The 67,096-nt window shown below is 44.5% G+C and overlaps 1 protein-coding gene across 1 annotated transcript; it reads left to right on the top strand.

Annotated features, from left to right (window-relative positions):
* Positions 1-6,420: 6,420 nt before the first annotated feature.
* Positions 6,421-52,583, top strand: LOC133376904 (guanine nucleotide exchange factor for Rab-3A-like). Its single transcript, XM_061609845.1, has 11 exons — positions 6,421-6,732; positions 27,770-28,019; positions 28,415-28,510; positions 30,355-30,432; positions 35,101-35,319; positions 38,528-38,656; positions 38,998-39,110; positions 41,161-41,184; positions 41,980-42,079; positions 47,025-47,091; positions 48,018-52,583. The coding sequence occupies exons 1-11, from the start codon at positions 6,722-6,724 to the stop codon at positions 48,098-48,100; spliced, it is 1,170 nt and encodes a 389-aa protein (XP_061465829.1). The 5' UTR covers positions 6,421-6,721; the 3' UTR covers positions 48,101-52,583.
* Positions 52,584-67,096: the final 14,513 nt, after the last annotated feature.

The raw sequence follows: 67,096 nt of genomic DNA, 5'->3' as shown, positions 1-67,096 counted from the left end.
GAATTGACCCCAACACACTCTACATTTGTGCCTTTCCCCGAGCTAGTTAGATGATGTGTTTTTTGTTGGCTCAAGTTGTAATTGCACAATGCCTAACACCCTGATATACTCAACAATGAAAAGACCTTATCCCGAGTATGGTGTTCAGTTCCAGGAATTGCACTTCAAGAAGGATGCTGACAAATCGGAAAGGATTCTGGGCAGAGCTACCAGGATAATAAAAGGACTAAAAGACAAATCATATGAGCAAACATTGCACAAATTTGGTATGTTTAGCCTACCAAACAGGACTTTGCGGAGAAATCAGTTTATAGCTTTCAGAATGTTTATAAGGATGTCAGAAGGATGAAGGGGAAACAGTTGTTCACCATATCTACTAATGGTAGGATAAGAAGCTGGGCTCCTAATCTGAAGAAGAGCATGGGTTGAAGCCACACACTTAGCAGGACTTTTTTGTTTTTGTCCCCATGTAACACTATGAAATGCTTTTTAATTTCCTCCAGTGAGAAACATTTGGAAAACAAAGGCAACAGCACCTCTTCACTCACATACATCCAGGCATAAAAAAGGAGTTGCTGAATTGCAGCCATCATGGATTAAAACGCACAGAAGATCATTAGGGCTGATCCTATGCATCCTTTCTTGAGAGTAAGTCCCATTGAACTCCAAGTGCTGCTGAGGATCAGGATTATGGGATCAGCTATCAGATTTGAATCCCATCAGTGCTTATTTAGGAGGAAATCTCAGTGAACTCAGTGTGACGTCTAAATAAAGATGTCCAGGATCAGTTATCAGGCTTCAGTTCTATACTTAGACAATTTTTAGTTCTGAAGTATAAAAGGAAAATGGAGGCTGGGGCAGGAAAATTAGAGCCCCCCTATAGTCTGCTATCTAAAATTACTGTTTAAGGATACTTGATTGGATGGCCCAGTATGCCTAGCCTTACTTAAAAAGTTAAGTGAGTTTAAATGTGAGTGTGCAGTAGATGTTATTGAACAGCTGAAGCAATATATAGTTGTGATGCATTAGAATGAAATGGGATTTTAATATTAATAGACGAACATTAGAGCATAAGAAGAGCTCTCCTGGATCAGACCAAAGGTGTATTTAGTCCAGCAACCAGTTTCTTAATTTAATTTTTTGTTTTTACTGGTATGAAACTTGAGTTCTCACTTCCACCCTTGCCCATGGACTGGCTGCCATGGCTTCATGTAATGCTTATACAACAGCAATTTGAACGTTGTTTTTTAAGAGCATGAATTAAAGCAGGGAGTGGAGTTAGCTTTTTTTTTAATCAATAGCTCTGTGCATAGAATTTGTCCCATCGGAGCGACATGCTACAGGAAGAAGCCTATCAACATCAGGCAGGTGCCTTTGGTGTACTCTTTCAAAAAAATGGAAATGGACTGCCTTCAAGTCGATCCCGACTTATAGCAACCCTATGAATAGGAATTTCATGGTAAGTGGTATTCAGAGGGGGTTTACCATTGCCTCCCTCTGAGGCTAGTCCTCCCCAGCTGGCTAGGGCCTGCTCAGATTGCCACAGCCGTGCACAAGCCAGCCCCTTCTTTGTCCGCAACTGCTAGCTGGGGAGCAACTGGGCTCCTTGGGACTATGCAGCTTGCCCACGGCTGTACAGGTGGCAGGGCACATAACCCCTGAGCCACTCACTGTGGGGGTGATCTTTAGCTGGCCCTTGACACCCAGGAGGCACAAGCGGGGATTTTAACTCACAGACTCTGGACTCCCAGCCAGGCTATCCTTTCCAGTGCCTGCTTAAAACAGGTTTGTTTAGGCAAACCTATCTGTAGAAATTACATGTGTTTCAATCTGTTTTTAAGTTTATTGTTGATTTTAATTAGTTTTTGAATGTTTTTAAATATTTTTATTGAGAATTTTAATGTTTTATTTTATGTTATTTTGGAAACCGCTTTGAGGTTTTATTACAATCAAGCAGCGTATAAATTTTGTCAAATAAAATACATAAAATTACAATCAGCTATGATTTATATGAGAGAGGGAGAGACACAGTCCCTTGAAGGAAAGGCTTGACATTTTAATTTGCTTCTGGCTTTCTGTGGTACTACATCTGAACAAAACATCAGCATTACCCAGTCGCTTGCCTTCAACTACTCTCAAGGCCATCTTGATATGTGAAAGCCAATTTATCGCTTATGTAGCATACCTGTTGTTTCCCTCCTCACTTGCTCATCTTTATTACCACAATGTTCAAGGACAACAGAGGAAACAATTTCATCATCATATTCATCATATTCATCATATTCTTCCCTGTCAGCATGTGTGATGTCTTACTGATTTACATAGGAAAAATAAACACATTTCAATGTTGCTGTTAGGAAGGACAGGAAAATAACATGCAGTTTTAATATAAAGTCCTGCTGAAATGCATGAGACATACATGTTTCTGATGCAACACGCTATTATAGCTACTTTCCTCCAGAATTCTAGTCTGTTTCAGCAACAAAAGAAAGGCTCTGACACTTCTTACCAGATGTATTTGTGGCAAGAGTTTTTATAGGTAATTTCTTCCTTTAATAATTATATCACATAATTTGTTGCTGAACTCTAGGAAAACAGGTTCTGGAGCTGAGCCTGTATTACGTCTGGTGACAGACACCCAAAAAGAGAAGAGGAAGTAGTCTGTAACATGTATTTCTCATGCAATTTCAACAGGACATTCATCACTTAAATGTGTTTATTTTCCCTATGTAAAACTGTAAGATGCCACACCTACTGATGGTGAATAATGATGATGATGATATCCCTTGAGAGCTTTCCCTCACCTGAAACTTGACACATTTTTAATCAGGCATAAAAGGTCTGTTATGCCTTGCAGATAGGTTGCTGAACCCCAGTACTTGAAGAAGGAGCAATAAACCAGTAGTCTTCTTGCACATTTCCTCCCAGTGCAATCAAACTCACTTTTATGTCAAACTGTGCGGGCTGGGCCACTAACCTTTGGAGAAAGCTCTTGGAATTCTGTTACACAAGTGTATTTGTTAAGATTGCTTTAAAGCGCATTTGAATAATTCTGGTTGCATAGCACAAGGCTGACAAGCCTAACCCTGCCCTTGAAGGCTTAAGATTTGGTAGCATTTCAAAGCAATTTGTCGTCTTCAGAGTGCTCAAATTACTGGGAGGAGGGCAGAGAGCCTGGCCCCTTTCCTTTTGTGATGCCTCACCCCCAGCAACTGTTTTTACAAGGCTACTAGTGGGAATTATTCTATAGTTATTGTATAGAAATAGAAAAGGACAACAAAATGGGAAGAACAAGAGCCCTATTCCAAAAGATTAGAGAAATGAAAGGGAAATTTAAACCACGAGTAGGGATGTTGAATAATCAACAGGGGAACACACTGACTGACCGAGATGAAATAAAAGGAAGATGGAAGCAATACACTGATGAACTCTATAAAAGAGATGGCAGGATGACAGATTCATTCACGGAGGAACCATATGATGAAGAATGAGAAATTTTAGAATGTGAGGTGAAAGCTGCTTTTAAAATTCTTGGAAGAAACAAATCACCAGGAATAGACGACATACCAATAGAGTTGCTACAAGTTACTGAGACTGAATCTGTCCAAATCTTGACAAGAATTTGTCAAGAAATATGGAAAACTAAACAATGGCCCACAGACTGGAAGCATTCAATATATAACCCACTTCGAAAGAAAGGGTATCCCAGAGAATGCAGTAATTACAGAACTATTGCCTTAATATCCCATGCAAGTAAAGTAATGCTCAAGATTCTACAACAAAGGCTCTTACCATATATGGAGCGAGAAATGCCAGACGTCCAAGCTGGATTTAGAAAGGGAAGAGGCACCAGAGATCATATCGCAAACATACGTCGGATAATGGAACGGGGCAAGGAATTTCAGAAGAAAATCACCCTGTGCTTTATAGACTACAGCAAAGCCTTTGACTGTGTAGATCATGAAAAACTATGGAATGCTTTAAAAGAAATGGGGGTGCCACAGCATCTGATTGTCCTGATGCGCAACCTATACTCTGGACAAGAGGCTACTGTAAGGACAGAATATGGAGAAACCTACTGGTTCTGTCCCGTTCAGAGCCGAAAGAATGAGGCTGGAGTGTGTGTGCAAGTAAATCTCGTTTTATTAGAGTAATGGATACATCAAAGCCATTGCGCTTCATAGGAAACCCTACCCTAACTCACTAAAGTCCCTAACTATACTCTAGACATGCTCTGCAGCGTGTGAAGGAAGTTGACTCAACGACTCCCCACTAGGAGCGGCAGGCTTATATAGGAAATGTTTTTGAACGTAATCTCTGACTCCTTCGCAATTCCTGTCTTTGCCCTGTCCGTTTCTCGCGGCGATGGGAACGCGGAGACAGGGGGCGCGCATCCAACAGCTCATTGGAAGACACCTGCTCCTGAGTAACAGGCTCGAGGTCAGGGGGCTGTGCCACGCTGGAATCCTCCTGGGAACTGCTTGGAAAAGGAGGAGCTGGCACTGACTCTGAAGCTTCCTCCCCCAAGTCCTCTGCATCAACTGGGGGCGGTGCGCTCGGCTCCTCGGAAAGGGCGTTACTTGTGGGAACTGGCTGAAGAGCAGGCTGCCCCCCTCCCGCATGACCCTGCTCAGACACAACAATCCCCAACTCTGCTTCTTCTGGCTGCAGAGGTGCCTGAAACTCATGCCTCCCCCCTTCCTGTCCCTTCTGAGTTGGCTGCAGCGCAACAGGTTCCCCATCGGAAAGGGTGTGAGACAGGGGTGTATTTTATCACCCTATTTGTTTAATCTGTACGCAGAACATATCATACGGAAAGCGGGATTGGACCAAGATGAAGGAGGTGTGAAAACTGGAGGGAGAAACATCAATAATTTAAGATATGCAGACGATACCATACTCTTAGCAGAAACCATTAATGATTTAAAACGAATGCTGATGACAGTTAAAGAGGAAAGCACAAAAGCAGGACTGCAGCTGAACATCAAGAAGACTAAAGTAATGACAACAGAAGATTTAAGTAACTTTACAGTTGACAATGAGGACATTGAACTTGTCAAGGATTATCAATACCTCAGCACAGTCATTAACCAAAATGGAGACAATAGTCAAGAAATCAGAAGACGGCTAGGACTGGGTAGGGCAGCTGTGAGAGAACTGTAAAAGATCCTCAAATGCAAAGATGTATCACTGAACCCCAAAGTCAGGATCATTCAGACCATGGTATTCCCGATCTCTATGTATGGATGTGAAAGTTGGACAGTGAAAAAGGCGGATAAGAGAAAAATCAACTCCTTTGAAATGTGGTGCTGGAGGAGAGCTTTGCACACACCATGGACTGCAAAAAAGACAAATAATTGGTTGTTAGAACAAATTAAACCAGAACTATCACTAGAAGCTAAAATGATGAAACTGAGGTTATCATACTTTGGACACATAATGAGAAGACATGATTCACTAGAAAAGACAATAATGCTGGGAAAAACAGAAGGGAGTAGAAAAAGAGGAAGGCCAAACTAGAGATGGATTGATTCCATAAAGGAAGCCACAGACCTGAACTTACAAGATCTGAGCAGGGTGGTTCATGACAGATGCTCTTGGAGGTCGCTGATTCATAGGGTCGCCATAAGTCGTAATCGACTTGAAGGCACATAACAACAACAAACTAGTGGGAGGGCTTCTTTGCCTAAAAGGGCGGGCGGGAAGGAAGGGGTGGGGGTCTGTGAATTCTAGCCCCCTACCTATCCATAATTCCAGCACTGAAATGCATCTAACAATAGATCTCCCCCCAAGTTTGTTCATGGGTCAGGCTGCTCAGTGTCACATTGGAGGTTGCCTTATGTCGGGCCAGTCTACTGGTCCCTCTAGGTCAATAGACCTCACTGACCGGTAGCAGATCTCCAGGAATTCTAGCCAGGGGACTCTTCCAGCCCTACCTGGTTATGCCGGGGATTGAACCTGGAACTTTCTGGATGCAAAGCCGGCGCTCTACCACTGAACCACAGTCTCTCCGAAGTGCCTAGCTCGAGGTGTTTTTTTAAGGATTTCAGTTGCGCAGGATTTGAATTAAAACCTGTATAAGAAGCAATCCTATAGAACCAACGTTATGCAATCTCCATCTTCTCCATTACTGTGAGTCCTTTACAGAAGGTGAGATGGGGAGGGGGAACGAGGAGCATCTCTGAGAGGAACCCTGAAGGGGAATTGGAGAATAAAGCCCTATGTAGCACGCGTGTGGAAGGAGGGAAAGGGAGGGGAGGGAACCGTTGCGGAAACAAAGCCGGCTGCCGGCTCTGTCGCTCAAATCGAAGGCGATGGAGTCAGACGTGGAGGGAGGGAGGTTCGGCACAGTCCGCGCTCGGGCGCTGCGCAGAATTGGAGTGAAAGGAAGGGAGATCACGTGACTGCCGGCGAGCTGGATTGTGCACGTGCACCCTCGCGATGTGGAAGAGGGGAGAGCCTTCCGAGAGGTCACGTGACCCCTTCGGCTCTCTCCCTCCCCCCCCCCCCCGCTGCAGAAACACAGCCAAGCCACTGGCTGGGAGGGCTTCCAGCGACTGCAGCAGCGGTGCTGAGAGGAACGGAGCAGGGGCTGGAGCTGGCGGCTCCGGATCGATCGCCGGCTCCAAAAGCCTTGCACGGGCGGGGGGAGATCGATGGCTGCACCCGCCTTCTCGTGAGGCTCTCTGGGCAACGTCCTTGGAACCGCAGCGGAGCCAGCATGCGGAGGGGGTAGGCAGCCTGCTGGAACCAATTTTCCAGCCGGGATGGGGAGGCAGCGGCGGTGGCGCCCGCGGGGGTACTTTCCTTGTCTTTTGTGCCCTGTTTTGTTGTTCTCCGCCTCTGGGGGTGGGTGGGAGAAAAGCTATTGCTCCGTTCGGCAGCCCGATCCTGTTCACGGTAAGTGAGGAAGCGAGTCGGCGTAAAGCTGCTTCGGGGAGGGGGGGCGGATCAAATGAAGAGCGAGCGACGGTGTCCCAAGCGCTGGTAGCACTGACTGAGAGAAGGGCTGCCTTCGCAGGCGGCGGGGTGACTGAATCTTCCGTATATCTAGGAAGCTTTCCTTCGCATGCCTTCCCTTCTCCCAGCCCCCCCCCCCCGCTCGTCTTCCCCGTTTCAACCACAAACTTTCTCCAGGGCACTCGTGACGCAGCTGGCCAGGGATCACCGGGAGGTGGGGGCGGGGGGACGGTGAACGAGGACATTATATGGACGAGTACTGTGGCTAGTTCCCACATCAGTAGTTCCCACATCAGTAGCCCACAAGGGTGTTCATAATCCTGTCGCCGGAAGTATTAATATCCAAAGCCCTTTTTTTTAACGTCTCCAGCTTCCCAACAACCCTGTAAGGTAGCTTACTGTCATCCCCATTTTACAGGCAAGGACTTGCGTGGCTGACAGGAGAAAGGCCTGCCCAAGGTGGAACCTTGGCTGACCTGCGATTTGAACGACTGTTCATGTGTGGCCTCTGAAAGAACAGGACAGACGATGGGTTTAAACTGCAAGGCGGCACAGTTAGGTGGTTGAAGCTGGTATAGCACAGTGGGAGGAGAGCCCAGCTAAAGATCACCCCCACAGTGCGTGGCTCAGGGGTTACGTGCCCTGCCACCTGTGCAGCCGTGGGCATAGTCCCAAGGAGCCCAGTTGCCCCCCAGCTAGCAGTTGCAAACAAGGAAGGGGCTGGCTTGTGCAGCTGTGGCAAGCTGAGCAGGCCCTAGCCAGCTGGGGAGGACTAGCCTCAGAGGGAGGCAATGGTAAACTCCCTCTGAATACCGTTTAGCATGAAAACCCTATTCATAGGGTCGCCATAAGTCGGGATCAACTTGAAGGCAGTCCATTTCCATTTTTCCTTATGATAAGTAATGAAATAACCTTTCTGGGGATGTGATTTTATTTATTTATTTATTTAGTTTAATTTATATACTGCCCTAAGCCTGAAGGCTCTCTGGGCGGTGTACAAAAAGATAAAAACAAAAAGATAAAAAAAAGGTCTTCTTTGGAGTCTTTGAGGGGAGGGGGAGAGGGCAAAGGATATATAGTGCCTTGCAAAAGTAATCAGACCCCTGATCAATGCTCTTATATTACTGAATTACAAATGGTACATTGTAATTTCGTTCTGTACGATATTTTATTTTGAAACACTGAAACTCAAAATCAATTATTGTAAAACAATAACATAAACCAAAACATTGGTTTTATGTTGGGAAATGTTTGTAAGAAACATAAAAAACTGAAACATGTTGCTTGCATTACTATTCAACCCCTGTGCTGTGGAAGGTCCCAGTTTACACAGATGAAAGAAATTGCCCTGTCGAGGACACAGTTGCCTTACCATTGGCCTCCACCTGTGAACCATTAAAAGTGCTGTCACATTGTCAGGATAAAACCCCCACTGTGGAAGGATCATTGGTCAGGCTGTGGATCTGAAGGAAAATGAAGACCAAAGAGCATTCTACAGAAGTGAGAGATAATGTAATACAGATGCATAGATTAGGAAAAGGGTACAAAATAATATCCAAGTGTTTGGATATCCCATTGAGCACAGTTGGGATATCCCATTGAGCGCAATCAGGAACTGGAAGCTGCATCTCACCATCCAGGCACTGCCAAGAAAAGGCTGCCCCTCAAAATTCAGCGCTCGAACAAGAAGGAGACTTATGAGGGAAGCCACAGAGAGGCCAACAATCACTTTGAAGGAGCTACAAAGTTCAGTGGCTGGGAGTGGAGTAATGGTGCACCAGTCAACCATATCAAGAGTTCTGCATGACACTGGCCTGTATGGGAGGGTGGCAAGAAAGAAGTCACGACTCAAAAAGTACCATCTGGAGTTTGCCAGAAAGCATGAGAATACCCCAGCTGTGATGTGGGGAAAGGTTTTGTGGTCAGATGAGACTAAGATAGAGCTTTTTGGCCAAAACTCAAAGCACTATGTGTGGCGCAAACCTAGCACTGCCCATGCCTCAAGACGCACCATCCCTACAGTGAAGTATGGTGGTGGCAGCATCACACTGTGGGGATGCTTCTCTTCAGCAGGGACCAGCCATCCTGTTAAAATTGATGTAAGAATGGAGCAAAATACAGGGAAATAAAAAACTGAAGCTTGGGAGGAAATTCACTTTTCAGCAGGACAATGATCCCAAGCAGAAGGCCAAAGCAGCATTGGAGTGGCTCAAGAACAAAAAGGTGAATGTCCTACAGTGGCCCTGTCAAAGTCTTGATCTCAATCCCACTGAGAATCTGTGGCGCTCTTTGAAAATTGTGGTCCACAAGCAACATCCAACCAACCTGAATGACCTGGAGTGAATCTGCCAAGAAGAATGGGCCAAAACCCCTCCGACACTGTGTGCAAAGCTGGTACACACCTACCCCAAGAGACTTAAAGCTGTTAAGCGAAAGGTGGCTCTACCAAATATTAATGTGTGGGGGTTGAATACTTATGCAAGCAACATGTTTCAGTTTTTTATGTTTCTTGCAAACATTTCCCAACATAAGATCAATGTCACCTTACAATAATTGATTTTGAGTTTCAGTGTTTCAAAATACAGTATAATACAGAATGAAATTACAATGTACTATTTGTAATTCAGTAATATGAGAGCATTGGTCAGGGGTCTGATTACTTTTGCAGGGCACTATATTAGGAGCTGCTCTGTGCTAAGAAACTAGTATTTACCAATTTGCTCAGTAACTTATTAGCAGTGGCTTTCTGGCGGTCTCTGATAGAAGTATTTTTCCAGCTGAAAGGCTCACAAGTAACAGGGTTGGACTTCTGGCTTTATTTGTATAACATAAGAACATAAGAAGAGCCTACTGGATCAGGCCAGTGGCCCATCTAGTCCAGCATCCTGTTCTCACAGTGGCCAACCAGGTGCCTGGGGGAAGCCCGCAAGCAGGACCCGAGTGCAAGAACACTCTCCCCTCCTGAGGCTTCCGGCAACTGGTTTTCAGAAGCATGCTGCCTCTGACTAGGGTGGCACAGCACAGCCATCACGGCTAGTAGCCATTGATAGCCCTGTCCTCCATGAATTTGTCTAATCTTCTTTTAAAGCCGTCCAAGCTGGTGGCCATTACTGCATCTTGTGGGAGCAAATTCCATAGTTTAACTATGCGCTGAGTAAAGAAGTACTTCCTTCTGTCTGTCCTGAATCTTCCAACATTCAGCTTCTTTGAATGTCCACGAGTTCTAGTATTATGAGAGAGGGAGAAGAACTTTTCTCTATCCACTTTCTCAATGCCATGCATAATTTTATACACTTCTATCATGTCTCCTCTGACCCGCCTTTTCTCTAAACTAAAAAGCCCCAAATGCTGCAACCTTTCCTCGTAAGGGAGTTGCTCCATCCCCTTGATCATTCTGGTTGCCCTCTTCTGAACCTTTTCCAACTCTATAATATCCTTTTTGAGATGAGGCGACCAGAACTGTACACAGTATTCCAAATGCGGCCGCACCATAGATTTATACAACGGCATTATGATATCGGCTGTTTTATTTTCAATACCTTTCCTAATTATCGCTAGCATGGAATTTGCCTTTTTCACAGCTGCCGCACACTGGGTCGACATTTTCATCGTGCTGTCCACTACAACCCCGAGGTCTCTCTCCTGGTCGGTCACCGCCAGTTCAGACCCCATGAGCGTGTATGTGAAATTAAGATTTTTTGCTCCAATGTGCATAATTTTACACTTGTTTATATTGAATTGCATTTGCCATTTTTCCGCCCATTCACTCAGTTTGGAGAGATCTTTTTGGAGCTCTTCACAATCCCTTTTTGTTTTAACAACCCTGAACAATTTAGTGTCATCAGCAAACTTGGCCACTTCACTGCTCACTCCTAATTCTAGGTCATTAATGAACAAGTTGAAAAGTACAGGTCCCAATACCGATCCTTGAGGGACTCCACTTTCTACAGCCCTCCATTGTGAGAACTGTCCGTTTATTCCTACTCTCTGCTTTCTGCTTCTTAACCAATTCGTTATCCACAAGAGGACCTCTCTTATTCCATGACTGCTAAGCTTCCTCAGAAGTCTTTGGTGAGGTACCTTGTCAAACGCTTTTTGAAAGTCTAAGTACACTATGTCCACTGGATCACCTCTATCTATATGCTTGTTGACACTCTCAAAGAATTCTAATAGGTTACTGAGGCAGGACTTTCCCTTGCAGAAGCCATGCTGGCTCTGCTTCAGCAAGGCTTGTTCTTCTATGTGCTTCGTTAATCTAGCTTTAATCATACTTTCTACCAGTTTTCCAGGGACAGAAGTTAAGCTAACTGGCCTGTAATTTCCGGGATCCCCTCTGGATCCCTTTTTGAAGATTGGTGTTACATTTGCCACTTTCCAGTCCTCAGGCACGGAGGAGGACCCGAGGGACAAGTTACATATTTTAGTTAGCAGATCAGCAATTTCACATTTGAGTTCTTTGAGAACTCTCAGGTGGATGCCATCCGGGCCCGGTGATTTGTCAGTTTTTATATTGTCCATTAAGCCTAGAACTTCCTCTCTCGTTACCACTATTTGTCTCAGTTCCTCAGAATCCCTTCCTGCAAATGTTAGTTCAGGTTCAGGGATCTGCCCTATATCTTCCACTGTGAAGACAGATGCAAAGAATTCATTTAGCTTCTCTGCAATCTCCTTATCGTTCTTTAGTACACCTTTGACTCCCTTATCATCCAAGGGTCCAATCGCCTCCCTAGATGGTCTCCTGCTTTGAATGTATTTATAGAATTTTTTGTTGTTGGTTTTTATGTTCTTAGCAATGTGCTCCTCAAATTCTTTTTTAGCATCCCTTATTGTCTTCTTGCATTTCTTTTGCCAGAGTTTGTGTTCTTTTTTATTTTCTTCATTCGGACAAGACTTCCATTTTCTGAAGTAAGACTTTTTGCCTCTAAGAGCTTCTTTGACTTTGCTCGTTAACCATGCTGGCATCTTCTTGGCCCTGGCGGTACCTTTTCTGATCTGCGGTATGCACTCCAGTTGAGCTTCTAATATAGTGTTTTTAAACAACTTCCAAGCATTTTCGAGTGATGTGACCCTCTGGACTTTGTTTTTCAGCTTTCTTTTTACCAATCCCCTCATTTTTGTGAAGTTTCCTCTTTTGAAGTCAAATGTGACCGTGTTGGATTTTCTTGGCAATTGGCCATTTACATGTATGTTTAATTTAATAGCACTGTGGTCACTGCGCCCAGTCGGTTCAACAACACTTACATCTCGCACCAGGTCCCGGTCCCCACTGAGGATTAAGTCCAGGGTTGCCGTCCCTCTGGTTGGTTCCATGACCAACTGGTCTAGGGAATAGTCATTTAGAATATCTAGAAACTTTGCTTCTTTGTCATGACTGGAACACATATGCGGCCAGTCTATGTCCGGGTAGTTGAAGTCACCCATTACTACCACATTTCCTAGTTTGGATGCTTCTTCAATTTCATATCTCATCTCAAGGTCTCCCTGAGCATTTTGATCAGGGGGACGATAGATCGTTCCCAGTATTAAGTCCCTCCTGGGGCATGGTATCACCACCCACAACGATTCTGTGGAGGAGTCTGCCTCTTTTGGGGTTTCGAGCTTGCTGGATTCAATGCCTTCTTTCACGTATAGAGCGACTCCGCCACCAATACGTCCTTCCCTGTCCTTCCGATATAGTTTATATCCAGGGATAACCGTATCCTACTGGTTTTCTCCATCCCACCAGGTCTCCGTTATGCTCACTATATCAATGCTCTCCTCTAAGACCAAGCACTCCAGTTCTCCCATCTTGGTTCGGAGGCTCCTGGCATTAGCGTACAGGCACTTGTAAGCAATGTCTCTCTTCAAGTGTCTTTGGCACTTGTGGTTTGGCCTGTGGTAATTTTGCTCTTCTGAATTTATATCCTGTGCCCCTGCTCTCACAATGCCTACTTCTAGGCCTACCCCTTTTAAAATTTCATCATTTCTTTGGTTTTTATCCCAGGGGGGAGGTTTATTCCGAACCGGACCTTTCTCAGCTCCTGTCGGGTTTCCCCCCTCAGTCAGTTTAAAAGTTGCTCTGCTGCCTTTTTAATTTTAAGTGCCAGCAGTCTGGTTCCATTCTGGTTCAAGTGGAGCCCGTCCCTTTTGTACAGGCCCGGCTTGTCCCAAAATGTTCCCCAGTGCCTAACAAATCTAAACCCTTCCATCCGACACCATCGTCTCATCCACGCATTGAGACTGCAAAGCTGGGCCTGTCTGGCTGGTCCTGCGCGTGGAACCGGTAGCATTTCAGAGAAAGCCACCTTGGAGGTCCTGGCTTTCAGCATCCTACCTAGCAACCTAAATTTTGCTTCCAGGACCTCACGGCTGCATTTCCCCATGTCGTTGGTGCCAACGTGCACCACGACCACTGACTCCTCCCCAGCACTGTCTACCAAACTATCTAAACGACGGGCGATATCCGCAACCTTCGCACCAGGCAGGCAAAACACCTTGCGGTCTACACGCCCATCACACACCCCACTGTCTATGTTCCTAATAATCGAATCACCCACTACAAGGATCCCTCTACCCCCTGGAGATATATCCTCGGCACGAGAGGATAGCTGCTCATCCCCCAAGGAATGGGTCCCTTTCTAAGGGATCGTTTCCCGCTTCCACAGCTGGATGCTCTCCTTCCCTGAGACCATCGTTCTCCATGATAGCAGGAGAGTTATCATCGCTGGAGTGGGACACAGCTATAACGTCCCTGAAGGCCTCCTCCACACACCTCTCTGCCTCTCTCAGCTTTTCCAGGTCTGCCACCTTGGCCTCAAGGAAATGAAGTCGTTCCCGGAGAGCCAGGAGCTCATTGCACCGAGAGCACACCCACGACTGCTGTCCAACAGGCAGATAGTCGTACATGCTGCAGGCTGTGCAAAACACTGGAAAGCCCCCACACGCCTGCTGGCTTCTTACCTGCATAGTTTTGTTTAAGGTTTATTACGTCTATAGGTTGGAGACTGTGGTTTAGTTGAGGTTACGGAATGGACGGGCAGAGTGGGGGGCCCTGGCCTCCTCGCCCTGCTGCCGAACTCGCTCTGCTGCTTAACTCGCCTTGACGCTTTGTCAGCTGGGGCCTTGATGCTTTGTCAGCTGGGGCTCCCTCTAGCTCGTGGAGCAGGCTCCCTCGCTAGGTGCTCTGACTTTATATGTGTGGCTGGTTCCTCCCAGCTACTGCTGCCAGCCAATGATGTGTTACTTGAGGCTGATGGCTCAACTATCAGCTGGGGCTTAACTCTTTAGTATTCTCTCAGGCTTCCTTACTTTGAAGGCAGGAAGGCAGGCTTCCTTCCTGAGCAAGGGGCAGGGCTGTTTAAGCTTTTGGCTGCTTTTAATCTCAGCAAGGGGCTGTGACTTCCAGGCAAGTCTTTTGTGTTTGTTGTTTTCCCACCTAGAACAGCCTGACCTTTCTTTAACCTAGGGAAACAGAGCTTGTGGTTGTGTTTCAGGAAGGCTGAAGCTGCCCTTTTTAGCAAGGACTGAGCTGACTCTCTCCCTGTATGTATTGGTGGACTTTCCTTTTCCCCCTTCTCTCCGACTGGAATTTAGCCTTGTTTACAGTGTCCCCTGAAGCTTTCCTGCTAGGGTGGTGTTGAAAACTAGCTTTCTATAGGCTTCCTTCTCCTAGGATCTGTCTCCTAAGATGTAGGTTCTTTCAGGATTTGGCTCCTAGCTCAGGGTGACCTTGGGCTGCCCTTATTACTTATTTCTCTGAGCTGTTTTAATTCAATTAAATAATGGAATAAATGGGAGCTACTTACCCTCTTTTTGCTCTGCTGCTTAACTTGCCTTGACGCTTTGTCAGCTGGGGCCTTGATGCTTCGTCAGCTGGGGCTCCCTCTAGCTCGTGGAGCAGGCATCATCAGTGTACATGGTGGAAGTGAGGAGTGGAAGTGAAAAATTAAAAATATCAGATCTCTGCTTCAAGGGGCATGCGATCTTAATATTACAGCAGGGGAGGAGAGGAGACAACAAAGAAGGGAATGAAAAGGAGAATGAAAGAAAGGGAACTGGATGAATGTGAAATCTACAGCAGGGCACTGCTTTCATTAGGACAGAATACATGGTGTAATGGTTAGAGTGCTGGACTAGAGGGTTTACTGTTTTGGCAGAAAATCTGATAAGTAAAACCACAAGGAAAAGGTAAATCTGGATTCAATGGGGAGAAAATATGGGATGGCACTTTGATGAGGACAGCCTCGTGTGGATGCTGTGAAAAACTTGTGTGGATGGACAGCACTGAGTCCACAATAACATCGCATATGGAAGCACCCTAGAACCCCACTCAGCCTTGACACTCCCTGGGTGACCTTGGGCCAGTGACTGCCTGTCAGCATAACTTGCTCACAAGGTTGTTGTGAAGATAAAATGGAGAGGGGGAGAACCAGGTACTCCACCTTGAGCCATTTTTGGAGGAAAGGTGGAATATAAATGAAATAATAATAAATTAATAAAAAAGGGAGCAAGCATTAATCCTAATAAAGGTGTTGCCTCATTGTAATACTTGGATTTCTTTCTATGAATCAACACATCTATGCTTTTTTCACATGTTGGAGAGGAAGGATGAATGTGATGACATGCACTTGGGCTTCATTTCATTGGATGAGAAGTCCCCATGTTCTAATGCTGAATTATGGGAATGTCCCCAAAGATTGGGCAAGGAATCTGTTGGGAATGTGTGAGGTCTTGGTTAGGCTAGCACAGCCTTTCCCCATTAGTGGGCCACCAGATGTTGTTGGATCACAATTCCCATCTTTCCTGACCATTGGCAATGCTGGCTGAGGCTGATGGGAGTTGTGGTCCAACAACATCTGGTGGCCCACTAGTTGGGAAAGGCTGGGCTAGCACCTTGGTCTTCAGCTGGAGTCACAGCCCAACCTAAGGTTGTAGATTACAACAGGGACGCCACCATATTTTTTTCTTTTATCTTTTAAACATTTTTTAAAGGAGAAAACAAGAGAGGTGGTTCTGGGAGGCTTGGAGACAACTGGGTTACACAACCCATGGGGCCCTTCATATTTTAGGGGCCTCAGTTGTCCACCAAATAATTAGCACTCGAAAGAAGCTAATGAAAACCAAGCTGTCACTTTGAGAAATGGAAATGGCTCAGTATTGATCCCAGTGTAATAAAATTGCCTGAGGATATTTTCACTCATTTGTCACTTAAACCAGTCCACAATATGAATAGCAAACCTAAATTGTATTTTATTGCAAATTCATGACATTCAAATGTGGTGCAACTAGAATGTGAGAGGCTCAAAGGCATTTTTAAAGTGTCCGTGTGTGCAAATAGTTTGAAGTCTGGACCACTTTAGGATTTTATTGGCATCCTTGCTGGCTGTGTTCAAGCACAGCTTGGAACAAAGTAACTCTGTTGGCATTTGGCTTGAGAGGAGAATCAGTTTCTTCTCTCTTTAAGGGACAGAATTGCAGCATAGGCCAATACACAGATAACAAGTGTTTACTAAACACAGTGAGCTGTTTGCTTCTGGGAACAAACAGCTTTGGCACTCTTGTGCGGAGATTGCAAAGGGGGGATTAAAGTCACTTATTCTGCTTCCAGGAAGAAAATGGAAGATTCTGAATATTCAACTGTTTACCTTTGGATTGTTTCTTGTCTGACCCCTGCTGATGAATAGGATAGAGGACATGGCCTTAGGTTTTCAGCAGAAAGTTGAGCAGTAGGGAAGAGGATTGTACTTTCTCTCTGAAAACCATTAGGTTTGGCAAAACTAGAGATATGAGGCACATCAAAACCATAAAATGACCTTGGTTTAATTGTTGACATGTTGAAGTCTCTGGAATAGCAGAGCTGCTGGCTGTATCAGGTGACAACCAGATACTGTGGCCTCTTAATGCCAAGGGACGAGTGGCCCATCTGAAAAATCCTGTAATGCAAGAGGATCTAGTATGAAACAGTTGCTGTTGCCAGGGCCGGTTCTAAAGGGTGGCCAGGTGGGGTAGTGGCCGAGGGCCCCTGGGGCTACAGGTGCCCCTGTGCTCCCCTTCCACAATCTGTGGCAGGATTCCTGCCACGGATAGCAGGGCAGGAGCTTCAGAACTGCCCACCATTCTCCTGCTTCACCTACCTTTCTCTCTGCTGTTTTTTGCGGCTGCGTGCACAGGTTTGCCATCAATGAAGATGGTGGCCGAGGTTTCCCTAAGGGGCTGAAGCCTCTGCTGCCATCTTGATTGATGGCAAACCTGCGTGCGCCACAAAAAACAGCAGAGAGAAAGGTAAGTAGAGCGGGGGAATGGCGGGCGGTGTGGGGGGCGGCTTGGGATCTGCCCTGCGATCCGCGGTACCAATCCTACAGTGAATCGCAGAAGAGGAGTGCTGGGGCCCGGGGCAGGCTGGGGCCCAAGGGCCCCGGCATGCCTGGAGCTGGCCCTGGCTGTTGCACCCGCCCCAGAAAATAAAAGTGAATGGTATTGAGTATGTAGTGTGGGAGGATTCGCATCAAAATTTGTTTAGACATCCATCCATTCATTCTTCCATCACAGTGCTAGCTTTGGTTAAGGGTGCTAAAGCAGGGATGGAGAGCCTGTGGCCTGCACCTTGCCTTCTTGCTTCCTCCCCTGCGCAGCAATTATGCTGAAAAAACAGTTTCCATTGGTGCCACAGGAGCTGACTTTTAAGCCTAATTGCTGTGTGGAGGTGATTCTATCTCTCTGTGTGTGTGTGTGTGTGTGTGTGTGTGTGTGTATGTGTATGTCTGTCTCTGTCTGTCTGTGTCTCTGTCTCTCTGTATATATAACATCTGGGGGAGGGGAGAGTTAACCTCCCTTCCTTGCATGCACTGGTGCCAAAAAAATCCCCATTTTAAACACGTTTTCTTTCTAAACTTTAGAATCAAATTGGTATTGTATATCATGTCTGTGCAAGAAAGACTGCATCTTTTAAAAGTGGAAGTCTGAGGAATAACTAGCTGATTAAAGTACAGCAGTGAGCTCCCAAAACAAACCCTATGTAGACATTCTTCCTGTACTAACAGTTGATAGTGCTGGAGTGCATTCTTGTGTTCAGAGGTCCTCAGTGAGTCTTTGTCAATTTGTATAAGGATGATGATGATGCCATATAGTTTCCTAGCTAATAACTGTCTTGCTAGATCAATGTAAGAAGGAAATGCACACTGAAATGAAGCTTCCATGTATTGTTAGAGACAGCTAGAGCCTATGTTTCCTGAACATATGAAAGGTCGTGAGTAAATATTCTTTATTCTTTTTACCAAAGAAGATTGTCTCTGTTGTTCATTTTTTATTTAACTAGTGTGCATGAGGAAAGGTGGGCTGGTTTATTCTCATTCTGCTGCTTGCGTTTATACCTCTGCTACAGGACTACAAAACTGTTCCTATTTCATTTAAATACCAAACATCTGTTGTGTGTGTTTCCTGGAGAATTCAGCTGAAAGTGATCCACAGGCATTTCATACAGGAAACAACACTGTCAGATCAGTTCTGCAGGAAACTGTCAAAGCCTTCCAGTAAAAGTGTGGATCCTGCACATTTACACACACACACACACACACACAGGATGGCATACATAGTTTACTTCTTCTGCTTCCTCCTCCTCTATTTTATCTTCACAACAGCCATGTAAGGTAGGTTAGGTTGAGACACAGTGAGTGGCCCAGAGTCACTGCATTCATGGCTGAGTGGGGATTTAAACCCTGGCCTCTCAGGTACCAGTTGAACACTTAAACCGCCATACCACACTGGTTGCATAAAAAAGAGAGATAAAACAAATTCTTCCTATATAACATACATGAGTGAACCCTGAAGCAATGTTCCAGAACTTACTTGTGAGTTGCAAGGATTTCACTTTCTGCTGACCCCCTTTTGGTACACCTCTGGATCCAAACCATCAAGTTTAATATTCCCATAAGGGAAGGGGGAAAAAGAAAAAACAACAGTTCACAAGCTACTTTGCTCCTTGGTCTTTGGAGCAACCATTCCTTGCTTCCTTGTGCCAACTTTGTCTTGCTTATTCTAAATTTTCCATTAAAATTAACCCAGTTCTTTTAGTTTTCAGTTAAATAGCATCCTGTAAAATTGTAATTTTAATAAAAAGTTATGTGTTATGACAGCCAGTGTGGCATAGTGGTTAGAGTGTTGGACTATGACCTGGGAGACCAGGGTTCGAATCCCCACACAGCCGTGAAGCTCACTGAGTGATCTTGGGACAGTCACTGCCTCTCAGCCTCAGAGGAAGGCAATGGTAAACCACCTCTGAATACCATTTACCATTAAAACCCTATTCATAGGGTTGCCATAAGTCTGGATCGACTTGAAGGCAGTCCATTTCCATGTATGTGTTATGCCCATATTGTGAAACTATCATAATGGCTGAACAAGATTAAACCTAGTGTGGCATAAGACTGAAGAGCTTCAGTTATCGTCTCATTCTTCCATAAACTTGAGATGGAATCAACTTGTTCCACAGTATTCCTGCCCCCTTCCCCCAACCCCAATGAACCATATAATACTTTCTAATGGAACTCTTAATATCTTGCTGTTCTGATCTGTACCAAGGGTTTAATTTATTGGCATCAAATCAGGCCTTTAACCATGCTAATTGGGCAGATTCATATGCTTTTGGATTGCTGATATCCCATTATGCTTTTTCTTTTACATGATCTCATAATTTACTCCCAGTTTCTTCCTCTTCCAAATAAATGTATTGATCATTTTCTGCCATCCTTTTTGAATACTTTGTTACTCAGAAGTGGAACCCAGGTTCTTTCAATAGGGCCTTGATTCAACCCACTGTATGCTGCTGTCTCTGTTAATTTGCCATCATAACCCTTCAAGCGTTCAGGAGATGAATGGAGAATTATAATATTTGAGGTCTTTGACAACAAAAGGGCCATTACACCTCCCTGTTTAGGAGATGACGACGACGATTCTTTGGCCTAGTATTCACTAAATTGGTAAACCGGGTTTAGGCTATATCACATCACACTGCAGATGGGGATTTGTATGATCAAGTGCTCCTTCATGCAAAAAGGTTCCTGAATATAGAAGTCAGGGAGAAGGTTAGGTTAGAACCTTTCTCTCCAACATATGGTTTTCTACATGCAAGGAATCTGAACCCCACCTGCAGTCCAGGATGGTTCAGACCACGTTTATTTCTTCATTCAGAATTAGATCTTTGTGCTTGCACACCCACACCCACGATTGCTTAATTCTGCTGCAGTGTGAACAGTTTATGTCTCATTGGTCACTTCCAGATGACTTGTTTATTTGAACATTCACCCTGTTTTCTTTGTTCAAAGTTTGTAGGGAGATTGGATAACCGTGGCTATTTATTGAACATTCATTCTGATTTGTTTGTGGGGAGGTTAGATGACATTGCATCAAACAAATGTTGTCTCACACTTTCCTTTGCATTTCTCTATCAATTTCCTTATCACAAAAAGTGCCAACTTTGGGGGGGAGATATGGGTTTGTTGTGCAACAGCAACAAATCAACTTTAATTGTGCAACCTGAATTAGCCAGTATGATTGAATCCCATCTGAAAACAGTGACAGTCTGGAAGTGCCCATTGAATTTCCCCCCTTGTGCCTGATCTAAAGCATGCTTTCCAAAATATGTGACTTTGTGTCAGCATTAGCCTTATCTGGTAATATTGGTTTTTACTCTTTCTAGCAGACTTACACTTTTTTGGTGGTCATTCTCCGCACACATTTCCTGTTTTTTTTAGCTGATATTTTCAACAATTCCTCATTTATTTAATTAGAACAGAGGGTACTAATAGGCTTGTTGTCAAAGGTCAGTTATTACTGCCACTCCCTGATTTTTAGTTCTGCTTTGCATATTCATGGTCAAAGGAAAGTTGGCCAAATATGAGTTTGAGATGGAAAACTTAGAAAATATGTGAGATGGGACACAGGTTGAAGCAGGAAATAATGTCTGTTAGGGTTTTTTTGGGGGAGGGGGAGTTGAATCTTACCTGCCTAGCTGCAGTTGGAAAGTGCTAAATTCTGTAATATGAAATTCTGCAATTCTGCTTCTTAATTTATCAGCTTAGCTTTAAAAAAGAGGGTTAGAGTTAGGCTTACTGTTCAGTACTTCTGTAGTCTTCACCCAGACCAAGGCTTTCCCTCTCTGCAAAGGATATAGTGCTAGTTTGGTAAGAATCTGACTTTTATTTATTTATAAAAGTATTTATATACCACCCTCTTGCAAAACATCAGGGCAGTATTGAGCAACATAAAAATATTAAAATCAATACAAAGCAATCATTAAAATGACTGGGTACTAAGAGATGTTTTCAACAGCGGCCTAGTCCTGTTGGAAAAACAAATACCTTTGTTTTTGGACAGGTAAACTAAAGGGAAAAAATCCTGATTTTGTTTTTGTTTTCTTAATCCTAAACTTCAATTCTTTAAACTTGTATTCCTTAGCTTTCTTCCAATTTTCTCTTTCTCTTTCCCCCCAAAACAATTACCTTTGTCAATCTGAATCTATTGTAGTCTCATTTTGGGGGGTTTAAAATCTACTCCTGAAATCCATCTACAGTAGGGCCCTGCTTTACAGCGCTTCCCTTTACAGCGCTTCGCTAATATAGCTGTTTCAATTAGACACAATTAGACTAAAGCCCCACTCATACAGCGCTTTTTCCGCTTTTACGATGGTTTTCGGGCATCACACGCCATTCTATTCAATGGGTTCTGTTTTACAGCGGGGGTCCCGAACATAACCCGCCGTATGAGTGGGGCCCTACTGTATTCTCATCTGTTGTGAGGCACACCAGTCCAAACCTGAAGGGAAAGAATGCTAAAGATTCCCACCCAAAACTGAGACCTCATCTGCACTATATGTTTAAAGCAGTATCGTATCAGTTTAAACAGCCATGGCTTCCCGCAAAGAATGCTGGGAACTATAGCTTGTTATGGGTGCCGATAGTCATTAGGAGACCACTATTCCCCTCATAAAGCAACAATTCATGTGTGGTTTAGCAATCAATTCCCCTCCCCAGGGAACTCTGGGAATTGTAGCTCTGTGAGGGAAATAAGACTTGTTACAACTCTCAGCACTCGCCACAAACTGCAGTCCCCAGGATTCTTTGGGGGAAGCCATGACTATTTAAAGTGATATGATATTGCTTTAAAAGGATAGTGCAGATGGGGCCTTAGAATTCCATACAGTCCTATTCTAGTTCTTGGCTTCCCTTGCTTTCTGGATCATTGGGAAAGGGGCCAAGTAAAGCCAGGGAATAGCCTCATGTATTCAGTGGGAAGCCTTGCAAAGGGATGCTTTTACTAACACAGCTGAATGTCCTGCTTCAAACTCTGATTATGAATCCTGGTCAACTTTCGTTAGTGTTGGTGCTGATGTATCCTTTAAGAGCTTTTAACGCGGAGAAAGGGATTTGCTTCAGGGAACCGAGGGAGCGTGGGGTCCTGCTCTTGATCCCTTAACCACAGTTAAGAGACTGGACTTGTTAAGAGTGTGCCGATATTGACAACTGAGGCTGATATCCATCTGTGTTCTTCATATTTTGTTGTTGTTAGTAACTCGTAAGTGTTGAGCCTTTTGGTGTGTTCTGGATGTCTTTCATCAATTCTCCTACTCATGCTGTTTGGCTTCCCAGTGTGCTATTTAACTTGGAATCACACTTGGAATTGTAAGAGCAAGAGCTGCCAGATTAAATATCATATTCCTTTCTGCAAAACTGTTTCCCTTTTGATTTCCTTTCATATCTAATTATTGTTCTTTCTATTAAACTTAAAACATAATTGCCATTTACCAGCCTCGCTGTGGTTCAGCTCAGATCAGCCAAATCTGTCTCTTTGTCTTCTAAGATGCCTCTATATTCTTCCTAAAAACCAACACTTCCTTTGATAAGTCAGAATTGATGGGCTGGCACCTGTTAAAATCTGGGTCGCATGCATTTTGAAAAGGTCAATCACAGGAGATTTCTCTGCTGTTTGCTCCGAGTATTGAGATCACATAGCTGGGTTTGTAGATAACATATCCTTACTCCCTCCAGATCTCTTTTTCATGGTCTGATCTAATAAGATATCAGCCATAATCTGGCAAAAGCCCAGCCTGAGTTTTCTTACGGTTGGCTTTTGAGTGGCTTATCTTCTGTTGTTAACCCACATGGCTCTCTGGATAGCAGCTGTAACCATGATAATTTCTTCTATTTGCCAAACATCTTCCCTGGTGAGGTTTCTTTCTACTCGCAAGCCTTTGCAATAAGTGCATTGCTCTTAATTATTTATGCTTGGAGAGTTACCATTTTTTAACACTCAAAGGGCTTTGCAAAATCTCTGATGTTTGCCTTTGCATTCATCCTGTGAAAGAGGCTATTATTATTCCCATTATTGTTGGTGGAAATTTGAGACAGAGAGAGGTTTGGTATCTCAGGCCAAGTAGGAATTTCATTTCAGGCCTCTCTGGCCAAACCCAACATTCCATCTCTGTGGCCATCTCTGTCTCTTTGGACTCAAATTTTGTCTTCTGCCACGTATACACAAAGGATCTTTCTTTCTACATAATATTATCATACACATACAATGAGACTCGCCTATTCTGTTTGGAAGCTGATAGCAGCACGATCAAGACCTCGCATAAGGCTGAAATCCCACAGAGGATCCAAAGACCCCTGCAGGAAGGGAGACTTTCTTCTGAGTGAAAATGCGTAGGACTTCACTGAACATTTTCATGGCTGCCTTTATCTGTTCCTTGCAAAACTGTCAAAGGCCATGTGTTCATTATCTGCCTCTGTGCTCCCCTTTCTCCTTTACAAGACAAATATTCTGTTTTTGTTTTTAAACTAGGATCCAACTTAGTGGTCTACTGACGCTTGCAATAAATTAAAACGCTTGTCCAACAATATATTTAAAAGAAACAAGCCTATTCACCCCACTTAAAGGATGAGCACAACAAAGGCCACTGAGATATCTAACTACCTTCCCCATTAAAAACCATAAGCCTGGGTAACTTTACAGAGCTATTTTTATATCTTTCCCATCTGTCTTTTCTACCTTCTTATTATGACCAGTATTTGTGTGTGTGTGTTGTGTGTCTACCCCCCCCCCCACTTCTTTCTAAAGCCCCATTGAGGATATGCATCCAGGTCTAGCAAAGCATCGCTCTCTCAATCAGCAGATGAGATGATGGGCATGTGTCTGAACTGTGCTGCTTCAGATTGTAAGTGGGAGCTCATGGGACTGAATGCTCTTCCACATACACTCCCCTCAGTCATAAGAGCTCCCACTTGCATTGTGAGGTGGTTAAAGCCCAGACACAGGCTTATTATCCCATCTTTTTTTCCCCTGAGGACAAGGTCTAAGGACTGGGAATTCCTTTCAGATAACTGACTATATGGACAATTCAGGAGTCCAGTGATTATTGTCTCCTGCCTTAACCTTTTACTGCTCGACTATAAAAGGGAATGAAGTAAGAGAACAGGGACCGTATGGCATGCATGTTATCAGCGTTGTTGATGTATGTACGTACCCTTTCTTTCCTAGACTGCTTCTGGTGTTTGTATGCCATCCCAATAGGATAACTCTCTAAAGGCATTTTAGCCAAAACTGTCCTACTCATTTTACCCCAAACTGGAGAAATGGGATATTTGTCCCAGGCAGGGATGAGGAATCTTGTGGCCCTCTGGCTCCAGATGATGTTGGGCTACAACTTTCATTATTTTCTGACTGTTGGCCATGCTGGGTGAGGCTGATGGGAGTTGGAGTCTAACAACATGTGGAGGGCCACAGGCATTGGAATACCAAGCAATACTGAATGTTGTCTCCTAATTCACTTTTCATTGGGTTGCATGTCAGTTGTTTGTTTTCTTTTCTCCCCAAAAGTACTCAAGAGAATTTTAGAAAGCTTTCCCATGTTCCCTGGAAAGAAAGAGTAGATACAAGAAATAGGATGGCCCTTTCAGGATTTATTAATATGCTTTTGGCACTCATTTAGAACGGCAAACTTTTCAGTATTTGGATCATTTCCAGGCCTAAATACAGTATTGGAAACTCTAAGGGAAACACCCATCCTGTCTAGTGGTGTGTGTGTTCATTCTCTCTCTCTCTCTCTCTCTCTCTTTGTCTCTCTCTCTCTCCACATACACCTTATGGAACAGAGGAAACTGCCTTACACCAAGTTAGCAGGAGAAAAAAGAGGGGGCACTTGGCCTTCATCAGGGGATGAACAGGTCTAAAAAGTTTTATCTTCAACAATTATGTATGCACAAATGTGCATGGAGTTTCTGCACTGATTCTGTGCAACTGAATACAGGCATACCCCGCTTAACGTCACTTCACTTAACGTCGCCTGGCTATAACGTACATGCTCCATATGCCTGTATTTCTCCAGAAACGCAGCACAGCAGCAGAGGCTTTAGCGCGTGGGGGTGGAAATAGACGCAATCGTGCCACCGCAAATCAGCTGGAAGGCGCGATCGCAATCAGCTGGGAGGCGTGCAGCAGAGGCTTTAGTGTGTGGGGGGGTGGAAATAGACACAATTGCGCCACCGCAAATCAGCTGGGAGGCACGGCAGTGCAGCAGCAGAGGCTTTAGTGCGGGGCTTTGAGGCTCCGCATGAAGGAGAGGTAAAAAAAGTTTTAAAAGGTAGTGCTTCACTTTAAGGACATTTTCGGTTTATGTACTCGCTCTGGCCCCAATGAGTACGTTAATGCGAGGTATTACTGTAATTACCATGATTATTGCATAATTGTCACTGAGTGGCCGAAACGCATTGGGCTTTCTTTTTAATAAAACCCATTTGGATTTTCATTCAATAATTCCTTTTTTCCAGCATCTTGGGGTCTCCCCCCTCTTTTTTCTTCTGCTTATCATTGGATGCTGACCACCCTCACCGTTTATACCAGGTTAGACCATTGGCCCATCCGGCTCAGTATTATCTACCCTGACTGGCAGTGGCTGTCCAGCGTTTCAGATAGGGATCTTCATTTACCCTGTCTGCAGATGCCAGGGACTGAACCGGGAACCTTCTGCCTGTAAGCGTGTACCCTGCCGCTGAGCTATGACCTTTCCTTGAAGCTCTCTCACAAAGATTGTGCTCTTCTGAACCGGGGCGGGAAGGAAGTGGTCTTTTGTATGCATATGACATTGTAAGAATCAAAAGCTTGTTAACAAAAAAGCCGCTGGCTCCTGAGTTGTTCGTGGGGTGAGGAAATAATGGAGTGTTGCGACTACTGTGAGAAGCCCTTTACATATAGAAGTACTGTTGTGGCCAGCTGGGCAGATATTCTCAGCACATGGTACAAAATCTGGAAACTGCAATGGAATTTAACTTCCAAACAGCTTGTATAGATTTATTTTTTTATTTTTTTATGAGATTTGTTAGACACCCATCTGGCAGAGGTTAATCTGCCACTCTGGGCAACTTACAACCAAACACAGTACATTCCATATAAACATAATCAAAATCCATTAGAGATTAAAAATTAAAAGCTTAAACATTTAAACCCCCCAGGATCTGCAATCTGCTCACATTTTCAATGCAATGAAAGTGACTTCCTCCTGTAGATCTATAGTAGTGCCAGTTTTTATTCTTGCAACTGTAGTACCATAATGGCACGTCTAATGTGTGAATTGCTGCTGTGGTGATAACCTTGGGCAGGGGGCGGGTGGTGGTGGAACCTATTTGTTCCCATAAAAAGCACTCTTCACATAGGAAGTTACCTTAAACCAGGTCAGATATATTTGTACATCGAGTCCCGCATTGTCAACTCTTGACTGGAAGCAGCTCTCCATAGTTGCAGGTGGATGTCTTTTCTTTAATTGGCACACCTGATCCTTTTTTTGAAAATGCCAAGGATTGAGACCCTCTGCATGTAGAAGATGTGCTCTGCCACAGAGCTGTGGTCCCTCCTCTAGCGCTAGAGAAGGGAGGGAAGCTATACCCTTTGTGCGCAGCAGGAACACATTTGTGAAACTTTGGGTCACTGGCTACGGGCAAATGGTAGCATTACAGTATTTTCTTCTGGAAGAACCTTGTTTGTTTTTTAAAAGCATGTATCATGTACAATAAATGGAAGGCAAGAGCATTTCCATATCTTTGAAAACAGTTTTCACAAAGCTTTATGCACTTCTTCTGTGTGTGTGTATACTAACCCTCATTATGGCGAAGAGATATGTGAGAATATAAGAAGTAGATCTGAAGAAAACTCAGGAACGCAAGAGGGTATTTCATCAAGGGAAGGGATTCTTTGACCTACAAAATGTTCTGTTTCTAGTTGATCTTTTGGCCTGTCTGTTCTGGTATACCCACTTGTAATCTGCCTTTCTCCTTTTCTGAACTTTTTTTCCCCTTCAGATTTTGGGTTGTGTGCATGTGTTAAATCTTGTTGTAAGGCAATCTGTACAAGTTCAATTCAAATTTAATGAAACATTTGGGTTCTCTTGGCAGAGAGTTTGTATTCTTTTGGGGAACATTCTGTCCAGGCTTTTTATTGGCCTGCTTTGTGTTCTACTCTTGGGTAATGAGCATCGCAGGAGACAGTTTCCTTGAGGAACATCACTAAGATGGCCACCTCTTTCTTATGAGAGGACCATTTCTAGTTGGCACCAGACACTGGTAGAAAAGGGGCATCTTAGGAGAAAACTGAAACTCTTCCTTGGACCATGACCTGTTTAGCTCCTGATTTGCCATCTCTGTCTGTGCACGCTCCTCTTTTTTTGGCAGGGGCAACTCGTGTTCATTTTCAGTTTGGGTGTGTGTGTGTGGAGGGGGATAGGAACATACTTTCCATGTGCTGAGAGTCCTTTTTAGCCACCCAGAGCTCAGTGGTCTCTTTCCAACAGCCAGGTCCAGTTTGAGGAAACCAGACAACAGCTCCAAAAACAGCCAGTGGTGGGACAATGGAAGCCCCTTGCACCAAGCAACAGAGGAGAGGAGCTGCAACAGCCAGAGCCTTCGGTCAAGGGCCCAGGAAGTGGGGATGAGAACCAGTCTTTGGCTCAACTCAACGTCTCCCGCTTGCGCAGCTCCTCTGTGGAGATCCGTGAGAAGGGATCTGAGTTCCTGAAAGAAGAGCTCCATAGAGCTCAGAAGGTAAGATTTTTGGCTTAAGTCTTGATTTAAGCTTCCACTGTACAGTGTGAGGTTTGCATCATGCTGGATGTATCTGTGCCTACAAGCATTATGTGGGTACATTTTATATTTCTGATCTTTCATGGTGATCTAGTACGTTGGGCATTGGAAAAGTGATGATGAATATCCGCATGCACGTTGGACAGCTGCTTGAAAGTTTGAACTAAAACTTGGAGCAGATTCACCGTCCCACTGACATCAGAGTCACCAGTCTCGACAGCTGGACACTACTGGGGTAGATGGGCCATTGATGTGACCTGGTACATGGCAACTCCTTCTATCTGCAGATGTGCACAAGAGTGTGAGCCTTTGTCCTGCATGCGCAATTTCACTTTCTTGTGTGTTCTGCCCTGCAGGAGTTGAAGTTGAAGGATGAAGAATGTGAGAGACTTTCAAAAGTCAGAGAACAGCTGGAGCAGGAACTGGAGGAGTTAACAGCCAGCTTGTTTGAGGTATTGTCTCCTTCCCAGCCCGAAATCAATTTCTAAGCACCAAAGATGATGTTATAGACCTTTAGGAACCAAATTCAAGGCCTTACTTAAGAAATCAGCATATGCATGTGGTTTATGTCTGTATGTGTGTACATATGTAAACCCTTCTCGCCTTCAAACTGTGCTAGGAGACGCTTTTGAGCAGTCATGGTGTATGTGTCGGAATTTCTCTCTATTGAGATGCGTAGCAAAGTTGCGTAGCGCTGCGGAACGGAGAGTATTGAGCGAGCTTAGTGTGTGTGTGTGTTTGAATCTTTGCTAAGATTCTACTGTCCCTGCAAATTAGTCAGACAGAGACTTTAGCTTTAAAATAAGAAACAACTACTTTATTTTGGAAGTACATGCTTGATAGGAAAGAGTTCTATATCTAGCTTAACTGACTATGTTGGAGCAGTCAGCACTGGTCCCAGTGCAGCTCTCATGCTGGTTGAGAGGGAGAGACAAAGAGAAGATGTCTGCTTCCCTCTCGAGAGAAAGAGAACGCAGAGAGAGGTGGGAAGGAACTGAGATCAAACATCCTGTTGCTTATCAGTCTAGCAGGAAGGGAAGAGACAGCAGGATCAAAGGGATAGGTATAGCCTCAACCAGCAAGAGGTCTAGCTCTCTCTAGCTACCCTTATTAACCCTATGCAGCCTCAACCCACCAAATTGGAGTTGAACCTCATACATTCCAACACCCCTTCTCAATGAGAACTTGGTTCATTCTACTGACGTGGGGTGCCACCCTCCCAGCTGCGGCAGTGCTAAAGCTTGCCAAGACTTGGGGGGGCAGGACAAGAGGGTGGCAAGGGCGTGGAAGCACCGGGGGGGGGAGGCGCAGATGTGTCCACACTTGTGCCTGCTGCCAACCTGGTGCTTCCCACACCCACACTGGTACTCTGTCCCCTCTGGATCTCGGTGGTAGTGCAGCCAGGAGGGCAGCCCAGCAGCAGCAGCCCACTTCACATGCTGCCTCTGCTGTTGACAGCTCAGCTTACCCAAACAGCAGGACTGCATGGTGCTGTTCTTCCTGGACTGTACCTCTTCAATACTACAGGTGTGGATGTCACGTATTTGAATACTTCATCTTTAAAAATCCCCTGCTCATAGAAAACTAGCATGTTAGGGTTGTAACTTAGATGTCTTCCTGGCACCATAGTTTCTATATCCAGGACACTTTTAATAAGAAGGAGTGCTAAAACATTTTTTTTTTCACTTACCCCAACCATCACCAGAAGGGGTTAAGTCCAGCAAGAACTGCATCACATTGTTCTCAGGATCACGTAGCTCAGCTGTGACAGGAACTGGGTATCTATAGAAGATCTATCTTCCATAGCAAGCACAGTGTCCGGTGCCCCTTCACTTAAGTAGACAGGACTCCAACAGGCACACTCATTGCCTTTTTGTTATTGTGATGTTACCAATTTTTGATTGGAATGAATATCCTCCATCTGATGAGCATGTACTATCTTTCTCTGTGCAATAGTACCAACTTTCTGTGCCCCTTGATTGGACGGAGGATACAGAGGTTATCTTAGTGCTGACCTCTGACAAGCTTGAGAGCTGAGAGTCTGCACTCTGCAGAAGACCCTGGCTAACTGCAAATGTCCGTTTTACCACACATCGGAAATGGGGTGCTTAATTAATTCCTTAATTAAAGGACCTTAATTCCATTTTCATGTTCTTTCCCCCCCCCTTTTTTTTAAATGGGTTCTATGTAATTTTTTTGTACTGCTTCCTAAGGTCTTGGAGCATTACACCATTTGGAGAGCAAGTCCACATCGCACGCAAATGTATTTCTCCATTTTTTGTTCTTTCTGCTACAGGAAGCCCATAAGATGGTGCGAGAGGCAAATACCAAACAGGCGACATCAGAGAAACAGCTGAGGGAGGCTCGAGGGAAGGTGAGCCCTGATCTCCTATATAGTAAAGACCTTTTCATAAGTCACGTCAGACAAATATGTTAAGGCATGGCAGGGATTGGGACCATTTTTGCTGGCTCTGTCTCCAAAGACCATGTGCTGTCCGAAAAGGAAAGCCTACATGTATTGGCTTTTCATGTGATTGGGTTTCTTGACTACATGGGGAGCCCAGTAGTGTGTGTGTCTGTGTAAGCTCCCCTTTTCAGATGTTGCACTGAATGTGCAAATATTGGGGGCTGGCAGGGTATCCAGTCCCACGCCACTGCCATCACTCATGGAGGCAACTTGTAAAAAAGGGATAGCTAAAGGCGGTGACTTTTGTATTGGACCAAGCCAAGCTCTTTGAAACTAAGTTTGAGAACCATACAATGATCCTTTTAAGGCTTATTTATTATTATTATTATTATTATTATTATTAAATGATTTGTCATTGTGTCCTTGCTGTAGCCAGGGGTAGGGGAATCTTTTTTCTGTCTGAAGGCCATGTTGTTCCTTCATGGGTATTCTTCCAGGGGCCACATGTCGGGGGAGGGTTCAGAGGCAAAAAATGGGCACAGCAGTGAATATGACTTTGTATAGTAGGCATTTCAGCCACACAAAACCAGAGGTTTCCACGTGCAAGCAAACTCTCTCCCTCTCCCTCTCCCTCTCCCTCTCCCTCTCCCTCTCCCTCTCCCTCTCCCTCTCCCTCTCCTCCCTCTCCCTCTCCTCCCTCTCCCTCTCCTCCCTCTCCCTCTCCTCCCTCTCCTCCCTCTCCTCCCTCTCCCTCTTCCTCTCCCTCTCCCTTTTCCAGCTCTACAATATCCTTTTTGAGGTGAGGCAACCAGAACTCTGCATGGTATTCCAAATGTGGCCACACACCGTGGATTTGTATAATGGCATTATGATATCAGCAGTTTTATTTTCAATCCCTTTCCTAATGATTCCTAGCATGGAATCTGACTTTTTCACAGCCGCCACACACTGGGTCAACATCTTCATCAAGCTATCTACTATAACCCCGAGATCTCGTTCCTGGTCAGTCATCACCAGTTCAGACCCCATGAGAGTATGTTGTGAAATGAAGATTTTATGCTTCAACATGCATCACTTCACACTTTACAAAAAAAAAGAACTTCTTCACACAGCGCATGAAGTCAAACTATGGAATTTGTTCCCACAAGAGGCAGTGATGGCCACCAACTTGGATGGCTTTAAAAGAGGATGAGACAAATTCATGGAGGATAACGCTATCAATGGCTACTGGCCGTGATGGCTATCCTCTGCCTCCATAGTCAGAGGTGGTATGCTTCCAAATACCAGTTGCTGAACACTGCAGGCAGGGAGAGTGCTCTTGCATCAGGCCCTGCTTGCAGGCTTCCCATGGGTAACTGGTTGGCCACTGTGGGAACAGGATGCTGAACTAGATGGGCCACTGGCCTGATCCAACAGGCTGTTGTTATGTTCGTATGAGTGCTTTTGCCTGGCTGGATTGTGTCCTTGAACTGTGATAATGACTCTTACCTGCCTGGATGACGAGTTGTGTGAGATGTGTGTGTGTGTGTGTGTGTGTGGGTGTGTGTGAACCTCTGACTCCTGCATGGCTGGAATATAGACTACTGAAGAATGGGAAGAGTCACATCTGTTTCTCTGCCCACTTTTGTCTCTGTCCCTGCTCCCCACAGGCATGCAGTCCCTAGAAGGTGGCCCACAAGCAAATGCTGCCCTTTGGCTGAAGAAGGTTTCCCATCCCCAGACATACAACATCCAGCTCTCTTGTTAGACAAATCCATTCCCCACCCCCTGAGAAAATTGCTTAGATGAGTCTTAACTCCTGCATTGTTGACCTAGGATTAGGGGCTTGCTCTTTATTTGAAGGTTTTTGCCATTACTTGGCAGAGGCTGCTCTGAAAAGCAAGTTACTGTTTTGGATGAATGCTTCATTCAGTCACAGTTCCAAGTGGCTTTTTGGAACAAGGATGTAAGACATTTAATTAAGACTGCAGCAACACCAATAATATAGGTACATCTCTCTGTTTTGATTCCATTCAGGACATGCAGGATACTTGTGAGGCTGAGAACAGATAAGGCAAAATATTCTGTCATTAGCTAAACTGGAGACAGATTTGTGGAGTACAGAAAATTAATGGCTATGGCAATGCAGTTCCCCTCTAGCGAGCATGCAGGATTCCTGTCTCAAATTTCACCTGCCCGTATAACTATGCCATGCACACAAGAAGCGATAAGTGTATGCAGTAGCTGATGTCCCCGCCTAACCAGTTTGTCTGCGAGAGGGGCCATTGAAGGTTAGTCGTTCCTAGCTAATACAACCATCTCTGTAAACCATTTCTCGATAAAATTGGTAAAACCAGCTTATCTAGAACTACTGGTATAAAACTTAGAGGCAATGCCTGAGGGTTTCTGAAGAGGATCTGTACTAGTTAGTAGTCCAGAATGCAATAATATTGCAATATTTTAATGTGGTTGCAGCACCATCTGTTGACAGAGCTAATCAAAGCCCAGAAAGCTGGATTATTGGGCGTATTCAGTCAGTTATTTTATCAAGTTGATGAGAAGTGCTGCGTTTGAAGTCCATCTTAACCTTTCCAGGTCAGAGGAGGCTAGGACTCTACCATCGCTCAGGGACTAGATATTTTTGGGGTTTGTTGGGTTCTGACCAGAAATTAGAGCTTTTGCTAGTCTTATTTAAATGAGTGTGCTTCCTTTAGAATTCCTTCTCTAGGATTGCCTTGACATGATGCTTTGGGAAACATTTGATAAAAGCTCTTGACCTAAGTCTTATCAACGTTGCTCACTGCATGGATAGTTTATCAGTCCTGAACTTCTAACAGAACATTCAGTGCTGGTGAGAGACAGATGACAACAGCCATAGCGCAGCTGGACTATTGCATTATCAGTTTGACCCCAGCATTAATATTTTATGTGAGTCCTGGTCCCTTGGATGTTTCACCCAAGAAGAAGACTCGAAATTCACCTTTAGATTTCTGTTTGCATAAAAGCTGGAGGCAACTTAGGCTATGATAATACCTATGAGAAGCTATTAAATAAGCTTTTGTATGGGATGCACTATTTTGATGAACCTCGAAGGTGTACTTTCCTGTCTCAGCAGATGGACATGGATGCCCCTGGGAGGGCAGCATCTTCGTTAAGCTTGTCCTAGCGGTAGAGGGTGCTGCATGGAGGCATTGCTGGCCAGGGGCAGGACCATAGGAATCTGCCTTATACTGAGTCAAATCATTGGCCCATCTATTGTCTCACAGCAGTAATGGGGAACCAGTAATGATGAAAGCCACAGAATTAGGCGTGGGGTGGGAAAGAAACCCACCCTGCTCATTTTGATGTGTGGGGACCCTGGACTTCTGCCCCCAAGTCCTGTCCTGATGTCACCGCTGCCATGTGGGAGGGGGGAAGGGCAAAGTGCAGCATAGCCTATTTTGGTAGGACTGTCAATAGCACTGTTTAGATTTGTAAGAGGTGAATTTTGCAACCTGTATTCATAAAACAAAATGTTTCACTTTGCATATTTTATGCTACTTCTGCTAGTCATAGTGAGGATAAAGAGCTTTGTGAAACACTGAAGCCCATGCCTTCTAACCACTGGAAATCTTGCCCAGGTCCACCTATGGCTTATTACCCTTCTTCCCAAAGGAGCCCAGGGGCTACGTTTAAAGAGTACAATTGAAAATCAGATGAAATATTTAAAATATTCTTAAAAATATCCAAAAACATGTAGAACATCTACAAACACTTCAAAACAATCACATGCCCTCACAGTTATTAGTGTCATGGTTACCAAGGCCAGTATCTCTCAGCCATCAAATGCCTGGGTAAACAGGAATGCTACGAGATTTCACCAGGTATTGCTTATGCACATTGAGCCCTATCTTGTGCCCTTAAGGACTGACAACCAGGGCTGTGGAGTCGGAGTCATGGAGTCAGAGTCGGAGTTGGGAGCAATTTTGGGTGGAGTCGGAGTTGGAGTCGGTAGAAATGTACGGACTCCGACTCCTTCATAAATGGCAAATGTATATTAACTAGTAATAACAAATTTACTGTAGTAAAATGGTAGCACAAGGCAATTCATCACCACCACGTGAATCCAGAGCTTGGAAAAGTTACTTTCTTGAACTACAACTCCCACGAGCCCAATCCCTGGGGCTGATGGGAGTTGTAGTTTAAAAAAGTAAATTTTCCAAGCTCTGGATTCACGTGGTGGTGATGAAATTCCTTGTGCTACCATTTTACTACAGTAAATTTGTTATTACTAGTTAATATACATTTGCCATTTATGAAGGAGTCGGAGTCGGACAGTAGAAAAATCGAGGAGTCGGAGTCGAAGGTCTGGCGTACCAGCTCCACAGCCCTGCTGACATCTTGTATTTTGGGTAGATTTCTGTACCTGCGTGGAAACAAGGAGAACATGCAGCTTGAGAGGCACAGTTAGAGGCACCTGGCTGCTTCAACCTCCTTTTAAAAAAGAGAGAGAAAAGAATTGAGTGGGTTTGGGTGAGCCATTAAATGTTGGAAAGGGTGGTGGTCAGGTGGATCCCTGGGTCACATTCAGAGGTTCTGCTTCCTGCATAGGACCAGGTCCTCTGCTGAGTGGTGAAGATGGCATTGGTGACTCCTGTTTTGTCTCTTGCCACCCAGATTGACATGCTGCAGGCAGAGGTGACAGCCTTGAAGACTCTGGTGATAACGTCGACTCCTTCTTCCCCAAACCGGGACTTGCACCCCCAGCTTCAAAGCCCCTCCAAAGCAGTCTTCAGAAAAGGGCACGGGCGGAATAAGAGCACCAGCAGTGCTGGCGTTGTCACAGCTGTCAGCCAGAGTATGCCTGTGGAGCCAGTCACCAACGAGTTCAAAGAGGTGGGTAAAGTTTATTGGTCAGCATTTTAGCTTGAGGTCTTGGGAGGAGGGGCTACTTGCCACCCACGGCATCCTTCACATACATACGTGTGTGTGTGGTTGATGAGATCAGGGCTAAGTTCAAGGTGCTGGTTTTGGTGTATAAAGCCCTATATGGCTTGGGACCAGGATACCTGATACCCCTTATATACCCAGCCGAGCACTATGCTCTGCAGATGAGGGCCTCCTGCAGATACCATCTTCTCAGGAGGTCCATTCTGCATACCATAGGAGGCAGATCTTTAGTGTGGTGGCACCTACCCTGTGGAATTCCCTCCCCTTAAATATTAGACAGGCGCTATCTCTGTTATCCATTATCTTTTTTGGTGCCTGCTGAACACCTTCCTCTTTCAACAAGCCTTTTGAGTAAAGACCTTATCCCAGTCTGCATCTGTGTTGGAATTATTTTTTAAGATCTTTTAAAGGTTTTTTTTAAAAGGTGTTTTAAAAAATGTTTTATTTTAATACGTTTTTAAAGATGTTATTTTGTGATATATTTTAAGGTCTGTTTTTAAGATGTTTTAGAGCGTTTTTAGTGTTTTTGTTTGCCACCCTGGGCTCCTGCTGGGAAGAAGGGTGGGATATAAATCAAATAAATAAATAATCTGAAGGAACTATCCTTTTATCTTGGAACTTGCAGGCCCTCTTCTGCTTCACTATATAAAATGATCACATATCTTTAACTGACCTGTTTTCATGGGTTGCGTAAGCCTCACCAGGTTCTTTAGCTTCACCAAGCTGGAGTCAATGATATTAGCTATAATTTTTGCTAGGAATGTGGGTGAGAGAGGACATTAAATACGAGTGTAGGCAAGAGCCTGAAAAATTCCATGAGTTGCTGTGGCCACCTTTATGAAGCTCCCTGGGTGGGGCTTTGTGTTTTCCTTTGGAATGTGGGTCTTCCTCTTCCAAATCTTCTCTCCCTCACACACCATTTTGCTTTCTCTCTTTGTCTTTCTGTCTTTTCTTCCTTTCTGCCCCCCCCCCCTTGCCTGCCTATCTGACTGATCATCTCATTCTTCAAAGTCTGGGGTGCCCACTCTCCTCTCCTTGCTTCTCTGTATCGTCCCTGCGAAGGTTATCCACATCACCTATGAGCCAGGCTGGCAGTCCCTGGCACCAGACTCTTCCTTCTCCTCTCCTTTCTCACAGCAGGTAATCTCTGTCTCTGTCTGGGGTGACAACAGGGTGGTGCGATGGATAGGAGTGAGGACGGGGCTCCCCTACCTTCTGATAGTTCTGGCAAAGAGATCGTTTTGGTAGGTGAAGCCTCTTATGGAAGTATAAAGAGACGTCTCCCCTTCTGCACAGATATCAAAGGCACACGAGCCCTGCCCTCCCCTCACATCAGGCCATCCTACGTGGCATTGAGGTACTGTGGCTTGGGAAAAACAGAAAGGTTTGGAAGCAGCAGCCTGTTGCACCTCCCACCCCTTCAGTTCTTTCTTTAGTACTAACACCCATTTTTGTTTTGTTTCTCTAATTGTTCCCTCCCTCCCCCCACCCTGTATTGTGGCTCTGAAGTTGTCTCCTGGTATCAGGTGAGCAGTCTCTGTAACATAGTGCTTGTATCCTCTCAGTTGAGACCTTTTCAAGGGGGTGGGGGACAGGCGAGCTTCATTCACTCTTAACATTTTGTCTGTGTCATAGTTGTTTCTTTTCATTAAATATGGGAAGGGGCAGGGGAGGGAACAAATCCTTCTTAAATATGCCAATTTGGAGTCTCCTGCCTCCTTTAAAGATGCATCCAGACACATTGCAGCACAGTTCCTTTTGCTGAGATGAAGTAGGTCTCGAATTCCAGAATTTCCTAAACTCTGGTGTACATCTTTTAGAGTAGGGCATGCTGGGAGTGCTTGGGGGAGCAAGCTGGGGGCTTTGTGTTTGAAAAGGGAGAATCTGGAGTTGTGTCTGGATTTTAAAACTGAGCTTTTTTTTTTTAAGGAGTCTTGCCCTTGAATATGACAGTGATGAAAACTCAAGAGCTCAGATACCAGAAAATAAATGTAGAGAAAGGGGTGACCAAAAAGATCAAGCAAGAATAGCTTATCTTGGCAAGTGCTGTGGGTGTCTTTGATCTTGTAAGCATGCTCTTTGGAGTCCTTTTGCTATAATAAAAATAATAATAATTAATAATAATCATTCTTATTCTTATTACTATTATTACTATTACTATTATTATTATCTGCCTGTTACCTGAAGGTCTCCAACAACTTACAACACTGTTAAAGACACAAATAAATATATTAAACCGTAAAAACAAAACAACCACTGTCCCCATAACAGCCACAGGAAGTTGTAACTTGTAATGTCCCATAAAAGCCCTTCAAGGAAGGGCTCTTTGCATCATGATGTTTCCTGACTACATAAAGGTCCCATAATCTTCAAAGCCCAGAAGCATTCGGGGGTGTGAAATTGGGCCAAGATGACAATGCCAAAATATAGATATATTTATCTATATGTCCTTTTCTGGACTTTGGTGACCCTTGTTTGCTAGGATGGGAAGTAGATTCTGTCCGGTGAAGCACTGTGGCAACTCAGCTCACAGTGGACTGGCATGCCTCTTCCTTTACTGAGATGGTGTGGAATTCACTCACTTAGAGGCTGCTGTGCTATCTCTCATTGGGACAGGACTGGGGAAACTTGTGGGCCCCCAGATGTTGATGGAGTACAACTCCCATCACCCCTGACAATTGGGTTGATAGGAGTTGGGAATCCAGAACTTCTGGAGGGCCACTGTTTCCCTTTATCCTGCAGGAAGAGTTCATCCTAAAGAAAGAATCTTCCACGCCTCCTGTGGCATGAGGATTCATGCTATCTTGGGCATTTTACAGCTAATGATCAAAGTTTCCATTGCTTAAATTAATCTGGTATTAAGGTGGATAGAAGAAAAACCATCTCCTAAGGCAGTTTCCACTGGCATGGCCCTCTCTTCTTGTAGAAGCAGCTTTGTGTTTGGAGCCTGTCAGATTCCAAGGCAGTGAAGTCTGCTCTTTTAGCCCACGGGTCAAACTTATTCTGCTGGTTTGCCTAACAGGTAGCAGACTGAATACTGCTTATTGTGAGGTAACCTCTTGGTTCTTGTACGTTAATCCTTGCCGCTTTATTTGTCTTTCTTCTCCCCACCCCCTCCTGCTGTCTGCTATTCCGTGTTTCTCTGTCACTGTAGGTGGATTCCATCTTGTTTGCAGAATTCAAGGCTTGGAAAGAATCTCCAACTTTGGATAAATCATCTTCTTTCCTAGAAAGGATTTACCAGGAAGATGTGGGGCCATGTCTGGACTTCACTAAGCATGAGGTGAGGTCAAAACGATTTGCACTGAGATTTTGTGAGAACTCAAAATAATGAACCAAAGGAAGAGATCCCCTAATAAAGCATACAAAATGACAAAGTCATGGACCAATAGATTACTGAAATAACAAGTACATATACAGTTCAAACCACAAACACAAAATAATGTGATCTAATTGCATATAATAAACAACAAGAGGCCCATATATCAATATGAACTGTATACAAAAGCCATTTTGTATTTTGAGAGAGTGGACGTGCTAGGGTTAGTTCTGATAGCGGCTCCCTCCTTGGAACAACCTTGCCTTGTTGACTAGTTTTCCTTGTTTTTGCTTTGTTTGCTGCAGCTCTCAGAGCTGGTTCAGGCAGCCGTGGAGCAGAACACACTTACCATTGAACCTGTGGCTACCCAGGCACTGCCTGTGGTGAAGGTATCAGCCATTGAATGCGGTGGACCAAAGTAAGGGAATAGTGGATGCTTCTGCTTCCTCCCCTCCCTCCTTACCCATAAACACATCTGGCCTCCTTCACTGCTACAGGAAGAGTTGCCTACCTGAGGAAAGTTCTCTTGGTCAGCTGTTCATGGACTACAACTGATTTATTTTTTTATATTCTATTCCGCCTTTCAGCATGTACCATGTGACTCACAAGCCAGAAGGAGAAATTAAAGAAGGGAAGGTGGGGGATGAATCCTCAAAGATGCACAAAAATAGAGAATACACAGTAGTGGATTTGGCAATAAAAATAAATAAACCAGAAGGGAATTCTAAAGCAAGGGAGAGGAACCTGTGACTCTCCAGACATTGTTGGACTACAACTCCAATCAGCTCTTACTATTGGCTGTGCTGGTTGGGGCTGAGGGGAGTTGGAGTTCAACAACATATGGTGGGCCACAGGTTACCTGTCTCTGTTTTAAAGCCAAAATTAGACAGGTGCCCAACAGCATGATGTTTAGATGCCTGCTGAAGATGTTTTTGTGTAAGAAGGCTTTCCCTGAGGTGTGACTCAATCATTTATAAAACAGCTGTACATCTGTAGGAATGTTTTTATTGTTTCTAGAGTTTATAGAAATTTGTATTTTTTCTTTTTATAATGTGGGCAGTATTCCGCTAAATAATTGCACACACAGAATGACTTCTACTTCCATAACGGGGCTTTCCCCCCTCTCTTTGTCCCGTGCACACCCTGTGCTGTCCCCAAATCTGCTCCAGAGGGCTGGGGGAAAACCCAGAACAGATTTAGGTGGCATGCAGGAGGAGGGGGAGGAAGTCCTTTTGGGCATGCAGAAGTCATTCTGCTTGCACAGTTATTTACTTGAATAATGCCCTTTTGGTTTATTTTAATGCTTATTTTGGTTTACTTTGATGGCCTTGGGCTGTGAAGTGGTGTATAAATTGGTGAAATAACAACAATAATTAATCACCATCATCAACAGCAGCATTGATGGTGCCACCCCCAAGAAATCTGTGCACTTCATAACTGCTATTTCAAACGGTTGGGCAGGGAAGTCATTCTGATAGACTTGGAGCATGGTAGAAATTGACTGAAGCGTACAGTGCTGCTTTTTGATCCAGTGGAGACATCTCTGCATGGAAGGGATGTGTTAAGGTGATTGTTGTGGATTCTCCCTTCTCTCTGCAGCCCTCTGCACCACCTCTCCAAATCTGCTCCAGAGGGGATCGTGGGGGGGACTCCTTGAAACAGTGTGGCAGATGGCACAGAGAGCTATAGGAGAAAGGGTGGGATTTGTAAAAATCTCCTGCGCCTTCCATTCATGGAAGCCTTCACTGGAACAAAGTGCCTTCTGGGAATGGAGGGACATAATTTAGTGCAACCCATATAACACCAGTAAAATTACATATCAAACTATAAAGGCAGCAAGCCATTAAAAACAGCAAAATATTGACCATTAAAGGCTTATCGACATAAAAAAAAATTATCGTGCCTAAAAACAGAAAGAAGCCTGATGAAATATCCACAGGGAGACATTCTAGAGCAGCCTTTCCCAACCAGTGTGCCTCCAGATGTTGTTGGACCACAACTCCCATCAGCCTCAGCCAGCATTGCCAATGGTCAGGAAGATGGGAATTGTGGTCCAACAACATCTGGAGGCACACTGGTTGGGAAAGGCTGTTCTAGAGTATTGGTGCAATCACTGAAAAGGCCATGCCTCTTTCCCTACTTGTCTGATCTCAACAGGTTGGTGAGCAGGGCGTCTCAAGCTGATCTCAAAGCTTGGGCAGGTTTGGGCAGCGTAACCCCAGGGTTTTCTCGTTTCTGAGCAACACCGTATGCAGGTGGAGAGTCACTTTTCACAGTATCGCAAGGCAAGGGCATGACTGAAAGGACATGGATCCCTCCCCTCCTTTTTAATTAAATGTTGGTAAATTGCTCAGGCTGAGCTTCACTGTCAGCCCTGCTTTAGCCTTACACACCAGTGCCATGCTAAGTAGAGCACATTTTATATTTTTATCCTGATTTTGGTTTCCTCCTCTTGTTTCTTCTCACAGTGGCTTCCGGTCCCAAATTGTAACGTAAGTTAAATCTTTTAAGCTGCTGATGAAAGGGTGTTTTGCTCCACTAATATGTTACTAACTTGCCTGCTTACTAATGGCTTTGAAGTTGGAGCTAGAAAGTAACTCTTAAAAATTCCTGATGGTTAACCCATTGAAAGCAGTTTGTCATCCTTGGTTAGGAAACTCTTTGATATTGGTGGTTGGACTTTCTGTTATTCTGAATATAAACGCCTAGAGAGGCCTCTGCGGCCAATAACTTTCAAAGTTACTCTGGAATATTAATTTCACTTGGCTTTCAGAGTTCCCAGTCACTTCTGAAAATGTAGCTGATGGTTCACTAATGTTTTGCAGTTTCAAACTTTAATGCAATAAAGTTTAACTGCCTGCAAGTAGCCTGGAAAGCCTTCATTTGACGTGCAACTGAATCTTTCTCCTATTGAAATCCTATTGAGTTCAGTGGGACGTCTTCTCTAGTAAGTATGTTTCGGATGGCAGCCTTCATCAATTTATCCCGTTTGCTAGAGATAAGCCCTACTGTGCAAAGAATAACTGAAAGTGATGATACCAGAAAATGGTGCATCTTGATGAATAAGTCTCTAAAATTATTTATCCATAAGTTCCTGATGACATCATGTACTAAAATCTTTTATCTATTTATTTATTATTTGATTTATATCCCGCCCTTCCTCCCAGCAGGAGATGAAGGCTCTTGGTTTGGGTTGCACTAACCAGCATAGCAGAGTTTCTCTCTTTGTTCTCTCACTTTGGCAATTTGTCTTTTGAGGACATGTTGCTTTGCTTTCTCTTTTGCAGGAAATGTGCTCTAAGTGGCCTGTCTCGAGCCTGTAGGCATCGCATCAAACTGGGAGACTCTGGGAATTATTACTATGTTTCACCTTCCTGCAGGACCAGGGTAAGTTTCCAGAAGTCTCCAGAAGTCTGGAGATCACCTGTGTAGGGGTAGGAATAACAACTTGCAAGTGAAACTTATCCTTAGCATGATCCTGTGGAAGTTAACACTTGCACTACGGATATATATTCACTAATAGGCACATGTTACCAAATTCTTGCAAGCTACACAGCAAGTGGATTGGACTGTGAAAGACCAACCCAAATTGTGTTTGCATTCTGACAAATTTGTAGGGCAGTACAATATCTCAGAGAGGAGGTCAGGTGTCCTGATCCCCTGGTGCATTCACTATAGCTGCCCAATTTCCCTGCTTTTTAAAGTTTGAAAGAAATATCTGTTGGCTATAGGTATGTTTGTAAACCACAAGGTTTTTTGCCTATTAGTGAATTTCCCTGCTTTTTAATCCAGGAGGAAAGAAATGGGACCCTGTCCAAGTTTGCTAAGTATGGATTGATCATTTGCATGCTTATTGAGTTCAGTGGGATTTACTCCCCTGCGATCATGCTTAGGATAGGTGAAACTGACCACAGGGGATGGAGAGGGGAGGAGGAGGAGGAGGAGGGAGGGGAGGAAAGACAGAGGGGAGGTCTGGGATGGGAGCAGGCAGGATGGGGAGGGGAGAAGGACAGGTTTGATCATTTGCATGTTTATTGAATTCAGTGCGATTTACTCCTGTGCAATCATGCTTAGGATAGGTAAAACTGACCAGGGGGGAGGGAGGGAGGGAGAACTGGAGTGGGTAGGGGAGGAGGAAGAAGAAAGAGGGGAGAGGAGGGGAAGGGAGAGGTGAGGGAAAGGAGGGGGAAAGCAGGTCTGATCATTTGCATGCTTATTGAGTTAAATGGGATTTACTCCTATGCAATCATGGTTAGGATAGGAAAAACTGACCATGGGGGAGGGGGAAGGAGCGTATTGGAGGGGGCAAAGGAAGGGGGAGGGGAGGGCAGGTTTGATCATTTGCATGCTTATAGCGTTCAATGGTATTTACTTCCATGCAATCATGCTTAAGACAGATACTGATCATGGGGAGGAGGAAGGGGAGGAGGAGGGGAGGAGGGGGATGGGGAAGGAGGGTATTGGAAGGGGATGGGGAGGGAGGGGCAAAGGAAGGGGGAGGGAAGGGGCAAGAGGGAGGTGATAGGAGGGAGAAGGGAGGGTGGGTTTGATCGTTTGCATACTTTTTGAGTTCAATGGGATTTATTTTTGTGCAATCATGTTTGAAAATGGAAATGGACAGCCTTCAAGTCGATCCTGACTTATGGCAACCCTATGAATAGGCTTTTCATGGTAAACTGTATTCAGAGGTGCTTTTACCATTGCCTTCCTCTGAGGCTGAGAGGCAGTGACTGGCCCAAGGTCACCCAGGGAGCTTCATGGCTGTGTGGGGATTCAAACCCTGGTCTCCCAGGTCATAGTCCAACACTGACCTGGGGGAGGGGCAAGGAGGGGAGGAAGGGGGAGGGGAGGAGATTGGGTGGGTGGGCACTGGGCAGATGGGAAGCCCCTTTCCTTTCCAAAAGCAAAATGTTGTGAACAGTATCATTGGTTTTCAGCATTTCCCCCACCTTTTTATTCTACAGCAGGCACATGTAGCCTCCCACCCAAATTTAACCAAAGCTGTCCCAGGCCACATCCACCCCAGGCCTTTAGTTCACTTTGGACAGTCATGGCTTCTCTCAAAGAATACTGGAAAGTGTAGTTAGTGAAGGGTGCTGAGAGTTGCTAGGAGATGCCCTGTTCCCCTCACAGACCTTCAATCAGAGTGGCTGACTGTTAAACCAGTCTGGCCGCTGGAGCTCTCTCAGTGGAACAGGTGTCTCCTGTCAGCACCCTTCACAAACTACACTTCACAGGATTCTCTGAGGGAAGCCATGACTGGTGTCTGGTGTGGGTGTGGCCCCCTGATTAGGCAAGCCCAGCAGCTGTGAGTCTGGCTTTTAGAACTCTGACAGTTGGTTCTTACTGAGCATGCCCTGCATTATCATAGGGTGCCAGCCAAAATTTCTTAAATTAATTAAAAATCAGCCAGGCATTTTTTTTAAACTTTTAAACTGCAGAAGATGAAGGTCAGAGTATGGGGCAAGGTTAGTATTAGGATTACAGGTACTCTGTGAACATGGCTGATTTTTAATTAATTTCAACAGATTATGAGAACTCTGAGAGAAAAAAGTCCAAAAGGGCTCTGGGTTTTTTTTCTCTCTTTTTAGACTTTAAAATCTCAATTCTCTCTGACTGTTTTGTGTATCGCCATGAAAATTGAGAGTGTTGTTAAGCAAGCATTTCTGAGTTCAGGACTATAAATATTGTAAGGTTTTGTTTTGAAATGAGCGTATGGGAAGCATCAGAATGGCATGGGGGTATTTTCAATTTAACATTGAGGAATGGGAAAAATCCACGCTGGCTATAGCATACAGCCACTCTCTTGGCTGTATAATATTCAGTATGACTGTCTTTCATTTTGCTCAGAGCATGATGTCTTACTGCCATTTCTCAAGCATCCAGCGCTCTTGTACGTGCTGCTCATCTGCAAAAGAACAGGATCTTGAAAACTAACATGTTTATTGTGGCATGATCTTTTGTAGGCAGCAGCTGAATTCATCAGATGCATTAAGTAGGCAGCGAAGGTAACCTGTAGCGAAGTGGGACCTGTAGCAAAATGTTGCCATGTATCCTTTCCTTCTAGCTGAAGTGCTCCTGTTCAGGGTTCCAGCCACTCAGCCGTGCCATCCCCTGCTAAGGGGCTGAAACAAGGCGTTTCCGTCTCTCTGCCCATCCCTACCCTACCCTGTTTCATTTTTGTTGTCCAACTGACACACAACTGGCTGTTGGCTGTCCAACATGCTCAGTCCTCTTTGGCTTGTTTTGAGGTTTGGGGCCTCTTAGGTTTTTTTATATGTAATACTTCTGTAAACCTTGGGGTTTGGCTCCATATCTATCGACACTTACCACTTGAGTTTGCTGTTAGAGTGGGTAATATCTTCGGATGCTGCTCCTTTTTTCATTTGAGAAATTCATTATTGGATTCCAAATAATAAAATAAAATGCTGCTTTAATGTTGGATTCTTTTACTTTTTCAGTGGAAGTCAATGAAATGATTCTGAGGCAATACCTCTCTTCCCTCTTTTTTTAAAAAAAAATTAAATTAAAAAATCACTGGAATATTTGGTACTCCACGCCATGTGTTTGCATAAAACACAAGCATATAAGCACATTGTTGCTCACTTAGTGTGCACAAAACCCCTGAAATATTTTGAAATAATCTTTTTTATATATAAATGTTTTTAATGTTTTGAATATAACCAGGTAAATGCAACCTTAAACATTTACAAGTAACTTGCCTGGCTCGTAAATTGCTTAGTACATAGTCAAATACAGAAAAAACAAAAGCACTGGGATAACAGGTCAACTAAGGTGTGTGTACATAGCCCTGCCAAAAAAATGGTTGAGGAGCTGGGGGATGTCTCACATGTCCAGGTCCCTTAATATATTTAAAGAAAGGAAGCCATGTCTCATCAAATGAATCACTCTTGGATATACCAGTAACTACTCTTTTTAGAGTTAATTTGTCTGATAGCACTATGTCCCACACTTTATTAAAGCAGACCTCTTGAGAGGGAGGTACATAGCTTTTCCAGTGACTTGCTATCTCCAAGCAGGCTGCCACTAGGAGTAGGGCAACAAGATTTTTATGCATCACTTTAGGATTAATATTGCTCTCAAGGGACAAGAACGCCAACATAGGGTCAGGTTTTAAAGGTTGCGCTTTTATTAATGTCAAGGCTGCAAATATCTTCTTCCAAAAAAATTGCCTTGGACTATGACCTGGGAGACTAGGATTCGAATCTCCACACAGCCGTGAAGCTCACTGGGTGACCTTGGGCCAGTCACTGCCTCTCAGCCTCAGAGGAAGGCAATGGTAAACCCCCTCTGAATACCGCTTACCATGAAAACCCTATTCATAGGGTCGCCATAAGTTGGGATCAACTTGAAGGCAGTCCATTTCCATTTTTTTTCACATGTCCACCACATGTGGTAAAAGGTCCCCTTACTTCCACAGTTCCTCCAGCACCATGGGGAGCAGTCCTTTTTTACTCTCGATAATCTTACCAGTGTCCAGTCCCAATGAAATAAAAGCTTCAGTGTGGCCTCCTGAACCATTGCTGATATAGTTTTAAGGGGAGGCTTTGTCCACACCTTTCCCCATTCACTGTCCTCTACGTTGACCCCTAGGTCTCCTCCCCACGTTTTCTTCAATCCGTTTGCAGAGCCCATTGCTTCATCTAACAGCAATTTGTAAATAGCAGAACCTGCCCGCTTCAAAATCTCATCAGTATGTACATACATACCTTAGTAAAATGTAAGAGAAATAACCTTTTTTTAAAAAAGATACAGATGTTCTTTGCCAAAGCTTCTATTTCTTCTCAAAAACATAACTTTTTATTTTATTTTAAAAAACCAAGCTTCTTTAGTCAGGATTTGCCTCCTTTTCTCTGGGGTGGCTTCTCTTCCTTGGAAGAATGCTGAAATACTCACGGCGGTGAATCTGGAGGCCCATCTGCCATGTCATTTCCTCCTGTTGAGATGTGTGTTCTCTGACTCTGTCCCTACCTTCCACTCTTGAGCCCAGGCTTTGCAAAGGCTACAAGAGTATGCAACTTATAAACATGTATACATATATTGTAAATATTTATTTATAAATAAGTGTCATTTTCTTGTATTTATATCCAGTATTTCCTGCAAAGAACTCCAGGTGGCGTACCTTGTTCTCCTTCTCCTCCTCTTAAACTCACAACAATCTTGTGAGGTACATTAGGCTGAGAGGCAGTGACTGGCCCAAGATCACGCAGTGAGCTTCCAGACTGAGTAAAGATTTCAACTCTAGTCTCCCAGGTCCTCGTCCAACACTCTCACCGCTGCTCTCTTTCTTTTCTCCCTCTCTCTTTCTCAGATTACAGCAGTATGCAACTTCTTCACCTATATTCGCTACATCCAGCAGGGACTGGTGAGGCAGGATGGTAAGTAACCTTCCTCTTTTTGGATCGGGAGGCTTGGCTGCTCTTTATGGCATACTAGCTAGCTCAAAAGGTTGCACCACCAACCCACTTCCTATAACAGAGGAGTGCTGACTCAGAGCTCAGCTTTTTATTGGGAAGGAGCTCCCAAGGGGGAATCAGTTCTTCCTTCCCCTGCCCTGCATGCACACCTTGTAAATTTTACCCAAGGCGTGTTCCCGATCTAGTTGAGTGAAGTGTGGGATAGAATGCAAAGACTCTTCTCTGAGTCAGGGGCATGAGTGGAGAGGATCAAGTGGAAACCTGTTCAAACGAGATGACAAGAGGTGCAAGTGAAGTTAGGATGGCTGTAAGGTTTGATCCTGATAAATTTTGGGCCATTTGTAGCTAAGAAGATGTATTGATCAAAAACTGCTGTCAGGGTCCTGGTCCACAAATACCTGCAGGATCAGTGCATGGGGAAGGATGCGGTGTCAGAAAATGTAAAAGCATATGCTTAAGAAGAGTGTGGTAACCCCATGTCTCTAACCCTCAAGGGAAGAAGCTTTCCCAGTCCTTAGCCTTCATTAGCTATGGGGCAGGAGTTCAGTTTGGCAGGTGTGACTTCTAATGTTAATGGAGCACCGCGGTGGTGGAACTAGGCTAGTTGAACCTGCTCTGTGGTTCTGCTAGACTGAGGAACTCTTGTTGGATCATGAGGTGGCTCTTCCAAAGGGAGGGTATAGAGCAGGGATTGGGGAAACCTATTGGATGCCAACTCCCATCAGCCTCAGCGAACATGGCCAGTGGTCAAGTTGATGGAAACTGTAGTCCAGCAAAAAATCTGGGCAGCCACAGGTGTAGAGCAAACAGACTTTGCTTCTGTTGTATGCGTTTCTCAATTTCTTCCCCATTTCTCTCTCTTTTTGTTTTTCCCCCTCCCCTTGCAGTGGAACTGATGTACTGGGAAATCATGCGTCTCAGAAAGGAAATGTCCATGGCTAAGCTGGGGTTCTATTCCAGTGAGATGTAGCCGAGGACTCGCAATCTGGGAGGGCATCACCATACAATTACTCTGCCAGGCAGACAGAAGGCTTGACACAGCACACCTACTAGTGCTGGAAGCTGCCTGATATAAGCTGAAGAGATAAGAAGCACAGATTAACCTGTTGAATTATTTGCTCGTTTCCTGACAGTGCTTATAACGATGCAGATTGACATAATTGAGTGAAGGCACCTCTGGACTCTCGCCCCCCCCCCTTCATTCCACAGCCAGTATATATCAAGTACTCTTAAAAGATCTGTTTCTGCCAATTCTGAGACCATGGCTGGCCCTTGGACTCTTTATCTGCTTGCTGCTCTGAATTACAAATGTAACTGGCCATTGCTGCACAACACACACACACACAGACAGATTTGGACTCTACTACCAAGCTGCCAACTTCAGCTGTTACTAGGCAGGTGTGTTGCTCTCCAGATGCCATTGCCATACAGTGGTCCAGCTTCATAGCCGCTAAGTGTGTGTTCTTGTAATGTTTCTCAAGCAGCTCTGCTCCTGAGGAGCCTGCAAGAGCCAGCAAGGGAAGCAAGATCCACAAGAACGCTTTTGATCTCTGTTTATAGCTCAGGGTTTGCCTTTTGGTTGTGTGACAGATCCCATACCTCTCCCTGTGTAATGCAAGCATCTGTTCTAGGTAGAAACTCTGTCTGGAGCCTCAGCCACAATGCAGGAATAGGGAACTTGCATAACCGACAGTGGCCCACAACTGTTCTGAGGTCAGCTCCCCAAGGCTGCGGATTCCCCCCCCCCATAGTATAGACTAGAGAGTTGGATGCCACAGTATCTGGTGAGCAGCTCTCCTCACTTGACATCATCCCCTCCCCACGGGCTCCTTCACTGTGTTTTGCTGAAGACAAAATGCTTCTACTGTGTTTGTCCAGTATCTTGTGCAAGACCTTTCAGTTCTGCTGAAAGGTTCCTATTTGATGCCTACATCTAGCTAACAGTGTTACAAACTCTAGTGTGAAGCATTCTCTTCTTTGCTTCATTCACACCGGAGATGAAGAATGACCTCACATCTTTCTGCAAAGGTTTGGGGTTTGTGTAGATCAGCCTTCCTCAACCCAGCATCCTCCAGATGTTTTGGACTACACCCTCTCATCAGCCCTACAAAGCATGGCCAGTAGTGAGGGATGATGGGAGATGGAGTCCAACAATGTCTGAAGGGTACCAGGTGTAAATTCTACATTTTTTTTTTAAAAAAAAGGGAGAGATGGCATAGGGATAATACTGAATCTTGGTCCTCAAATTGTGTTTTGGTACTGTAAAAAACAGTAACCAAGCTTGAATCTGAATTTGTAAATCACAGATCTGGAAGACTTGTTGAATATTGACAAAAGTGAAAAGTCTGTCACTTAGCTTTTGATCTGAAAGGGTTTTTAAAAAAAGAATGAGGCTTCTCTTTTCTATACTTTGCTTGACTTTAAAATGAGGTGGCTGAGGTTGTGTTTTAGCTGGAAGCCTCTGTGTGATGCGTCCTTCCCTGGCTCTCCCTGTCAGGTTCCTACCTGCTCGTGGTTACTGCCTGTCTCTAGGCACCACCAGGGACTCCACCAGTCCGGACCTCTCTCTCTTATGATTTCTCTTCCCGCTCTAGCACAGATCTCAACAGATCCCCCTGCTAGGCAACCACCAGTAACGTCCCAATACTAGTATTCCCAGAGACTCTGAATACTGGTATTGTTATTCTCTTCACCGCTGCCACCATTTGTTACAGTTCCCCTTCAGCCTTGGTCATTACCTTACCCTCCCTTCTGGTCTGTGAAACCCCAGCCAAGGATCAGGCCTTTGGTAAACCAAATTAAGTATTTATTACAGATAACAAAGCTAACAAGATTAACAAGATTTCTTCTTAAGGCACATAAGCATATGGTTTTACTCAATACTAATCCGAACTCCACCTCCCTCCTTCTTCACACTCTCCTGGCAAACAACTCTCTAAACCCCACCAAGCAATCCACTCTTTCTCTTCTCCCCCCCAGATTCCACAATTCACCACCTCACATTCCCCCAGATTTACCTGTCATCCTTTCATTTATACTGTCAGCCATTTTAAACATTCAGGCAATCATCAAGCATTCTATTGCCCATTCACTCCCCCTCCTCTTTCACTACTTACCATGTATACTCTAAACAACCAGCACTTACCATATATACACTAATATATAGGAACATCACACTCTGCTCTGAGAGCCATTTCCTCCTATTCTCAAACAAATGGAAGGCTGGTTGGTGGCTACTCAGTGGTGAAGGGGGGCACTCTGCACATGCTCAGAAGCACTCACTATGTCATATTTTACAGATGAGCTCTGCCACTGAGAATGGGGCTTTAATGGTAAGCCCCTGTACCAATGAGGTCCTGAGAATACCATCCCCATCTATGGCCAGAGCCTCCCACTAGATAGAATGAAGTACATGTAAATCATCTCAGTTGCTATAGTCAGTGGTAGCATCTCCTCTGGTTCCATGAGGCAGAAACTCCTGGCTGGCACTAAAATGTTTTGAACACACAAGCATTGCAGTTTGTTGCTTGATGCCTGCACATCGTTCCTGGCTCTGTGTCATCTTTGACTCTGGCACACCCAGTTCCACTCCCTGGAGGAGCAACACCATATCTGCTTGCATAGGAGATGATCATCTGCCTTTTGGTACTACAGTGAGATTGTGTGCAATGGAGAACACTTTTTGGTTTCATTGAGTAAATGGCTTTTTGGGGGGATATTAGCTCCTTAGTATTACAGGCAAGTGGCTGTTTTGTCAGACCCCAATGGGGGAGAGGGGAATTGTAGGTTCCCTGCCACCTTGCTGCTCAGTGACCCAGCGCTAGGTTTCATCCTGATCATTTGCAGTAGCACTTGCATGCTAAGGATTTTATAGTAAATATATATAAATACATACATATATATCTATAAAATTAAAAACTCTTCTCCCTAAAGATGTATCGGGGAGAAAATATTATTGGAATTTATGCTTACAGGAGAATGTGTTGCAACAACACTTGCCTTTTCCTGCTTTAGACAAGGCTTGCTGTATGTGAACGGACAAATCGGCTTTGATGGATCCTCTTGGCATAGCACCCCAGTCCTGTGGTGTTCCTTTCCTCACCTCTGCAGGGATGGTGAAGTGCCAAGCAGGTTAACATCCATCAAATCCTGAAATTGGAGAATTCTTCACATCTTGACCTACTCCATTTCCTTGTCTCAATTTGTGTTGCGGTGTGTGTGTGTATGTCTCTTATTTTCTACAGCTAATTTCAATATAGAAATTAAATCCTTGCTTCGTTTAGGGAGGATGCCCATACTGTACTCCTGGGATGGGAACCTGGAGTCAACATCTGGAGGGCCACCACGCCCGTTCTCCTCCTTGACCACTGGCCATGCTGGCTGGGGCAAATGGGAGTGGGAGTCCAACATCATCTGGAGGGCCACAGGCTCTCCTGGCTGTACTCTGTGTCTGATCTCTTTTTAAGTTTCAGACATCTGGAGCTAAGGCTAAGTTTGTGTGAGGTTGTGAATGAGAACTGGTAAGGTTAGGGAGATGGCCATCCTTACATCACTTCATGCTGAAATTATCTGGGGTAGTTTTAAGTCATGGTCATAATGCTTGTCATTGACGAACATGCATACAATTATTTATTGTAGGGCTGCACCAGATACAAACTGGCTTCCAGCAATCCTTGCCTTTAAAACCTTAGCTTTCACCAATTTGATGTCTGCAGTGTCATATAGGAACTGGCCCATGCATGTTTGCGGGCCCCCTCCAAAAAAAGTCCAGCGCAGTAGAACACAGTAGTAGGAAAGCAACGGAGAGAGACTGTGTTGTGGTGAGTGACTTCTAAAGAGAGCCAAGGCAGTTTGTTCTACTTGAATAGTTGGTTGGTTGCCATGCTACACTGGCCTAAAAAGCCTGGAGAGGAGCAAAATGGCTGAGATCCTTCAGGGGACAGGACATACAATTAAGAGTTAATACCCAAGGACGTAATGTGTCTGTGCAAGGACTTATGCTTCTGCAATGGAACTTCCTATCCTCTTCCCATGTGCCCCCCATCCTCCCACCTAAATCTACTACAGAGAGTTGGGGGGAAACTTAGAACAGAGTTGGGGGGGCACAGAGGGGTAGGAGATGAAAAGGAAGTTCAATTGCACAAGAAAACAACAGGACGACTTTGTTGGATACAACCCCAGGGGTTTCAGGCTAATGAGTCAGATTTTGTAATCAGGAGTCTAGTCAGTTCTGATAACGTTTTTTCAAGAGCCTGGCTTTCTTAATTTATCCACACACACACCCCATAACTCTTCCCAAGCTGCTGGGAAGCATCTGAATTGCTTTCTATCTCATAGGAATGGGCAACTATTGAGCTGTTCTCTTGGGTGCATTATTATCTCCTCCTTACTTACACGTTCATATTTTAATAAAATATACTGATCTCTATTTAATAAATAGACTCCAGTACTGACAGTGAGGCTGGTTCTTATTGCCTTTGGGCTGTTTTATTCCTTTTGAAACTTGCATGTATTCCAGCTGCAAAATAAGCAGCACATTTTCAAAGCAGAATTTGTTGTACTTCCTCCCCTCCCCCCCCCCGAGGATTAATTCTTAAACTTGAGATGAATTTAGCTTTCTGTAGGGAAGAGGTGTGCCCAGAATTAACTCGAGTACACAATGCACTTAGATCACCGGTGGAGTGTACGTGTCAGGATTACCTGTCATCTGGGGCTTGGCTTGATTAAGCAGTAATTAACCAAGGAAAGGAGCAGTGTTAGCTCAGGCTGAAACATCAAAGACCTGTTTGGCAAAAAAAGCCAGATCCTTCTGCAGCAAAGGGGCAAAATAGACGTGATGCATAAATGTTTGTAATGAGACTTTGTCAGGTAAAAGATTTTAAAAAAACCCCGTCTCAGGTGGCTGAGTATTGACCAGAGGAATGGCAGGAGCACAAGTTGCATGGCTTAACCAGAAGCTAGGGGACCTGTGACCCTCCACATATTGTTGAACTCTCAACTCCCATCAGCTCCAGCCAGTATGGCCAATGGTAAGAGATTATAGGAGTTGTAGGCCAGCATCTGGAGGGCTGCAGGTGCCTCACCACTGGCTTAACCCTTCCCAACATTTTTTCCTGTTTCAAATTCCCCCTTTCCTCTGTGGAATTCCAGGTGCAGAAATGGTCTTCTGCACATGCACCTGGAACACTGATGGGGAAAAGCAGCTGTGAGTGTGTGAGAGAGAGACGACAAATAGCTTCCTTTATTTTAAAAAAAATCCTCAGTAAGCCTCCCCCCCCCTCTATTTGCATGTAACTTCTAGCCTGTCCCTTTATTGGCTGGGACTTTGCTGTGGCAAGACTATCCGCTAGCCTTTCTCTGCCTTGCCCTTTTGAAAAGCTATGTTGCTGCAGGGGCAAACTAGAGCAGGGATCACCAAGTCCTGCCAGGATAAGCTCCTCCCCAGAGCTGGTCCAAGGCATTTTGGTGCCTGAGATGCAGGGTAAGATGGCACTTACCAGTTCCAACCCCCTTCCACATACAGACTGGCAGTTAAATGTCAGTAGAATTGTGTTTTCCACTTCATTTGAGGTCAGCAGCTGTTACGGCTGAGATAGGGAACCTTATTCTGTTTGAGGGCCGCATTCCCTTCTGGGGGCCAACTTTCCAGATTTGATATTGTGGGCATCCTGTGATCAATGTCACAGGACGGGTTGACAAATGCAGTGTAAGGGCTGGGTTTCAGTAGCTGTACAGGAGGGTGATTTATTTTTTTACCTTGCTCAGCTTTGCTATGTATCCCCTTGGCTCTGAGGATAAAAGCGGCAACTATTCTGCCACCCACTTCCTCTCTCCAGAAGCATCTCTTTGAACACATGTCCAGTGTTGGCACATGCAGTCCTGAGGCGCACAGTGGTCTAGGGCAGCGTGGCAGAGGAGCAACAGGTAGGGATGTGGCAGGGGAACTGACAGGAACAGCTGCATGTTTGCTGCTATTCTGTGGGAGTGTACAAAATGCACAGTATGGAATTGGGCATGCCTCCCTGAGAGCCTAAGCTTTCTAGTCCTTGCTGCTATGAGGGAATATGTCAATATATGTGGATAGTACCTGCTAAACTTTCAAGTCACTCAAGTGGTTGCTTGAAAATGACTGCCATGAGCTGGGAAGGCAGGACATAAGTACCCTGTATAGGCTTTTTGTCTCTCCATCAAGAGCAAGCCAATTTATGAAAAATGTTTTTTAAAAATTATTGCATACTCAACGACGGCAAAAATAAAGCAAGCCTGCATAGTTTGTACAAGTTACAGAATTCACCTTAACCTAGAATGGAATGTGACTTGCCTGAGTACAAGCAGTGCCAATAGCTCTATAATTACAATAGCCCTTTTTTCTCCTGACCTTTTGGAGTCTGTCCAAGGTTGTTTCTTTTTTCTGACAGGGAAGCTGTTGAGTTTGGGTTGGGGTGGAGATGTAATGTATGGCAAACTCCTTGGAAAAGCCTGTGGTTTCACCTGCATCTCTACGCTTAGAGCAGCCTTTCCCAACCAGTGTGCCTCCAGATGTTATTGGACCACAACTCCCATCAGCCTCAGCCAGCATTGCCAATGGTCAGGAAGATGGGAGTTGTGGTCCAACAACATCTGGAGCAGTGGCGTCACTAGGGTTGGTGTCACCCAGTGCGGTAACTCATGGTGTCACCCCCATGGACCTCCTCCCATACCAGACCATGCTGAACTACAGCTCCCATCAGCCCCAGCAAGCGTGCCCAACGGCCAGGGATAACGACGGGAGTTGTAGTGCAGCAACATCTGGAGGGCTAAAGGCTCCCCACACCTGGACTCAACAGACCTGCTGGGTTTGTCTTTTCTTTCTCTCATTTTGAAATTCCACCTCAGGATAGAAAGATTCCGAAACACACATCTTGCTAGTGAAGTACAAGGTGTACCTTTTTGGACTTGTGAGGCCAATGCAAACTATGCCACAACCCTCCATTGCCAGAACAAAATGTACCGATGGCATCTTAAAGACAAAAGCATTTGAAAAACATAACCTCTGGTCCTGCCCCTGCCATGCGGCTCCTGCCTCTGTGGGATCTTCCCCCTTCAGCCTGCAGGGGTGGGGGAGGGCAGGGGGCTTCTTCCCCTGGGCAGGAGGGAGAGTTGCTTGACTTGTCTCAAGAGACAATAAAGCCACATCCCTGACAAACCGCTTGAGGCCACCTGCGGAGAATGCTTGGGACGGGCCCCCAAAGTTGCGCAGAGCCACTTTTATGCTCACACAGCTTCTGCTGTGGCCGGTCGCCAAACACGGGTGCAAGTCAGTCTGGGAGTGCACAGGCATCTGCCCAGTCTACTCTTCCTTTTGTTCCAGTCCATCATTGCACCGCTTCTGAAGTCGCTTCCAGACAACCTGTTTTACTGAGCATGCATCCTGATTTGTTTGCACAAGGTTTGTGGGGAGGCAACAGTCTGCTTCAGCAGATGCACAGAATGGTGGAAAGAGTCCGCGCCTGTCTGCATGGGTTGACGGAGATGGAACGAGGCGTGCCAATGTCTCTCAGTTGCCAGAGAGCAAAACAGAAACCACCTCTGCAAAATCATAGTTTAGGGCTGATCAAAAACTCCAGAATGCAACAGCAAGAGGTTCATGGGCACTTGCCGATGGGATCATATTACATCTGACTCACAGTGCCTGCACTGTTTACCAGTTTGTTTCCAGGCATAATTTGGAGTGGTGGTTCTTACCTTTAAAGCCCTAAATGACTTGGGTCCAAGATGCCAGAGACACTGTCATACTCATGAAGATCTAGCAGGGAGTCATTTTGCTGTTGACTGGGACAAGAAATAGGGCCTTCTTAGTGGCTGCAACAGTGCTGTGAAATATCTTGCCCTATCAAGTTCAGATAGCTCCACCTTTTGCCAGCTTGTAAAGACTTTTTTTAATACCAGCTGGCTTTTAATTTGTCAGGCTGAGCTGATTTCTTTGGAAAACTGTCTTATTTGATGTGCCTGTTCTTGTAAAGTTTGCTGTTATTGTTGTTATATTTTTAATTTGTGACCATCAAATTATGGATGTAAGCTGCCTTCCATAACACATATATATTAGAAAGTTGAGTATACATGATGGCTGTAATCACTAGTCACTAGATCATCAAAGCATTTCTGGAGGGGGAACAGGTTGATCTGCCAATGGTTGCAAAAGCTCTTTGAAGCTGAATTAAAAAACAAACACTTGAGCTGATCCCACCAGATATTACAGTAAAAAGGGGCAAGGTTTGGTTAGCGTTGTGTGCCCGTTTTCAGAAGAGACAGATGGCAGAACAGTGAGTGTGTTTCTACCTTTTATATACAATAGTCAATACAATAAATAAAATAAAATGTTACATTCAAACATCCAGAAAAGACTTGTAATGAAGTGTGGAATACCTAACTTGGAAATATGTATTCTCCTTATGAGTGAAACTTGGGGCAAAGTTTTTTATATACTTTGATTGAAACTCATTAAGGGCAAGAGGAAATTATTTTGGGAATCAGAACTGTCAGCTGGTGGTGATCACGACTTTCAAAATTAGAAGTATGTTTGCGATTTTTATGTACTTCTTTTTATGAAACAATAAAGTTGTTTAAAATAAAATAAAAACTAGAAGTAAACCTGAAGAGCTACTGACAATATCCTACTTCTCAGTTTGAGAATCAATTCTGTTAAGATGTCTATTAAAGTGAATTGTTTGAACTTTGAAAGATGGAGTGTGTAAGTGAAAGTTTGTATCACCCTGACATTGGCGGGAAGATCAGAAAATAGAGACTTCGTTTTGAAAAAACAAATTATCTGTTTGAACTTTTAAAACTGCAGTTCTGTGCACACTTACTTGGGAATAAGCCCCATAGGCAGGCCAGATCACTGAGCAAATATGCCCAGGATCAGGCTGTACATGGGCCATCTAATTGTCCAGTCACAAAGGTAATACTGAGTCACCAATAGTTTTAGTGTACTTTAATACTAATTTGAATCTAAACAGGGCCGGGGCTTTTTTTTTTTTAAGGTAACTAGTGGTTTGGCAAACACCAACGGATTGACCTGAGCCTTTCGGTTCATGTCTTTCAACCAGCAACTTATTTGAGGGGGAAAGGGGAGGGCAGGAAAAGACAGATAAATATAGAACATAGCTTTAGATATGGAAGTCCAGCAGTCGGAGTAAAGGAGTGAACTATGGGCTATAAACAGCATTGGCTGGATAGCAGGCGATCACTGCGGCTTGCAAACCAAAAGGGTGAGGTGGAGTGGAGGGAGGGGGGAATAAAAAGCTGATCTGGTGCGATTAGTGAACAAATGGCCTGCAGCAAATCTGCACATTGGCCTGATAAATATAATATCCCAACAGGCACAAGCAAGAAATGCAGACAGCAATGCATGACAGCAGCCTCAGTAAATAAAACGAGTGCGCCTCTGTTGGGAAAGGAAAAGCGAGGGGTAACTCTCGGAGAGAAGAAGCGGCGGCAGCAGCAGCATCCATTAATTTAACATGCAGTCAGTATGAGCTCAGCAAAAGTAGAATGAAAGAGAATTAATGGAGCTAGACAGACGACAGTGAAGGAGCTAGAGACTAGCCGGCTGTGTCTACCTCGGAGCAGTTTTGCAGATCCTCTGGGGGATTCGTGTGGTGCCTCCTTGTGCCTCCAACGGCACATTTATTTGATCTCTGCTACCCCCAGTGACGCTGCCCACTCCAGGGTGGCGGGAAGAGGTGGATTTCCTTAAGGTGGATCTCTGTGCTCTTCCCCTGCGGTCCGCGCCTCCACCTTCCACATGTTGTTAATGCGGGCAGGGCAGCTCTCCACCTGCCGCTTCCTGGCGGTGGTACCTAGGGCGGGGGGCGGCTCTGGGTGTCACCCCCGTCCCGTGGTGTCACCTGGTGTGGCCTGCACCTGCCACACCGCCCTAGTGACACCCCTGTTAAGGTGGATCTCTGTGCTCTTCCCCCGCATGCTGCGCCTCCACCTTCCACATGTTGTTAATGCGGGCAGGGCAGCTCTCCACCTGCTGCTTCTCTGCAGCGGTGCCTAGGGCAGGGGGCGGCTCTGGGTGTCACCCCCGTCCCATGGTGTCACCCGATGTGGCCCGCACCCACCGCACCGCCCTAGTGATGCCCCTGATCTGGAGGCACACTGGTTGGGAAAGGCTGGCTTAGACGGTTCCAGTGTCATATTATGAGAGCTCTTGCATCACATCTGATCCTCTCTGATAAGCAACAGATAATGGGCTTGTCCAAGGATAGGGGAAAGCTGAGGGATCTGAGCCCCAGGGTCTTTTTATGTCAGGTCTTGGATCTTCTGTTCTTTTCCTTTTTAAAACTTATTTTTAAAAAATTGCTTGCAGGGTGGCAGGGCACACTACAAAGTGCAGTGCTGGTGGGAGCCCAGATATCCCCCATCTTAATTTGCTCAGAGGCATCAATACATATGAGTTAGCATATGCAGATATGTATCATAAATCTGGACTCAGAGTTCCTAGCAAGGCCCCTGAGTTTGTCCGAACTTCAGTGGCAACATCCTGATCTTTGCAACTCTGTTGAAGCAAGGCATCCATTCTCTAGGATTTTTTGGCAAGAATGATTTGAGGATTCTTTTAATTAAAAAAAAATATATATATGACTATTCAGAGGTACAGTAGTTGGGATTCCTGAGATGCTGGGGCTGGAAGGGAACATGCTGCAAGCTAGCTTGAGTCAGGATTCTGGGCTTTCTTGGGACAATTTTGAGGACAGTGATTAGCTCTAGAAAGGGACACCTTCTTCTTGCTCTGGAAGCACCTAGGAAACAAATTGCAAAGCAAGTGGTCATGAGTGCTGAAGGGGCAGGGAAGGGATGGCTCTTCAAGAAGTGCGGAGTTGGAGATCAGAGAACTATCTTGCTTCAATTCTTGACTCAACTACAGCTTGGGGGCAGATCAGTCTTTGTCAGAGGCTACTGCAAGACACAGATCCTTCCCAAAGGAGAAAATGAATGATAGTGAAGACTCTTGAGTCAGAGGTGTAGAAACTGTGGTCCTTTGGATGTTGCTGGACTTCTGCTCCCGTCAGTCCTGGCCACTGGCTATGCTGGTTGGGGCTGATGAGAGTTGGAGTCTAAGAACATCTGGAGGGCCACAGATTCCCCACTCCTGTGGTAAGGGCTGGCATAGAAACTATAGGGGGGGGAGGAGAGAGAAGATTCCCCAGGCACAAAACCCACTGAGTTCAGGGCATTCAAGCTTGACTTCATATGACAACTCACCATGGGCTGAAAATGGCACAGGCTATTTTTCCTATGACTATCACATGCCAAGCAGCTGTGGAGCTTGGCCATTAATGCTTCACAGGGGAAAGTGAGAGCCATTGGACTAGGGCAAGGCATGGAACCTGTGGCCCTCCAGATGCCGTTGGACTCCCAGCACACATCAGCCCTGCCAGCATGGCTAATGGTCAGGGACGGTGGGAGTTGCCACAGGTGCTCACCACTGACCAGGGGCAAACAAGTCTATAGCTGCAACTCTATATTTTGGATTACCCTGGAATTAAGGCCCACTGAACTCAGTGGAACCAATTTCTGAGGAATCATGTACAGAATTCTAAAACATTTTATATTGTTAAAGCTCTTTATAAATGGTGAAAAAGCAAATAAACAGCAATAGTGTTTTCCCCCAGGGAGCAAGTACGTACACACACACTAGGGTTGCCAGGTTCAGGGCCTGAGACTGATCCTGTATCTTTAGGAGAAGAGAAAGTCAGCCAAGTGCAGGTGTTCTTGCAACACCGTAATGGGAAAAACCACAGGGTGGAATTCTCCCTCCCCCCTCCACAACTTTTAAAGATACAGAAGACCTCTTGGAGGCCGGGCCTCGCAACCAAGCGGTCTTCTGTATCGTTAACATTTGTGCAGGGGGAAGGAAGAATTCCACCTTGTGGTTTTTCCCATTACAGGGTTGCAAGAACACCTGTACTTGGCTGACCTTCTCTTCTCCTAAAGATACAGGATCTGTCTCAGGCCCTGAACCTGGCAACCCAAACACACACGCAGACTCACTACATGGAAAAATGTACTATTGACACATGGTCTCAAGATAAAAAACAATGCAGCTCTACAGAAATGTGTTGGTATCACTGAGTGGTGGGAAGTGTAACAGTATTAAAAGCTACTAGCCATAATGACTTGGTTGCCCTGGTGGATGATGTCTGCTGGGAGATGGACAGACAGACAAACAGATGTAGATGTATAGAGAGCCACTGCCTTGAGACACTCCGCCTTTCACACTTAAATGAAGGAAGAATGAACTGTGATGTGTCTTAATATTTGTTTCATCCATGGTCTTCTCCGCTTGCAGTATTACAAAAGGTCCATTGTGTTAGAAATAGTGCCATCGCTGTATCAGGTCAGCAACCCCTCCTCCTCCCTCCCTCTCTTTAATTCAAGCTACATATTAGGAGGAACACATAGTTACAGGAACAGAGAAGAAATGCAGGCTTTTCTTATGTTCATTAGGACCAACTTAAATTATCACAAAATTGGCCCTACTAAAAATATTACCTTATTTTGGCTTTCCCCCCCCCCCTTGCAATCAATGCAGCTTTAAAAAGAAGATATATCCAGAGTGCTATACTGGGTGTTTACACCTGGTCCTGAAGCGGCTCCTAACTAAACAATTGGTTCTTTATGGTGCGTCTAAAGGCAGTTTTGTGCATCCACCTGAGAGTCGTATGGACCCAAGTGTATGACTGTTCTGAGCAATAATAACAATGAGATAGGAGAGAAATGGAAAGAAGTGGAGCTTGGATGAGAAAATGAGGTCAATGGTTATGCTAGAGTGTTCCATTTACAAAAACTTCCGGCTTCCCCACAGCCTGGCCCCTTGACCCAACTTACCAATGCAGGTGGTGCCATCCTGAGACAGGATAAGAGAACCTCCAAAGGCACATTTAAAGCTCCCAGGTATGTTCACACAAATCTGTGAAGAGAGGCACGGATTCTCCCTGCTGTGCTCACATTCATCAATGTCTGAAATGACAGAATGCGTGGCAGAGAGAAAGGAAGAAAATGCTTAGAGCAATCCCTGCAGCATAAAAGGCTGCTCAAATGAAGAAAAGCTCCAACGTTCCTAACTTGGGACTAGCATCTCAGAGCCTTCTTACATGGGACCATCATAAAAGATGGTCTCCTGTGCTTTTAATAGCTGCAGTGCTGGATATACGCATAAGCTACGTAAGATGCAGTTTAGGGCCTCAGATTACGAAGCGCCTCTAAACACAAAACAATTACTAAAATTTATGTTTTACATTGTTGTTGTTATGTGCCTTCAAATTGATTACGACTTATGGTGACCCTATCAATCAGTAACCTCCAATAGCATTTGTTATAAACCACCCTGTTCAGATCTTGTAAGTTCAGGTCTGTAGCTTCCTTTATGGAATCAATCCATCTCTTGTTTGGCCTTCCTCTTTTTCTACTCCCTGCTGTTTTTCCCAGCATTATTGTCTTTTCTAGTGAATCATGTCTTCTCATGATGTGTCCAAAGTATGACAACCTCAGTTTCATCATTTTAGCTTCTAGTGACAGTTCTGGTTTAATTTGTTCTAACACCCAATTATTTGTCTTTTTCGCGATCCATGGTTTGTGCAAAGCTCTCCTCCAACACCACATTTCAAATGAGTTGGTTTTTCTCTTATCTGCTTTTTTCACAGCTTTCACATCCATACATAGAGATCAGGAATACCATGGTCTGAATGATCCTGGATTTAGTGTTCAGTGATACATCTTTGCATTTGAGGACCTTTTCTAGTTCTCTCATAGCTGTCCTCCCCAATCCTAGCCTTCTTCTTATTTCTTGACTATTGTCTCCCCTTTGGTTAATGACTGTGCTGAGGTATTGATAATCCTTGACAAATTCAATGTCCTCATTGTCAACTGTAAAGTTACATAAATCTTCTGTTGTCATTACTTTAGTCTTCTTGATGTTCAGCTGTAGTCCTGCTTTTGTGCTTTCCTCTTTAACTTTCATCAGCATTTGTTTCAAATCATTACTGGTTTCTGCTAGTACTATGGTATCATCTGCATATCTTAAATTATTGATATTTCTCCCTCCACTTTTCACACCTTCTTCATCTTGGTCCAATCCTGCTTTCCGTATGATATGTTCTGCGTACAGATTAAACAAATAGGGTGATAAAATACACCTTTGTCTCACACGCTTTCCGATTGGGAACCAGTCGGTTTCTCCATGTTCTGTCCTTAACGTTTTACATAACTTAATTTATGTTTTACATAACTGGGTAAAAAATAGCAGAATTCACTTTTGTTTAGTAATGCTATGAGGCTTCTTAAATGTGACATAGTTTAGGGCCTCAGCATACCTTAATCTGTCTCTGAATAGCTGTGTGACATGGAGGAGTTGAATAGAGGCTGCAGTGAGTGCAGAAGCTGCATCAACAGAACCTCTCCGCAGCACACAAGTGTAGAAAGCACAAGCCAAGCATCAACAGCCTTACAAGTATCCTTCTCCACATTACAGAATGTCAACAAGAAAACTGCCCCCAAAGTATGTCACACATCAAGTGGGAAGGGGACAGCAAAGCTATAAATAAAAGCTGGAAGGGAACATGAGGTAAAATGTGACAAGGAGTGAGGGTGGAGAGTTACAATTGTGTGGCATACTTTATGGATCACCCCAAGGCTCTTCTTGTGACTCTTACTGTAGTAGACCTCACCTCGGCAGACAGGCAACAGGGTGCTCCACTTTTTGTCCTCATCATTGCAGATTATAGTGGAAGGACCCTCCAGCATGTAGCCAGGCCAACACTCAAAGAACGCTGAAGGTTTACATTGGACAAAGTGGGCTTCTTCAACCAGGGGGACGGGCCCACAGGGTGTGTCTTCAAAGACAGAAGCACACAGCAAGGGGACTGCCTAGGAAATGCACCACTTTGAAAGGCGCCCTGTGTTGGAACTAATTCACAAATGCAGGATTCTTAAGCTGTATGTTCCAAAAGGGGAATGAACGGATCCATTAAAAAATGAATACAGGCCACAAGGACTTCTGGATAGGGGTGTTTGCGTGTGTGTGTAGCTGAATATACGAAGCACAGCATACTATATTTGCCTCTCTGTGAAGGGTTACAATTTTTTAAAAAACCAGTTTTTCCTTGTCACTGCTTACAAAAACATGATTATGGTAATAACAATAAATAATATACAGTATTATCTATTTATTACAAATATTTATGCTTCCCCCTAAAATTCCCAGGCCCCTTTACATGAAGGAAAACACAAAAACGCTAAAATTATAAATTATAATAATGTTGCATATCCCCTTCCCACCCCTGAGACTTCCTCCTTCAAGTGCTTGAATGTTGCAGAGAATTGGCTTTCCCTTTTCGTTCATGAAGTGGGCACTCCTGGTTCTACCTGTTGGATCCTCCTTCCATGCAGACAGGTCCACACTTGAAACTTCGGGGCTTTTTCAGGATACAAAGTCATCTGGGAAATGACTGCTTGAGAAGACATCTGCAGGGAGGTGGTGGAGGTGGGTGTTGTTGCAGAGGATTCGGAACAAGGTCACCTTTGCTAGCTCTTCGTTCTGGAGTGGGATGAACACCCTTTCATTCTCCCACCAGAATCTGCAAAAGAAAAGATGGAGAAATGCCGTGGGAAGCAAGAGCCTGTTCATAAGTACATCATCTGGCCAAATTAATTTATTTGCTGTGATGCTTAGTGCTGTTGCACTTAGCCAAAAGGTAAGGAAGTCTACAGGAAGGGACCTTTCTCTCATTACTGTCCCCAAACAGAGAAGTCAATCATGTGGATTGTACAGCTGGAGTTAATGCCCTGGTGAAACCTTTCTGTGAAGTGGAGTGGTCTGCCAGGATCAGGCAACAAACTAGCTCAGTACCAATAACTACACCTCTGAACCTCTCAAAATCTCCAGTCTAGTTTGTATTTCTCACAGAGAGGGTTACAAAGCTGTATCTGGCCTGTACCATTTCAGATGGGGAGGGTAGGAGCTTGTATGGCTGAATAATTATCCACACAAAAAACCCACTTCACTTAGAAAACTAGATGTCAGGAATAAAGCTAAGCTGAAACCTTTCGTCCTACCATGTTTTCTATGTGTAGGGTTTGTTTGTTTTTAATTTTATTTTTAATGGAGCATCCAGTCACCTGCAGTATGAAGTAGAACAGCCCAGACATGTTTACCACTTCAGTAAGATATAGGAGGCTGCCTTATCCTGACTGAGACCATAGGTCCATATACTGTCTACATATGAGTGGCAGTGGCTTTCTATTGTCTCAGGTAGGAGTCTCTCCCAAACCTACTTAGAGATACTGGGGATTGAACCGGGGAACATGAGGCAGTTGAGTAGTTCGGCAGCTGTATCCACGAGTGAGCAGTCCTATTCAGGATCCACTCTGCTCACCCCGTATGGGGAGGGGGGCTAGAAAAGGTGCCCTAAACATAGTCTGCCTCATCTCTCTCCTTGACTGGATCACCGCATCCAGTGGGGTCACCACTTAGCGGTCGCAAAAGACAAATGAACTTTGGAACATGGAATATATGGACATTGCTGGACAATACAGATAGTGAACGTCCTGAACGCAGGACTGTCATCATTGCGAGGGAGTTGAGACATTTTATTATTGACATAGCAGCGCTCCAAGAAACTTGAAGAGCAGGAGAGGGACAACTGAAGGAAGAAAAAGGAGGTTACACCTTCTTCTGGAAAGGACTGCCTGAACAAGAACGACAAATACATGGAGTAGGCTTTGCTATTAAAAATGATCTTGTGAAGCTCTTGTCAGAAGTTCCTACTGGCATTAATGAATGACTCTCAACTCTTCGATTAAAACTCGCCAAAAACCAGCAGGCAACTATTCTAAGTGCTTATGCACCAACATTAGATGCTGATGAAGACATCAAGGAAAAATTTTATACCCAGCTGGACACCATCTTATCAGAGATACCTAAGGAGGATAAAATTATCCCCTTGGGCGATTTCAGTGCAAGAGTTGGGTGTGATTTTGATTTATGGCCAGAAACCATTGGGAAAGAAGGAGTTGGCAATAGCAACTTGAATGGAATTCTACTTCTGACTAAATGTGCAGAGCATAATCTTGTTATCACAAACACACTCTTTCGCCAGAAAGATAAATTTAAAACATAATGGAAGCACCCTTGGCCGAAGCACTGGCATCTCCTGGATTACGTAATTGTCCATGCCAGAGATAGTCATGATGTACTCCTCACCAGGGCCATGACTAGTGCCGATGACTGCTGGACAGATCACCAATTAATTCGATCTACTATGGCCATTAATATTGTTCCTCAACGTAGGCTCCAAGGAAGAAAACCAAGGTGTAAAATGAACATCCACGCCTTCAAGATCCTATTAAGTGAGCTTGCTTTCAAACAACTGTCAAGAAACATCTACCTACTGAATTCCCGGATAACGTTGAGGAACACTGGATTAAACTGAAGACTTCCATTACTGCAGCATGTGAACAAACTATTGGATACAAAACTAAGAAACATCAGGACTGGTTTGATAAGAATGGTAGTGAAATTGAACATATCATTGACAAGAAAGGAAAAGCCTTCCAGATATGGCAAAAAGACATTAGCTGCTGCTAAAATCTATGCCAGTGCAAAGGCTGAGGTCCAAAGAAGAACTAGAGAACTTAAGAACACCTGGTGGATAAAGAAAGCTCAAAAAATCCAGCATTTTGCAGATGCTCATGATGCACGGGGCTTTTTTAATGCCACAAAGGCCATCTACGGACCAACAAATTATGGTACAAATCCCTTACGCTCAATACATGGTACCAAACTTCTAAAGGACAAAGAGTCTATTGCACTGCGTTGGAAAGAGCATTACCATGACCTCCTTAATCGTAACTCTATTGTGGCTGATGAGGTCTCGCAAATCCCACAACATATTAGAGATGAGCTTGCAGTATCCCCTAATTTGGATGAAGTCAGTAAAGCCATTAATCAAATGAAGCTAGTGGACCTGATGGGATTCCTGCTGAAGTCTTTAAAGAAGGTGGGTCTGAACTTACACAACAACCTCATAAGCTCATCGAAAAAACCTGGATGAGGGAGGAGATCCCGGAAGACTTTAGGGATGCCATAATTTTATCACTCTTTTCAAGAAGGGTGATAGAGCAGATTGTGGGAAGTACCGAGGCAACTACCTTCTTGCTACCGCAGGTAAAATCCTTGCAAGGATCCTCACAAATCACCTCCTACCTATCACAGAAGACATCCTCCCTGAATCCCAAAATGGTTTCCGCCCTTCCAGGGGGACAGTGGACATGATCTTCACTGCACGACAGCTTCAAGAATAATAATAATAATAATAATAATAATAATAATAATAATAATAATTTTTGTGTCGCCTATCTGGCCGAAGCCACTCTAGGCGACGTACAAACTAAAATTCAGTAAATTACAATACAATACAGATAAAATACAATAAAATCAGAACGATCATTAATCACAGCAGCATGAAATCAGTTAGGGCGATCAATAGATAATAAAATATCCCAAAAAAGTTAGCCCTCCCCGGAATTCCTGAAGGCCTGTCCAAAAAGCCAAGTTTTTAATGCCCGGCAAAATATATCCAGTGAAGGGGCATGGCAAAGATCGAATGGGAGGGAGTTCCAGAGAGTGGGGGCCGCCACTGAAAATGCCCTCTCTCTAGTCCCTACCAACCTAGCTGTTTTCGTTGATGGGACTGAGAGAAGGCCCTGTGTGGCTGATCTGGTTGGGCGGCTTAATTTGTGGTACTGGAGGCGCTCCTTCAGATAAACTGGGCCGAGACCATATAGGGATTTAAAGGTTAATACCAACACCTTGAATTGGGCCCGGAAAACAACTGGCAGCCAATGTAGGTAAATAATACTGGCATGATGTGATCACGGCGGCGGCTGTTTGTAAGCAACCGAGCCGCCGCATTCTGCA

The sequence above is a fragment of the Rhineura floridana genome, chromosome 2, assembly GCF_030035675.1.
Source record: "Rhineura floridana isolate rRhiFlo1 chromosome 2, rRhiFlo1.hap2, whole genome shotgun sequence".
In the NCBI taxonomy this organism is placed as follows: Eukaryota; Metazoa; Chordata; class Lepidosauria; order Squamata; family Rhineuridae; genus Rhineura; species Rhineura floridana.
Note: the sequence above shows the minus strand (reverse complement) of the source record. Positions and strands in the feature narration are given on the sequence as shown.

Excerpts from the sequence above, each read along its gene's own strand:
- LOC133376904 (XM_061609845.1), top strand. Across the intron at positions 30,433-35,100 it reads TGAGGGAGGCTCGAGGGAAG|ATTGACATGCTGCAGGCAGA; the intron begins GTGAGCCCTGAT and ends CTTGCCACCCAG. Across the intron at positions 41,185-41,979 it reads TTCCGGTCCCAAATTGTAAC|GAAATGTGCTCTAAGTGGCC; the intron begins GTAAGTTAAATC and ends TCTCTTTTGCAG.